The 72,089-nt window shown below is 32.0% G+C and overlaps 2 protein-coding genes across 2 annotated transcripts in view; one reads left to right on the forward strand and one right to left on the reverse strand.

The window, feature by feature from the left end:
* Positions 1-5,254: 5,254 nt before the first annotated feature.
* On the reverse strand, positions 5,255-55,208 carry LOC127738806 (carnitine O-palmitoyltransferase 1, liver isoform-like). The gene is made up of 19 exons (XM_052250190.1): positions 54,790-55,208; positions 47,991-48,103; positions 45,586-45,702; positions 40,340-40,416; positions 34,497-34,587; positions 33,779-33,859; positions 32,477-32,563; positions 29,763-29,878; positions 27,920-27,981; positions 27,121-27,219; positions 24,800-24,849; positions 23,317-23,401; positions 22,425-22,531; positions 19,135-19,201; positions 18,531-18,620; positions 15,621-15,691; positions 15,011-15,260; positions 10,643-10,796; positions 5,255-9,634 (listed from the first exon to the last, which is right to left on the reverse strand). Exons 1-19 carry the CDS (start codon positions 55,108-55,110, stop codon positions 9,528-9,530), a joined length of 2,145 nt encoding a protein of 714 aa, XP_052106150.1. The 5' UTR covers positions 55,111-55,208; the 3' UTR covers positions 5,255-9,527.
* A 16,708-nt stretch (positions 55,209-71,916) lies between these two features.
* The window catches only part of LOC127738829 (CAAX prenyl protease 2-like), a 17,065-nt gene continuing 16,892 nt past the window's right edge, over positions 71,917-72,089 (forward strand). The window contains exon 1 of the mRNA XM_052250232.1: positions 71,917-72,049. Within this exon, the coding sequence (XP_052106192.1) occupies positions 71,934-72,049 (116 nt within the window). The 5' untranslated portion in view covers positions 71,917-71,933. The remainder of the gene's footprint in view (positions 72,050-72,089) is intronic.

Raw genomic sequence — 72,089 nt, forward strand, 5'->3', positions numbered from 1 at the left:
TTAGATGGACCCTATCAGCTGGACAAATTCACCTTTCCTTTCTAAAGACAAAATACAATTGAATTATAAATCATATCAAATGACAGTTGGGCCCTACCTTAAAAGGATTAGGTAGATCGATAATAATACACAAAAAAATGATGTTAAGATCAAGCGAATCTTACATGTACATTTCTATCACAGAATCGATTTTCCAAACTTCCAACAAATTTCATTTTCAACTTTGCTGTGTGCTCTTGTTTGAAATTCGTAGTTTATTCTTTGTACCAATCTTTTTTCATTAGGTATGTTGTTGGTTTCTAGACAAATATATTACTGACGTTAAGTCTTCTCCCCAGGATTTTTAGATAGCACCAGGGTAATCAAGCCTGAGAATCAAGGCGACAAATTGGATATATGTATCGAACATAATTTACTGAACAGGATAACAAACTAAACTGAGTATGTTACCCTTAGGACACAGACGGATATATATTAAATCGATCTACTAGATGGAAAAGCGACACAAAACCAAAGCACTTGTGAACACTGAGGGATTAAAGTTTGCTTTCATTTTTCACTGCAAACTTGAAATTTTTGCATTGTATGAAGCAAAATAATGTATCATGTAATCTATATTTGAATTGAGTTATCTTCCTTTGTCATAACTGTACGTATAACAGATAGACTCATACGTATTGAACCACTTTCTGCAACTTTTATAATTTCTTAATAAAAAGTAATATAACAAAAATACAAAATTCCAAGGATAATTCAAATCAGAAAGTCCTTTTATCAAATAACAAAATCAAAAGCTCAAACACATCAAACAAATGGAAAACAACTGTCATATTCCTGACTTGGTACAGGCATTTCCTTATGTAGAAAATGGTGGATTAAACCTGGTTTTATAGCTAGCTCAACCTCTCACTTGTATGACAGTCGCATAAAACAGCTTCTATACATGTTGAAGTATGGCAATTTCCATACATTATTTGGTGTAATGAATATCGGACTATACCTTGTTAATAAATTGCTCGAACCGGCATGGGAAGGATTAAAAGAGTGTTGACCTCACAGCACTATATTTCAAGCACTAACAAACAGGAGTAGATAAGATGACTATATATAGAAGACGAAACATGCGTCTGGCTTACACATTTTGTATCCTTGTATCTCTGAGTTTATTTATCGCTGACTATAGGAATTTGAAAAAAAAAAGGTTTTCATTTCATTCCAAATGAAGTTAAATACAGAAAAGTGCTTTGGAGGCACCAGAGACATATAATACAAGAGATTCGCAACTCGGCGAAATCCCGTAAAAACACGCGGCCACTAGTTAAACCTCGCGAGATCTCCTTAGGTAATAAAGTCATGAATACAAGTATTAAAAGTACTCGAAGTAAGGACGAATGTTTAAGCATAACATAAACTGTTTCAGTGTTAAATTTATCATAATTAATTAAATAATTTGAGTTCATATATAATTATTTATTTTAATGTAAATTCTGAATTTAATTATGTAATTTTGATTTTAGATTTGTATTATTGAAAAAGAGTCATAATTTGACATTGTATTAAAAAACTAGAGGCTCTAAAGAGCCAGTGTCGCTCACCTTGGTCTATGTGCATATTAAACAAAGGACACAGATGGATTCATGACAAAATTGTGTTTTGGTGATGGTGATGTGTTTGTAGATCTAACTTTACTGAACATTCTTGCTCCTTACTACTATCTCTATCTATAATGAACTTGGCCCGGTAATTACGGTGGAAAATACTTTGTAAAAATTTACAAAAATTTACAAAATTTATGAAAATTGTAAAAAATTGACTATAAAGGGCAATAACTCCTTAAGGGGTCAATTGACAATTTTGGTCGTGTTGCCTTATTTGTAGATCTAACTTTGCTGTACATTATTGCTGTTTACAGTTTATCTCTATCTATAATAATATTCAAGATAATAACCAAAAGCTGCAAAATTTTCTTAAAATTACCAATTCAGGGGCAGCAACCCAACAACGTGTTGCCTGATTGGTCTGAAAATTTCAGGGCAAATAGATCTTGACATAATGAACAATTTTATCCTCATCAGATTTGCTCTAAATGCTTTGGTTTCAGAGATATGAGCCAAAAACTGCATTTTACCCTATGTACTATTTTTTAGCCATGTCGGCCATCTTGGTTCGCGAGCGGGGTCATCGGACACATTTTTTAAACTAGATACCCTAATGATGATTGTGGACAAGTTTGGTTAAATTTGTCTTAGTAGTTTCAGAGGAGAAGATTTTTGTAAAAAATTACAAAAATTTACGAAAAATGGTTAAAAATTGACTATAAAGGGCAATAACTCCTTAAGGGGTCAACTGACCATTTTGGTCATGTTGACTTATTTGTAGATGTTACTTTGCTGAACATTATTGCTGTTTACAGTTTATCTCTATCTATAATAATATTCAAGATAATAACCAAAAACGGCAAAATTTCCTTAAAATTACCAATTCAGGGGCAGCAACCCAACAACGGGTTGCCTGATTGGTCTGAAAATTTCAGGGCAGATAGATCTTGACATAATGAACAATTTTATCCTCATCAGATTTGCTCTAAATGCTTTGGTTTCAGAGATATGAGCCAAAAACTGCATTTTACCCTATGTACTATTTTTTAGCCATGTCGGCCATCTTGGTTCGCGGGCGGGGTCATCGGACACATTTTTTAAACTAGATACTCTAATGATGATTGTGGACAAGTTTAGTTAAATTTGTCTTAGTAGTTTCAGAGGAGAAGATTTTTGTAAAAGATTACAAAAATTTACGAAAAATGGTTAAAAATTGACTATAAAGGGCAATAACTCCTTAAGGGGTCAACTGACCATTTTGGTCATGTTGACTTATTTGTAGATCTTACTTTGCTGAACATTATTGCTGTTTACAGTTTATCTCTATCTATAATAATATTCAAGATAATAACCAAAAACGGCAAAATTTCCTTAAAATTACCAATTCAGGGGCAGCAACCCAACAACGGGTTGTCCGATTCATCTGAAAATTTCAGGGCAGATAGATCTTGACCTGATAAACAATTTTACCCCATGTCAGATTTGCTCTAAATGCTTTGGTTTCAGAGATATATGCCAAAATCTACATTTTACCCCTATGTTCTATTTTTAGCCATGGCAGCCATCTTGGTTGGTTGGCCGGGTCACCGGACACATTTTTTAAACTAGATACCCCAATGATGATTGTGGCCAAGTTTGGTCAAATTTGGCCCAGTAGTTTCAGAGGAGAAGATTTTTGTAAAAGTTTACGGACGACGGACGACGGACGCAAAGTGATGAGAAAAGCTCACTTGACCTTTCAGGTCAGGTGAGCTAAAAACTGATAGTAAATAATCAACACTTGAAGTAAATAATTAACACTTGATAAATTGTATCAGAGTCCATTTTATTCGATAGTTTCATAATGGGTTTCTATTGAATATACACCTGTCTCGGAGACATAATTTCACAGTGTGACATGTATATTAGGTTTGAATTATTCGATACCCAGGTAAATCACGAACATGTTATAAATAATGAGTTTTAATTGACACCTTGTAAACAAGAAGTTGTAACACCACAGGTGTCCACACACGATTTCCAAAAATACAATTCACAAAATGTAAAATTAATTAATGTGGGAAAAAACTTAATTTATCTGTTAATTAATTGTTAATCATGAAAGGCTTTGTTTTTTATTTTTGATATCTATAGATTATTAAAATTTTATTTATTTTTATATTCATCATTAATTGGGCTTGCATTGAGTTTTTACAGTGGGATTGTCGGTAAATGTTTGATTTCTAAGTGTTGTTTGACAGTTTCATCATAGGCTTGCATTGAGTTGTTTTTTAATTGATAATCGGTAAACTTATGGTTTCTTCATGTTCGAAGTGTGTATTGAGAATTAATATTTAAGAAAATTACAATTAATTTCTCATTTGAATAAAGCTTCATTCATGTGCACGCAATATGGAAAATTCCGATTTTATTTCGTGGGATGACAATCTTAATAGTTACGACTTAGATATTCTCCTATATTGCCCCATACAATTGAATATTTATTCGCACATTTCCAAGTTTTATGAGATAAAATGATAGTACCAGCACAGCTGGCTTCGGGTATCAATAAGAAAAAATCGCCACATTTGTTGATAATTTTGAAAAAAAAACACTATTGGATTAAATTTTACGAAAATAGTCTTATTTTCACGAAACAACAAAATTATATATTTATTAGCATATTTCCAAGTTTTAAGAAAAAAAATTGGGAGATCAAATGGTTTCTACAGCAATAGGAGGTGAAGTAAAATGGGCCGAGTTTTAACTTTGTTTGTATTTGATTAATCTCATCATTAGAACACATTTTATCAATAACAAATTATTAGAATTAGTTTTTTGTAACTTTTAAATATACTTGCATGCTTTAGCTGTGAAAGGTATCGGCATTATCCATTAGGAAAAATCGTGAGGCGTAGAACCTTTTTCACAACAATAGCGATTTTTACCCATAAATCCATTGGAATAATCGGCTTTCCGATGGCCACGTCATTTCATTGGCTGTTATATAGACTCTACTAGAGTTGCGAATCTCTTGTATTATATGTCTCTGGAGGCACCAAATTTATAGTTATATTTATTTTCTAGCACTGGGTATATACTGGTGCTGGTGGACTGTTAAGTCTCGGGGTTATCATCAGCTCGGTATTCAAATCCTTCTGTACTGACTTGACAAATAACATACCTGTCTTAAATTCTGAATTGATGAATTAAGAAATTATTAAGAATCTAAGGTTCTAACTCCCTCAAGCAAAGTTGACAAAGTGAATTTGGCTTTTCTTATTCATGTACCTCCTGGTCATATAGCTTATCATGTTTTGGAGTAGTCATACATCCTTTGCTTCCAAATTTTTGGATTCAAGCATTATTGATGAATGTAAACCCAGAAAAATGCTTCAGACGCACCAAAATTATAAAGTGTTATTTTCATTTGGTATCATAGATGACTTGCCATCAGTGAAATTTGTCATAGGCCAGAGAAAAATGATAATACCAACGGACCTTAATTTGTCTTTTCTTAATCAATTTACTAGATTTGAACATCAGTTAACTTCTGTCGCCTTAATTCACCGTAATGTTTACAAAAAATCTTATGAGGATCATAGTTTTGAGAAGAAATGGGTTTAGAAACATGTTAATTCTTCACTGTGTATTCAAGAATAAATATACAATGCAACTATAACACAAGATTTTATTACATAAATATTTGCATTGATAACCTGGTGTCTTATAATCACCAAAAAAGCTTGAAAAATATGACGCTTTTCAAAAGAGCCCTTATATCAACTAGCTTTAAATAAATAAAGAACACACCAGACACTAAATTCATGTATACAAAGAAATTATTGTTTGGAAACTAAACATTTTATAGTCATCCTAGCTTCAAACACAGATCAATAAAAGTGTGACTTAAGAGATGTGGCATCAAATCTGACAAAGTATATGCAATACTTAACTTTTTATATAAAAATAAAAATTATTGCATATTTCTTGTCAATTTAAAGGAGTAGGCCCGGTAAGACCCTTTTTTGGCCCCAAAATATAGCATTTTTACCAATATGTAAAAATATTAACTTTTAGCTATTTATTGGAAAGTAGAATACTTCTTTTCCATGAATATGGGCTGTTTTTGAAAATATAATGCACATGCAGCAGGTAATAGCATCATAAATTCATGCAAAATTACTGAAATCTTGGCATATTTGATAGATTTTGCATATTTAAGCGTGAATTTGAGCTTCTCTAATGACCAAATCAGTTCAAATATTTTACATCAACTAATTGAATCGACTGAAGTAGACCCTTAAGTGTTTAAAAAATGTCAAACAGCTTGCATTAGATATACTTCGAATATTAGGCCAAAACTAGCCCTTACCGGAACTTCTCTTTTAGATTAATGTTCAACTCCCCTAACTGAATCTGCCATGTCATTTGACTATAAATAGTTTCCAGAACTTAAACCATATTTAAAGGAGTAGACCTGGGATAAGGGAAATCGGGATGTCTTCCAATTTAGCATGCCCTTTCTCTTAACTTTACTTTAACTGTATCTTTTCAATGAATTGCATGTCTCAAATATCATTTAGTCTCAATCTGTTATTTCAATTTTTCACAAGAGGTTCTGGATGGGGTTTACAGTATAGAAAAAATTGGGCAAAAAAATAAAAAAATTGAGAAAAATGGTCTAAAATGTCTTTTTTTTAAAATGAAGACCTCACTTATCCATACTATCTTATATGAATGTTATTGATTTAGTGTTTGGTCCCATTATATAAAACTATAGAAATTGCCGTTCAATTTGCAAAGATTTCTTTATGAATTGACTAACTGATCTTTTCTTTCATTGTACTACATCTATTGTCTTTCATTGTACTACATCTATTGTATGTTCTACATTAAGTAATAATTACTTAACTTCAATTGACATTACTGATTATCTACTCTTGTCAAGAGTTTCCCTTCCTCATCTTTTTTTGTCTCTCTTAAGGTTTTATTTGCACTTTTGGTGCTGAATCTTGACAACATTGAAGGCTCCTCATATACTCAAGGTTAAATAATTGAGCCAAATTAAAAAGAAAATTATCTATCTTTTTTGCTTAGTAGGAAACTCTCACATTTTATTTGGCCTTAAAATCTTCCCAGTACAAATCTACATAACTCTTTTTATTATAAAGACCTGTTCCTTTGAACAGCATAGTACACATTCTTTTGTCAACATTAAGAACAATATTTAAAGAAACCAGTGTATTGTGTGTAATAGCAACTATGCACAAAAACATTCATTTTTATTTACTTCAAAAGCAGACAAAGACAAAATACATTAAAAAACAAACATTTTTAAGACAAAAGCTTCACTTTGCTTTTTTTTCAACTTAAAAAGAAAACAAATTGAAAGTAATAAGGATTTCGTATTTGCTCAAATGATAAAATATATATAATGATTTAATAACAAAAATTCAACAAATAATCATAACCAAGAAATTGTGCAAAACCAACCAAATAAAATGATAAAAAAATCTGCATACAATTACAATAAAAAAAAATACCTTGCCACAAAAGTGCAACATCTAAATAAAACTGATGATTTAATACATAATAATAATGATTCGAAATCACAAAAAAATGCATGATCTTATACACAGAATAATGATTTGAAAACAAAATAACACTAAAAATAGGATAATTGCACCTCATTGCAGAATGACTAAAAGAGGATAAACTTTGAAATTAAAAATGTACAGGATAAACGCATATCTGTTTCAAAATATCAAGCTTATTAAAAAACTGTTATAAATTGATAGTATATAAGCAACAGAACTAAAAAAGCAGATAAAAAATGAAAGGTCCACGTCCTTCTTTTCAAGTCAAAATCAGTTCAAAATTTGGCTGGAAATGATTCACTCTATATCATTCATACATTTAACATTGGAACCTTTTTTTTCAATCAAAAGCCATAAAAAAATAACAGAAGTTCTCCTGATAACATTGTTCCTATAGGTATCATCAACAAATGCCCAATAATATCCAAGTAAGAAAAATCACCTGCTGCTATCCCTCAGAGATTCTAAAGTCTTTTCATTCCTTCTCCTGTGAACTTAATATTTTCTCAAGAATATATAAATTTAAATTATTTTGCTTCAAATATATTAGTTCTCACACTCATTTATCAGTAAGAAACATTTGTATCTAAAATTTGTTTATCTTTTTTATCCAATGCTAACTGTTATTGTTGTGCAACATCCAAGAATCGAGATCATTTTGTTCAAATAATATTTTTTGGAATTGAAAAATGATACATGAAATAAGTCTAAATTTGTATGCCTAATAATTCTTTAAAAAATGAGTTTAAAAATGAAAAACAACATGATATTTACATAAAGAGGAAATCATACTCTATAAACAATATTCTAATAACCCAAGACCATGAGAATAATGTAGTAATTATAAAATTACAATAAATATAATATCATTGCCATTGGTAACTTGATATAAACATAACTCATATATTTAATAAAAACAAATTAAGAAATATAAGAAAATGTACTTAAAATCCATGCTAACCAACTTTGATAATATTTGCAAGAACTACTTTTCCTACTTTCACTTTCATTTCCCTTACTTTCACATCCATAATTATTTTTGTACATCATTTATCATTCAATCAAAGTTAAACAAAAATAAATATTCTTTTAAGTTAGAAAAATATATTGACACAATCTACAACACATTTTGATTTCCTGTTGGAAAGGTTGAACAAAAAGAAAAACAAAGGTTTCAAATGCTTGTTTATATGGCTTAAAATATATATAATAAAATGGCATAAAATACTTCTAGAACTATGAATATATGCTCTATAGATTTTGTAAAAAAGCCAAGATAGCAAAAATAAATATTTTCTAAACACTTGATTGAAACAACATCTATATAACTGTTTTTAAAATTATCAACTATAGTTTTGAACTTTCCACAAATATTGAATAAAAACATAAAAACACCATTTCATAAAATTCTACAAAATGAATAAGTTATTCGATAAGTACTTTTTACTAATTTTCTCATTGTAATTATACTTTTCAAGTTCAAGCAATTCTTAATGAACTCTCAATTCTTCTAAATTTTGATGCATTAAAATTACAAGCCATTTTCTTTCAGCATTACACATTTTCTGGTCACATTGTATATATCATACATAACAAAAAGTTCTGGTCACATTGTATAAATTACATATCACAAAAAGGGAACAGCCCAGACTATTAACGTTTCCAGTACCACCCTTTATTTCAACATTCACACTTGAATTTTTTGTGCCCACTTGATTTCTAGCTTCATTTTTTAGGTTAGAATGTTGAATAGCTCATTAGACATTTTTGGCTTCTAGAGACATTTTTATAAAAAAAATGAAAAATTTACAGGACCCGAATATTGTATCTAGTAAAAGATATTAAAACTAGTAAAAACAATTCATTCCTTCAAACTGAAGTCAATTAACATCCATCATTTCATCTTTCTTCTGTCCCTCTATAAATTAATTCTCATCCCTATGAATAAACAGATGGCATAAAGGATTTTTCTCCAATGGACAGCAAGATTTCACTCTGACTGATGCAATCCTAACAGTGAAGAATGAATTTTCAACTGTGAGTGTGACATGCAACATTTTCAACTGTGACATGAAACCATTTTCCACTATGACATGAAACCTTAATCCACAGTGAAATGAATCATTATTAACTGTTTCACGAAACATTTTTTTACTGTGAAAAGTTCCTCCCACAACAAGAGGAAGTTTGAATTAGTACAAAAGTCCACAGATCATCTCAGCCAAAAAATGTAGCAAAATCCATCATTACATTAGACATATGAACATTACATATGAACAACAAAATAGGAAGTCTGTATTATGCAGATTAGTCTCTGTTAATATCAGTATGAACTAGTCTCTGTCAACTTCTACGAACAAATCTCTCTCATCTCGTTCATGGCTTCATTTATTGCATCAGACATCTTGGCTGCTGATGTGGTTGGACAGTTTACGTTACATGATACATGGAATTTAACTGAAAAACAAATTAGTAAAAAAATGATGTAATAATGTTAAATACATCTACCATAACATAACTAATGTGTACTAGCAAGTACTGTAAATTCAGAAATGTTCGTGTGCATTTATTATTAGGATTGTTGATCAATAAACAATAATGTGAAATCATTATATTGATTACAGGAAATGTGGCATATGAACAATGTCATAAAAAAAAATTCAAATTCAAAATTAGAGCTTTTATTTTTGCAAAAACCTATCATGTCGTAATATTTGCAACAACATAAAAAAAAACATTGCAACAAAAATTTTGAATTTTCAGAAATTTTTATTTGTTTGATTTTCAATTGTAATATAACTGATTATGATAGTATCACATACTAAAATATCAAATCTAACACCATTTACATGATTATTTTTCTCCATCTACCTATTAATATGAGTTTGATTGTTTGATAGAGTTCACACCAAAAACCATCCAAATTTCAATCAAATTATTTTCTTGAAAATTGTCATAGTTTTAGTATCTTTTTATAATAAATCAAGAACGTGTCCATGGGACACAGATGATGCCCTGCCTTGCATATAATGTTATAAAGGGACATAACTTCAGAACGGTAAATGTGACGAGACCCAAATTCGAACTTGATCTGAGTTTTGTGGTAATAAGCATTGTGTATAAATTTCATAACATTTGTAGAGGCAAACTAAAATTACAGAACAGAAACCAATTTTGGGATGTACTGATGGACAGACATACGTACAGACCATCAAGAATAAACCTCAATGACCCCTCCATAGGGAGGGGGCGTAAAAATTCTTGTTGTTGAAAGTAATAACAGTTCCAGAGAAAACAGCTATTAAGGTAATTTTTCAAAAGATTTACTTAAGAGTATCACCTCAGCCATGCAGATTCTATGTAAAATTTAATAATGGTATTGTTGTTATCACGGAATCCAAATGGTTTTCTGTGTATTGGTTTATATTAACTGTATTTATCATATCGTAATACACATCTACTTACTGAGATCTTCTCCATATATCATATAGGATACGCCATAGCCTTCAAAAGATGTCGCAAAGAATCCACCTCCCATGCATGATGTTTCCATTGTCCATTTATTTGTGTAATTGGTTGGGGTCTGAGATGTACTCAAGATATCAGGGGCAAAGAAATTCTGAAAAATAATATTTTATGAAATGCTTCATTACAATTAAATAATAAGTAGATTCTACGTGGAAGCTTTATTAATGTATATTCAATATTTAAAATTTGGTTTCTTTCAAGTTTCCAGTATATTAGATCATTCTGCAAGTAAGCCTATTTAGTAAATTTGGGTTTTGTTGAACAATTAAATTCGTGGTTCACCTATATCCATGAAAATATGTACCCATCCAATTATTATGAATCCAAAATATTATTAAGTGCAAAATAATATAATTAATATAAACTAGACGCTCTCAAGAGCCTGTGTCGCTCACCTGACTCTACTTTGGTTTTAGAAATCATGTAAAGATAGATAAAAATCATAACAGATACCCAAATAATGATTGAGGCCAAATTTTGATTAATATTGGTCCCGTTATTTAATCAAATATCCTGGTGGCCATCTTGAACAGTAAATCGGCAACAAAGTAGCAACACTTGGTCAGCACTTCATAAGGAACATTCATGCCATGTTTGGTTTCATTCCATTCAGTGGTACTCTAAAAGAAGACATTTGTATGTATTTCCCATAGGGTCCTATGTTAAACTAAGCCCCCCCCCCCCCCCCCCCCTAGCGGCCATCTTGGATGATGGATCGACTGCAAAGTAACAACACTTGGTCAACAACTCATAAGGAACATTCATGCCATGTTTGGTTCAATTCCATTCAGTGGTTCTCTAAAAGAAGACAATTGTATGTATTTCCCATAGGGTCCTATGTTAAACTAAGTCCCCCGCTGTCCGCCATCTTGGATGATGGATCGGCTGCAAAGTAACAACACTTGGTCAACATCTCATAAGGAACATTCATGCCATGTTTGGTTCCATTCCATTTATTGGTTCTCTAAAAGAAGACATTTGTATGTATTTCCCATAGGGTCCTATGTTAAACTAAGTCCCCCGCTGGCGGCCATCTCGGATGATGGATCGGCTACAAAGTAACAACACTTGGTCAGAACCTCATAAGGAACATTTATGCCATGTTTGGTTTCATTCCATTCAGTGGTTCTCTAAAAGAAGACATTTGTATGTATTTCCCATAGGGTCCTATGTTAAACTAAGTCCCCCGCTGGCGGCCATCTTGGATGATGGACCAACTGCAAAGTTACAACACTTGGTCAGCATCTCATAAGGAACATTCATGCCATGTTTGGTTCCATTCCATTCAGTGGTTCTCTAAAAGAAGACATTTTTATGTATTTCCCATAGGGTCCTATGTTAAACTAAGTCCCCCGCTGGCGGCCATCTTGGATGATGGATTGGCTACAAAGTAACAACACTTGGTCAGCACCTCATAAGGAACATTCATGCCATGTTTGGTTCAATTCCATTTAGTGGTTCTCTAGAAGAAGACATTTGTATGCATTTCCCATAGGGTCCTACGTTAAACTAAGTTCCCCGATGGCGGCCATCTTGGATGATGGATCGGCTACAAAGTAACAACACTTGGTCAGCACCTCATAAGGAACATTCATGCCATGTTTGGTTTTATTCCATTCAGTGGTTCTCTAAAAGAAGTCATTTGTATGCATTTCCCATAGGGTCCTATATTAAACTAAGTCCCCCGCTGGCGGCCATCTTGGATGATGGATCAGCTACAAAGTAACAACACTTGGTCAGCACCTCATAAGGAACATTCATGCCATGTTTGGTTTCATTCCATTCAGTGGTTCTCTAGAAGAAGACATTTGTATGCATTTCCCATAGGGTCCTATGTTAAACTAAGTTCCCCGATAGCGGCCATCTTGGATGATGGATCGGCTACAAAGTAACAACACTTGGTCAGCACCTCATAAGGAACATTCATGCCATGTTTGGTTTTATTCCATTCAGTGGTTCTCTAAAAGAAGTCATTTGTATGCATTTCCCATAGGGTCCTATGTTAAACTAAGTCCCCCGCTGGCGGCCATCTTGGATGATGGATTGGCTACAAAGTAACAACACTTGGTGAGCACTTCATAAGGAACATTCATGCCATGTTTGGTTTCATTCCATTCAGTGGTTCTCTAAAAGAAGTCATTTGTATGCATTTCCCATAGGGTCCTATGTTAAACTAAGTCCCCCGCTGGCGGCCATCTTGGATGATGGATCGGCTACAAAGTAACAACACTTGGTCAGCACCTCATAAGGAACATTCATGCCATGTTTGGTTTCATTCCATTCAGTGGTTCTCTAGAAGAAGTTCAAAATGTAAAAAGTTAACGCCGACGACGGACGCCAAGTGATGAGAAAAGCTCACTTGGCCCTTCGGGCCAGGTGAGCTAAAAATAAATAAATTGTTAACACAGAGATATGTCTCGCATTTTGTAATTTTGATGGTATACAGCAAATGTTGAAATCAAAATAACTTGCATACCAAATATCATTGTCCTACCACTAGTGGTTCCCCATAAACTTGACCTAAACACAAGCTGCAACGTTAACTTGCAGTAAACTATGCAAAAGTTTCAAAGTCAATGAACCATGAGGGGTGGAGCCATATCATCTGCATGAAAATGAGACTTCCAAATGCCAAAATAACTGCATACCAAATATCATTGACTTAACATTAGTTGTTCATCTTAAACTGATCTAATAACAAATTTTAACATTTAAATAATGCAAAACCTGCAAAGTCAATGAACCATGACTGACGGTGGATATAACAAATCTCCATGGCAATGAGTTGTGGCCATGCTTATACAACTGCATACCAAATATCATTGACCTACCACTTATGGTCGGCCTTAAACTGACCTAATCACAAACTAATGCATGTAAACTAAGCAAAAGTTTCAAAGTCAATAGACAATGACTGAGGGGGCGGGTCCAAATAATCTCCATGGAAATGAGATGTACAAAAGCTAATACAACTGCATAACAAATATCATTGACCTACCACTAGTGGTTCCCAATAACTTGACCTACCGTTCCTACTCGCTTATTAGTCGGAAAATTGGGAGTAAAATTCATAATCCAGAGAGGGGGACCGACTAATAGACGAGATCTAGCGACCAGAGGAAAAATCCAAGCTTGAGAAAAGTGGTCAGGAGTGAATTTCCTGTTCAAAACTACGTTTTTGATTGCCAAACTTACATAAATCAATAAATAAAAAGTTTTTGTTGAAAATAAATGACTACAATACTGTCTTTGTGTTTTATTTGTTCTTTGGTAAACATTTTCTGCAAATTCGTGTTGAAATTCTACTGTTTCCGGTTTGTGTATTGATTTTCATGGTCACATGGTTTTCCTATAAACCCAAAAGAAGAGCCAAGAACCAAAATTGAAAAGGAGATAACAATGTACCAAATATGTGAAAGGATGTTTTCAGCGGAGTTATTGTGTCATTATTGTGATATCATGATATCAATTCAATGCTTATAAATCATATAATAATCAAAAAATAATTTTAAGATTCATTCCCAAAATCAAAATATTATTCATTAAAGTGTCTCAGGCAAACAAAAATTACAAAATTGATTGACAAGCCAATATAATCCATTGATAACCCCAATTAAGAGACAAAGAGTTGTATTTACTAAAGGTGTGAAAACTATCAGTGATAGGTAAACAGATGACACTAATGAGTTGGAGTTAGTTATTTTAATATATTGATTAGCTTCACTTAATTTTTTTAATCCTTTAATCATCACAATATAATAAGAATTATGAAGTGTACATGCTCATTTAACACCGAGTTATGTATGCTGTGAAAAATATTTTCATCAAGTGTTGATTGACTTTAAATTTTTCAGGTTCATATTGGTTTATATTCGCTTTTCTCAAACAATAGGTTGTTAGTCATACCCTACAAAATCATTGATGCATTACGTAAACAACACATGGCTAATCTAACATTTGAACAGTGAACAAAACAAGAGAAATGAATACATCTTTATTATTAACAGCAATATAAATTATCATGATGAGCATCAACTAAATTCAAACCAAACAAACATTAATGCAGAAATGAATATTATTCCTGGATTTGCATTGGTTTTACCGGCGTTCAGTTACTGTCAGCTGAAAAAAAAATGCCCAAATTTTGTCCGACTTATACGAGGGTCAAGACTAAATCCTTAGAATTTGGAGCTGAAAAGGGCCCCCGACTTATAGTAGGATCGACTATTAGGCGAGTTTATACGGTAATTACAAACTAATACATTATAAATTTCGTCGACTAGAGACATAATTCAGTGTGCATACCTTATCCATGAAGAGTGCAGGAGGTGTACGCTTCAATTCCTGACAGCAGGCAAATAATCCCAGTAGATGGCGATCCCATCCTAATCCACAGCAGGCATCCATTTTAATCTGCGTTTGATATTGAACAGCTTTTCTCAGAAGCATAAGTTTTTGTTCTCGTGTTGCTGACTCGCTCAACATACTTTTCACAAACTGTGCTGAGTATTCTGAAACTGGACGGATTGTCTCGGTTCTTCCTTCAGAAAATATTCTACAATTTATAACAATATGATTATTCTATTTTGCCAATTTTATAGTCTTATGATCTTAAGTTGCAAAACTATTTAATTTTACAAGTATGATTATAAAACTGAGTCTGAGAAAAAATCTGTGAAATACACCTTTTTGTGGGAAAGTTAGAAAATAGTGGTCTCTCAATTACATCTAATAGGCTGGTGATTTTGTTTTGTTGGGTTGCTCTCATGTTGTTTACACCAGTGGCAGATTCGGTGATTTTGTAGAGGGCATATGCAACCCCCAACCCCTTTGATTTTTTAACTATCTTTTTTATAATTTGTTATAAATATTACTTATTTGAATTAACTCGGTAATAGCTATTTTCTACAGTTACCTTGTTGATGCAGATTCATATGTTTTTGGTACTTTCTGATATAACTTGTAATAAGCCAGCTGCAGTACCATCTGAAAGTATAATTTCAAAGTTATTCAATTATCAATTTCAATATAATGATAACGAAAGGTACATAGCCAAAAATTTACAACTCAGGTCTCAATTATGATGATGCTAAATAACCATTATCTGCCTACAGTGATGTGGAAACATGCCTTCTTATATACATGGCTTAAGGATGTTCACTCCTCTTGTTTTTGATTTTTTTGCCAGATATTTGGAATCCTCTGGTTTTATCCATGTAGAGCCATTAAAAATTTTGCCCACTAACCCCTACTTTTCTTTTCATAATTTTATTACATATAGTTTAAAAAGCCATATATGAAAATCTTATAAAATCCTTATTATTTATTCATTGTTTTTGAAAGAAAAAAGGTGCCAATGCAGGGCTTCCAAAACGGTCATATATTCCGGACTTGACCGAAACTTTCATAAAAAGACCGGCTGCTCTCAGCCTCAAACGGTCAAATAGAATTGGTGTGCCACATTTTGTTATTCAAGGCATTTTCATGAAACGGTCATTTCAATTTTTACCAACTATCGATCGATAAAAATGTCCGTTTGGGGCTTTGGGCATGTCCGTTTGGGCATTTTAGTTTATAATTGTGGCAATCTATTTCACAAAGATATTTCGGTCATAATTGGGTTTAATAAAACAGAAGCAGCATATTTCAGATACTTTGAAGTGTCTCAGTTAGTCTAATCCTCTGGGTACATAAATGTACGGCTTGGTCTTTAGCTTGTGTACATCAATAAAAAGTAGAAAAAACACGTTTTCTTTTATTTAAATAACAACAAGCTGTCAAACAATTATCCCTTGAATAAGTTATATTGAAGCCATAAATCATTCACTGATTACAGGTTTGTTACCTTTGATGAGGTGTCCTTAGCTTATCTTTATCAATAGAATTAATGATGCATAACAATGTACATAAAGGTAATCCGGTAAACGAGGTCAAACATGTAAGCGTGTATGGAACATCCTATTTAATTACGCTTTATAGATATTATTTTAAATGAGCATTCAGTTTTAAAAGTATCCTGATATTTAAAAGTTATTCTTCAAATAAGGATATTTATAAATGAATAAGTATGATATATATTATTTTATTTAACACAGTACATCGTGTTAAATACTGGGGTACTCTCAAGGGGAAAATTTACTAAAATATATAGGAAAAACCAATGGACAAATTTCAGTCAATAAATGATTTAACTAAGTTAAATGGTGCCGTGATCACTTCTAAATTATATCAAGAGAACAATGCCTGCTCCGAATTTATTCAGACAATTTCCGATGTTATAGAGAAAGAGGTGATGTCCGACGTAAAGTTAAGTCCCGCCGTGGGAATTATGATCGACTAAGGTGTAGTCTAGGTATTGTCGCTTTAGATCAACTTATGAGGATAAGCTTAGTAGGTGTAGATGTTAAAGACTTTGACCCTGTTCCTGCTATCCGCAAATGGCAATCCGTTCGTAACCGCCATGTTTATCAGAACAATGCATTTAGCAAGCTCATGAATGTAAAATCTTTAATTAGACTAAATGAACTCTAATCTTGTGCTGTGATCTGTGCTTCTTTTCAATGTGCTCATTGTAATATTTATTGCGTGTGTTTGTCAGCATTGTGCTCTTCTGACATTTTATTGTTGTTATATGCTTACGTATATATACATAAAATATCATGTTGTTATTCATTAAATTATTTATCAACTGAGTATGTTTTTATTTATTCCTTATTTTCTAAATCAGGTTGGGAAATTGTACAAAGAAAAATGTTATCACTGTTCAGTAGATTTTACACGGTTTAAAACAATATCCTTCATCGGGCCTCCTCAATGTTATCTATAAATACCGCATCAGTTGTAAAAGTCACGTGGTCAGGTAATCAATACACAAAAAGAAAAGTATCACGTGTATTGATGATCAAGTTGTACTGCAATTAAAGCCAACATCAACAGTTTCAAATAAGATGGCCTTAATTTACAAAGTGTTAAGTACTCACAGAGAGAAGATAGATTATATAAACAGAAACAAAAACATGAGAACAGTCAGGTACTGAAGCTGATTGATGCAATGATGGTTACTGTATTACGATACACAGAAAAATGACACAATACCGAGGATAATATTTTATTTATTTTTAGAATGAAGAAAACAAAACAGTTATAAATAATTTTATTGCATATAACACTACTAATTATTTAGACACATATATCAATTTATGCATCCTCTCAGTTACATTTAAGTATACAGCTGATCATTGACCGTCAAAAATATTTCTTTGAAAAATGTCCGGCTGTCGTCAGGAAATTTTGGAAGCCCTGTGCCAATGTTAAATGAATGAAAAATCTAGAGAGAATCATTTCACGCCAAATTTTCAATGGCTCATACTTCGAAAACAAGCACAGGGACCCTTCAATTTTTTCTGCTTTTTAAATTCCTTTATTCATATACTTTCAATAAATAACAGTCTTTTAAAAAATTGTTATTTTGAAACAGAGTAGCAAACATCCTTAAGGTAGCAGTTCTATCTTCTGTAATAAAGCATATCTTATTACTAGCATACTGATTATTACATCTTATTTTATATTACTGTTGTTGCCAAATGAACATTCTTTAGTATATTTTTTTGGTGAAAATATGTATCTGTCTGACATTTAACCCACACAAACTAGTTCACTAAAAATAAGACTACCAATTCATGGCTAGTGATGCAGAGTTTTTGCCCTTATTCATTATTTTCATATTTAAAAACAAACCAGATTTCTGCATAAAGTATTGTATGATTATGAAATAAAAGACAACCCCATTCTGGTCTCATTTTAAGACTTTTTTAAGTGACTTCACCTGTATATATCCATCGGGGCTCATTCTTTTCTTCTTAATAAATCCTTTCCCATATTCCGGTGATGATACAACAAGTTCAAAACTGTGACTCTATAAAACAAATAAAAATCTTTACTACAAATTTAACCTGGCTAAAAAACAAAATTACATAAAAGTTAAACAATGCAACATCATTATTACATATCTCAAATATAGTTTTTGAAAATCAAATCTATTTTTTCATTTCACACTTAAAGCAACAAGCTGGGGTAATCTTTTGACATATATTTTGTCTAATTTCAAGAACATTTCCTCCAATACAGACCATATTCTATTAGCATATAAATTTGTGTGGCATTTCATTTTGATACTATTTATTTTTTCATGGTTTGATAATTTATAAATAATTGATTTTGGAGGTGACAAAGTGATTTTTTTTAGACAGGAATAATTACCACTAGTACTACAGAGATATTTTTACATACAACTCTTCTGTTGCAGATGAGACATTTTATAATATTACTTATTTGATATTTTACCTTTCAGCAATAATGATTTACTTTTTTCATTCTATAAAAAACAAATCTCACAATTTTTAAAGAGAATAAACTAAGTGAATCCTTACCAATTTTCTGAAATGTTCTTTTGCAGTATCTATCTCTGAGTCCATATATTTCAAATCCCAGTTTATTCTGAAAGAATAAAATCATTTTTAAAATTACAGTGAAATCTTTCTAATCAAAACAACTTTTGGATTGACAATTTTGTTCATATTAGACAGGTGTTTGGCTAACACCGGTTTAATAATGTAAGAATATGCATTCTATGATTCTATGACCTTATTCAAGACTTCAGTTAATACAGGTCTCAATTTTAACAAGAGCCTACTTTTTCAGGTTTCACAATATATCCAAAATAATGTTTACACTGATATATTTGTCTGTTTCACTGTACTCACCATTATTATGTCAATGATGAATCAACATATCAATTCTAACATTGGTATGTGTAAACTGTCTGGTTACAAGAGCGCAATTATTCGTAATGCATTTTCCATAGGGTAACAGTGGTGTTCCGTATTTTTTTCTCGAAGACTACACAAACTAGGGAAAAACGCCTAGCAGTTCTTGTTACTAGAAATACCAGTGTTGCATTACAACCAAAAAAATATATATGGTCATGCGGCAAAAATTGACTTAAAATGCAATTGAAAAAGATTGTCTATTTTTTTCGCTTAATGAAAAAGGCATATTTTTAATGGCCCCGACGTGCAGAAATGGAAGATATTTTCTATACTTTGCAAAATGTGAATTTGATTTTCTGGACTTTTTCAACCTAATTGGATAAGCTTTCGATTAAAAGTAATTCCAATTCTGTATCATCCAATCAGAAGCCGTACAGGATTCTATTCTGAGTACCATCTTGGGGTAAAAAACTTGCCGGTAAAATGTAAACAAATAATTGCGCTCTTGTAACCGTCTAGCAAAAACCCAGAGAACCATATTAGGCCATAAAATTGTGTAGATTCCCTTTAACTTTTAAAACATGGTATTTAATGTTATCCTTATTTGGATATAAAAATGAACGAGTTAATATGAGCAATTTTCAATAACACAAAAGTTTAAAAAAAGAATAATTGAATGATTTTAACGAATCTCAACATATTCTAACAGATAAAATTGAAAATAAAAATGGGGAATATGTCAAAGAGACAACAACCCGACCAAAGAGCAGACAACAGCTGAAGGCCACCAATGGGTCTTCAATGCAGCAAGAAAATCCCGCACCCAGAGGTGGTCCTCAGCTGGCCCCTAAATAAAACCGTGTGCTAGATCAGTGAAAATGGACGTCACACTAAACTCCAAAACATAGAACATTATCAACAAATGAATTTGAAGACATGGGTGCAAATTTATGAATAATTTCAATGGATCTCAACATATTTCAGAGAATATCAATTTAACATAAAATAAAATGCTCCGCAGGGCGCAGCTTGATACGACCGCAGAGGTCGAAACCTGAACAGTTGGGGCAAGTATGGACACAACATTCAAGCTTGATACAGCTCTGAATTTGGATTGTGATTAAATATTTGACACAGCATAGGTTTCTGACACAGAATGAATGTGGTCTAAGAACTTAAAAATTTTAAATTGGACATTCACCTATTATGGTCCAATATCCAAAATCTAAATACATGGTTAGATTTAGCATATCAAAGAACCCCAAGAATTCAATTTTTGATGAAATCAAACAAAGTTTAATTTTGGACCCTTTTGACCTCAATGTGGACAAAGTTGATAACGGGGCCCAAAAATCAAAAATCTAAATACATGGTTAGATTCAGCATATCAAAGAACCCCATATATTCAATTTTTGTTGAAATAAAACAAAGTTTAATTTTGGACCCCGATTTGGACCAACTTGAAAACTGGGCCCATAATCAAAAATCTGAATATATGTTTAGATTCAGCATATCAAAGAACCCTAAAAATTCAATTTTTGTTAAAATCAAACTTAGTTTAATTTTGGACCCTTTGGACCTTAATGTAGACCAATTTGAAACGGAACCAAAAATTAAGAATTTAAATACACGGTTAGATTCGGCATATCAAAGAACCCCAATAATTCAATTTTTGATGAAATCAAACGAATTTAAATTTTGGACCCTTTGGACCTCAATGTGGACCAATTTAAAAACGGGGCCCAAAATCCAAAAACTTAATACACGGTTAGATTCAGCATATTAAAGAAGCCCAAGAATTCAAGAATAAAACCCCATTGAAATTGATCAAGAAATAAGCAATTTATACGAAGTATCTTCTTTTGCACAATACTGTGCAATTGAATATTTCTTGCTATTGCGCAATACTGTACAATTGACAATTTCTTGCTATTGCGCAATATTGTGCTATTGGATATTTCTTGCTATTGCGCAATACTGTGCAATTGAAGATTTCTTGCTATTGCGCAATACTGTGCAATTGAAGATTTCTTGCTATTGTGCAATACTGTGCAATTGAAAATTTCTTGCTATTGCACAATACTTATTATATAATAATTTACACATCCTGTTTGGTGTGTATCTCCTACCATATCATTATTATTTGCTTTTAAATATAAATCAGAAATAACCAACTTAAAATGGAAAATTTTTAAAGAAAAAAAAAAGGAAAAAAAGAAACAAAAAAGAAAAAAAAAAAATCCCCCCCCCCAAATTTTTTGAACCCCTTATCATTCATCAACCTCAAACTCAATCCCAGCCTTCCCTTTGTGGTATGGTACCTAGCAGTACAATTTCAGAGAGATCCATACACTTGAACACAAGTTATTGTCTGGAAACTAGAAAAAATGCTTATTTTTGGCCCCTTTTTGGCCCCCAATTCCTAAACGTTTCAGGCAATTACCACCAAACTCAATTCCAGCTTTCCCTTTGTGATATGGAACCTTGTAGTACAATTTCAGAAATATCCAAACACTTACACACAAGTTATTGTCATGAAACTAGAAAAATGCTTGTTTTTTGCCCCTTTTTTTTACCCTAATTCCTAAAATTTTGAGGCAATTACCCCCAAAATCAATTACAGCCTTCCCTTTGTGATATGGAACCTTGTGGTACAATGTCAGAGAGATTCATACACTTACACACAAGTTATTGTCTGGAAGTTACAAAAATGCTTATTTTTGGCCCCTAATTCCTTAACTGTTGGTACCATAACCCCCAAAATCAATCCCAACCTTCCTTTCATGGTATTGAACCTTATGGTAAAATATCATGGAGATCCCTTCACTTAAACTAAAGTTAGAGTGCGAAAACCAATGTGTCTTCTGACGACGACGCCAACGTCATACCAATATACGACGAAAAAAATTTTAATTAATGGTCGTATAAAAAATAATAGTATGAGAAATTACTTTTGAGGGACAGGTAGTTTCTTCTTTCTGGTTTGTTCACTGATTATGTTTCCTTCAGCTGTATATGTCTCACTTTGTAGAAAATATTCCCACATTCTTCCTGGTAGCTACATTACAAATTATTTACAGATGAGCAAAGGATACAGTAGTAATTCAAGATGTACATGTCTCAATTTTCAACTTAACCTTAATATTTTGTAAACCCTCTGAATTTTTCATAGGGTTTACATTAATTTAATTGGTATGTGCTCAGTAACCCCTATATTTGAAAAAAATTAATAGAAAACAAACATTTAGATACACTTTTGACAAAGCATTATCTTATTTTTGTTATTTCTTGCAGTTTGTTTTTATTCTTTCCACATATTCAATAAGAAAAATCTTGGAAGAACCACTTTCCCTCCAAAAACTGAAAATTCTCATGTTTGTATTTCAAAACCAGTATTTAAACCTATTTTTTATTTTTACATATTTTTAATCTAATATACATTATTTATTCAACAAATGGTATTTATGAAACTGATATTTTTCATTTTAAAAAGCACAAAAAGTAATGTGTTTGATAATTGAAATTGAATAATAACCAATGAGTTATCTCCCTTAACTGATAATAAGCAATACATTTCATGCAATTGCAGCATAAGGAATGCAAAAAAAATCGCTGCAGCTCCCACAAAAAAAATTTGTTGTGTGATTCCAGCAGTTGAAATAAATTACAATTTAACAATAGCCACAAAAACTAATTAAAATGCAAAAAGCACAAAGAAATTTCATTCTCATCTGAGCCATCAAAACCTTTAATTTGCACTCCTTCCTCAAAACTTAAATGTTCTATAACCTATAAGCATAAATACTTTTTTAAGAGAGCTGAAACAAAAATTAACAGACTTACAGTTGCATCTCCAGCTGTATGTTCAGCATTTACACCAACAATTCCATTAGAAAATATAGCAAATGTCAATGATTTATCGTTCCATCTGTAAAATGATAAAAAGCAATATATAGAATCAAATCTGAAAATCCTGCTATGACAAACTAAAATTAATGAATATAATTTGCCAAAACAAACAAAATATGCTTGAAATAACTTGATAAAAAATTTTTTTGGTATTTGAATTACGGTCATGTGCATACCTATAAATAAAGAACGTATGTACATGTATATTGAACCCTTTTTGGTTTTTTTGTGTTATTTTTTTGCTGTCTCTTTGACAAAAATATTTCCGTATCTTATATTCACCATTAGATTATTGTGAGAACTGCATGACCTAAATACCTCTCGTTTTTATGATCAAGACAAAACTAACTTGTCATGTATTGTTCAAATAGAGAATAGAAACGGGGCATGTGTCAAAGAGACAACAACCCGACCAAACAGCAGAAAAAAGCCCAAGGCCACCAATGGGTCTTCAACGCAGCCAGAAAATTCAGCACCCAGAGGCAGGCTTCAGCTGGTCGCTAAACAATAATGTATACTAGTTCAGTGAAATAGACACCAAATTAAACTCCAAAACATACAAATGTTAGTTTTTATTTCAACATGATTTTTTATTGTCCCTTTGGTATCTTCTGCATTTTTTTTAGGTCATGTGATCTGGAGTCAACAGTTTAAAGATTTTCATTGGCTTATAGAACATTTGTTTTTGTGACAGCATGTTTATTTTGGCACTATAAAATTACTGTGCATTCATTATGCCCCACCTAAGATAGTAGAGGGGCATTATGTTTTTCTGTCTGCGTCCATTTGTTTGTCCATTCTTCTGTCCGTTCTTCCGTCTGTCCCGCTTCAGGTTAAAGTTTTTGGTCAAGGTAGTTTTTGATGAAGTTGAAGTCTTATCAACTTGAAACTTAGTACACATGTTCCCTATGATATGATATTTCTAATTTTAATGCCAAATAAGTTTTTTTACCCCAATTTCACGGTCCACTGAACATAGAAAAAGATAGACAAGAGTGGGGCAAATTGCTGATAATGAATAAATAAAAAAAAAATTATAATAAAGAGATTTATTAATTAAACATTATTTTTAGTTATTGGGGGCTGGATGGGGTTTACAGAATAGAGAACAATAGTTAAAAAAAATATGAATAGAGAAAAATGAGCAAAATATATAAAGAATAGAGAATAATTGGGGGCAAAAGATAAAAAATAAAAGAATTCAGTAATAAAATATTGATTACAGAGCTGAACAATGTAAAGAAATCATCTTATTAAAAATTTAATAGTAAAATCATGTTTATAAGAATTATACAGAATAAGTGTTATTCTTAAAGATAAAAAATGCCCTAAAAATTTAAAGAATATAGATATTCAGGACCATCCCCCCCAAAAAAAATCCAGACCCTTGGTTAATAGTTTTGTTTATTTAACTTACCTGTTTGTTCCATTTCCACATAGAGTAAATAACCCATTTTCATCAATGGACTGAAATTGAAAAAAAAAAACAATTATATATTTTATATATTTCATCATGTTTCAGTACCATTTGAAATAACTTTTCCTCTCCATATACATCACATCTCTATTTGCAACAAATTTTTTAAAGTTAGTACCTGTGTATACAAAGTTAGTATTTATCAAAACGAATTGTTTTGAAAATATTCCATCACCTCAATGATTGATCAATTGATAGTTGCTGAATGTCCAGCAGAATCATAACATGTATAGCCAGGATGATAACATATTAGTTTGATATGAATGTGATACCAGATTTATAATAGACAGACATATTGAACCAGATTTTAAATATAGCATGTTCAAAATGTACTTTGAGCTTTTGATTTTGCCATTTGATTAGGGACTTTCCGTTTTGAATTTTCCTCAGAGTTCTGTATTTTTGTCATTTTACTTTTTTGACATATTCTCTTTTTTCTAAATGCAATATGCTAGGCAGCAAAGTAACATATGCTTATTTAATAGTGTCTGGTTTGTCACCCAACTGGGAATTGAACTGATGTTTTATCACACTTCAGTTAAGACAAGCACATAACCACTAGAGCACTGAGACAGTGCATTCAATTTATATCATATTTCAAAACGTATTAAAATTTCTTCTAGTTAATTTGTAATATTTCTTTTCTACCTCAAATGTTTATATCTTAAGGGTATCTTTGCTTATCTCCTTTTCCCACATACTAAAGAACTTTCAATGTATTTTTTAATTACAGATATATTTCCTGTATTTATAAATATATTTACTGTTTGTAAACAAATCTGACACAGTTCAAAACTCTGTATCACAATCCTCCTAAATCACTCATCGATATCAGTCATGGATGTAGCATCCTAAGGTATACAAAATGATTGGCTGATGGTTGATTAAAATCCATGCATATTCAGGATGATATGTTAATATAATATGAAGATAGCATGCTTTGTACTAGCCAGACATGCCAAGTCATTTTTTTTTTAAATACTATTCAATAGACTAGTCTTTCTCCTAAATGTCAGGTGTTTGGCAGAGAAGCAGCAAATACCAATTTTATAAATCTTTCATTTGACCTGGCTCATTGAAACCATGATCTCCTGCATACAAGGGAGCATAATACCAGTAGAACACTGAGGCAATATGCAAAATAACTAAGAAAAGTTGTAACAAATGTATGTTAAATCATCTATGGAAAAGTATTAAAATTAAAGTGTTCAATAGAATAATTTAAGAAAGGTGAAACTTCATCCTTTAAATTTCAAATTTTCTATCAAATTTCTTTGTAACATTTGTAAACCTCCAATGTTTCATTTTAATGCTTCCTTGCTTATCTTTTTTTCCAAATCCACTGAAACTTAAAATGTACTGTTCAATTACAAATATGTTTCCTGTAGCTATAAATATAGTACATTCAATATCAGTTAACAAATCTGACCATGTCATACCTTGGCATGTTATAAAAGTATATCCGACACATTTAAAAAATTCTGTTTAAACTTCCTAGTAAATCAGTCATTCATATTAAGTCATTGAAGTAGTGATCTATAGTATACAAAATAATTGATTGATTGATGGCTGTTTACTTTCCATTTGCAATTATTACATGTACTTTCAGGATGATTACATGTTGATGTAATATGAAGATAGCCTGCTTTTTACTAGTCTGACAATCTGATTTGGATTTATTATGTGTGAACTAATAGGGTAACAAGTCTCTTTAAGATATGTACCCTACCAGACACATTTTTCTGACTTTAGACAAGTCTTTGATCTTGTTCTTTATAAATGCAGCATGCTTGGCAGAAAAGCAGCCGATACAAAATTAAAAGTTTTTGATTTGACTTAGCCAGCGATTGAACTCTTAACCTCTTGAACTTGGGGCTAGCACACCACTAGGAGACCAGTAAGGCAGTGTATATAAAATATATATTAAACAGACTATGATACCCTGTCTAATTCCAAAACAAACTAGCGACCAATAGAACATGCTCTACCAAAGCTCTTGAGCAAATATGTAGGCCTCATTATAAATAAGAAGATGCGGTATGAGTGCCAATGAAACAACTCTCCATCCAAGTCACAATGTATAAAAAGTTAACAATTACAGGTCAAAGTGCAGCCTTCAACACAGAGCCTTGGCTCACACCGAACAGCAAACTATAAAGGGCCCCAAAATGACTAGTGTAAAACAATTCAAACAGGAAAACCAACTCATGTTGATATAAATGTGAAGGGGAAAACCCCATATAATTTCTATATATACTCACTGATGGTTTCTCGTCATCAAAAGAGAACACAGTTATTGCAGCTTCTATAGCATGTAAACTTTCTTTATTTGTAGGATTCTCCATTAATTTTATACGATTCTAAAATATAAGATGAAAACCCAATATTGCAATGAAAGATTGTTTTCATGAAAATGAAGAACAGTAACTTTATAAACATACTATAGTCATGTTTCTTAGATGTATTGCTTTTTTTCATAGAAAGTTATGAGATTAAGAGAAACTTAAATATCATTTCAAATATTAAGTTTGTCTGAAACCATATGATAATTGATAAAGACTAATTTGGCGTTATATTTAAATGATATTCAACAAGAATGTGTCCATAGTACACAGATGCCCCACTCGCACTATCATTTTCGATGTTCAGTGGACCATGAAATTGGGGTCAAAACTCTAATTTGGCATTTAAATTAGAAAGATCATATCATAGGGAACATGTGTACTAAGTTTCAAGTTGATTGGACTTCAACTTCATCAAAAACTACCTTGACCAAAAACTTTAACCTGAAGCTGGACAGACAGAGGGACTTACGAACGAACGGACGCACAGACCGAAAAACATAATGCCCCTCTACTATCGTAGGTGGGGCTAGAAACTAATTGTCAATCTAAAGGTTAATTACACTAGATTTCTTCCTTCTATGACGTCAGTTCAGGAGTTTCGCAATATCAACAGTATGACATAAACAAACATTTGCAATTTTTCAAAGAACTGAAAGTGTCTAATTGAGATATGAGATTATTTTTAGATTGTGCTTTTATTATCAACAATATTTACCTGTGCCCATGTTTCTCTATCTTGAGTGGTAAATACTGACACCTGGTGGCATTCTTCTGTGGCTGTAATCAATTAATTTAAATTTAATAAATTCCTCTACATTGCTTGCATTTAAAACATAAATTCTTTTAATTACTGATAGTGACACTGTCACAATAATTTTGAAAGTTTCGATGAAATTTAGTAAGTGGATTGAAACAAGTTGCTGATACATAAAGCTTATCTCCTGTAGTAAATATGGCAAACTAAAAATTATTTGGATAAGAAATAAAATATAAGATAAGTGCACATTGCAATCACATATTCAAGATTCTTGAAACTTGTATTAAAATTAAGTTAATGAGTTAGCACTTTCAGGGAAAATAACATTTCAAAAGTGCAGCCAGATGAAGGAACAAAAGAACAAACAGACATAACAATCACAGTTACACCCCTGCTTCATTTAGCTTCCCAACAATGTTGGGACTGATGTATTCCCTATTATTGTGATTAAAAAAGTTGTCCACCTTTTCAGAAAATGCAGGAATCTTCATTCTTTAAAATAAATTCTAAGCAAAGGTGAAAATATTTACTGTGGGGTGTTATAAAATGGAACAAGAATGCACATGCTGAAATGTCTCGGATGCTTTACTAAACATTTATTTTATGTTGATAGTCCTAAATATAAAGTGTTCTACAAGTATCACTTTAACATAAACATGATCCAAGAAAATGAGGTCAAGGTCAGATAAACTAAGTCAGAAATACATGTACACCTTAAAATCATTCCATACACCGAATATAGTTGACCTATTGCTTATAGTATCCCAGAAACAGACCAAACCATGAAAACTTTATATCAACCAATGAACCATGAAAATGAGGCCAAGGTCAGTTGAACCCTGCAAGACAGACATGTACACCTTAAAATCATACCATGGATCAACTATAGTTGACATATTGCTTAAAGTATCTAAGAAACAAACTTAACAAGGAAAACTTAACATTTACCAATGAACCATGAAATGAGGCCAAGGTCAGATGATAGCCAGACAGAAATATACACCTTACAATAATTCCATACACCAAATATTGTTGACCTATTGCTTATAGTTTAAGAAAAAAAGACCAAAACACAAAAGCTTAACATTGAGCAATGAACCATGAAAATGAGGTCAAGGTCAAATAAAACCTGCTAGACGGACATGTACGTCATAAAGTATTTCCATACACCAAACATAGTAGACCTATTGCATACAGTATTAGAAAAAAAGACCAATACACAAAAACTTAACTTTGACCACTGAAACATGAAAATGAGGTAAAGGTCAGATGACAGCTGCCAGTTGGACATGTACACCTTACAATCCTTCCATACACCAAATATAGTAGACCTATTGCTAATAGTATCTGAGATATGGACTTGACCACGAAAACTTCACCTTGTTCACTGATCAATGAAATGAGGTTGAGGTCATGTGAAAACTGTCTGACAGGCACGAGGACCTTGCAAGGTACGCACATACCAAATATAGTCATCCTATTACTCATAATAAGAGAGAAATTAACATTACAAAAAATCTTAACTTTTTTTTCAAGTAGTCACTGAACCATGGAAATGAGGTCAAAGACAATGGATATATGACAGATGGAAACTTCATGTCATGAGGCATCTATATACAAAGTATGAAGCATGCAGGTCTTCTACCTTCTGAAATATTAAGCTTTAAAGTAGTTAGTTAAAGCTGCCGTCGCCTCCAATGCCAGATCACTATCCCCATGTCTTGCTTTTTGCGACAGAAGCCACAGGCTCGACAAAAACTCTATTCTACTACTTTCAACTACTGTAAAATATGTAGTTTACCTTCTGTTTCTGCAAATATTTTCTCTAATATTGAATATATTTCTGTAACTGTCAATAATCTGTCTTTTCCATCATTGTCAGGTGCCTTTACTTCTAACTTGTAATATATTCCTCTCCTATCGTATAAAAAGAATTAATTGTAATGCTTTAAATATTGCAAATATTGGAGATTTAAAAATGTATGAGTATAAATTTTAAATTCTAATTGCATTATTTCTATGCTGTGTATCCTGAAATTGCAATAATTAGGTCTTTCCATTTTTCCGTGTTAGGACCTATTGGTTTTCTTCTGATTATTATTATTTTTTTTTTTTTCTTCCGCCTAATTTTTTTCCTTCACTATTTTTTTGTTTCGCAAGATGTCGCTTAGATATTTGGAATGTGATATCGAACAGTTTATACGCTTTTGAAACTGACACCGCTTAACCGAATACTTTCCCATATAAGAGTTATCTCCCCGAACACTGTTTTTCTTGTTATCTCTAAGGCTTCGCAATCGCATAAGATACCAACAAATTTATTTTTCCAAATTGCTCGTTGCATCCTCAGGATGTTCTGATTTATTTTGACCGAAGCCGTATAGAGATTCCATATGAGAGTTATTTCCCCTTTTGTATTTGATATAAGTGAAATGTATTTTTAACTGGAAAACCATAAGTGATAGAGGCCTAGGGTCTTTTGATTTGAGGTCCTTGGTCCAAAAAAATGAAAATGAGGTCAAGGTCAAAGGTCAAGGTCATGTTCAAAATTTTGATTTTAGCTTGTTATCACTAATTTTCAGAAATCTTACAAGATATCGACAAAATATTTTTACAGAATTGTTAGTTGCGACATGTCGTAACATGTAAATTTTAGTTGAAAGGGTACGGAGACATTTAATGGGAGTTTTCTCCCCTAGTATATCTAAAATTACAGGTATGGTGATATAACTCATTTATCATATATAATTAAGACCTAGAGTCTTTTGATTTGAGTTCCTTGGTTTATGACCTTGAAATTGAGCTCAAGGTCATACTTAAATTTAACGTTCTAGATTTTGACCTTTGCTTTTACCTCATATGTATACATGATAAAGACATGGGACTTATTGCATTAGGTTGCAAGCAATGTGACCTTGAAAAAGCCAACCGGAAGTGACCTTTTGTAAACAGGAAGTAGCTATTTTTTGTACTAAATTAATGTAAAAGTATATAGAACCATATATTTTTGGAATCAGTGTCAACTAAACTATCAAACAATACCGAAAGTAACATTTTTTAAACCAGAAGTAAAACATTATCTCCCTTATTTATTTTTTTTTTGTATAGAAACCATATATTTTTGGAATCAGCGTTCAATAAGCTGTCATTTGACGCTGAAATTGACATTCAAAACCAAATTTAAATATTTTCATATCAAAATAGATCCTTACTGGTGGAAAGACCTTCAATTGTTCTCTGAACAACTGGTTTTTAATTATTATTATTTTTTTTTTTTTTTCTTCCGCCTAATTTTTTACCTTCACTATTTTTTTGTTTTGCAAGATGTCGCTTAGATATTTGGAATATGATATCGAACAGTTTATACGCTTTTGAAACTGACACCGCTTAACCGAATACTTTCCCATATAAGAGTTATCTCCCCGAACACTGTTTTTCTTGTTATCTCTAAGGCTTCGCAACCATATCAGAAACCGACAAATTTATTTTTCCAAATTGCTAGTTATATCCTCAGGATGTTCTGTTTTATTTTGACCGAAGCCATATAGAGATTCCATTTGAGAGTTATTTCCCCTTTTGCATTTGATATAAATGAAATGTATTTTTAACTGGAAAACCATAAGTGATAGAGGCCCAGGGTATTTTGATTTGAAGTCCTTGGTCCAAAAAAATGAAAATGAGGTCAAGGTCAAAGGTCAAGGTCATGTTAAAAATTTTGATTTTGGCTTGTTATCTCTTATTTTCAGAAATCATATAAGATATTGACAAAATATTTTCACACAATTGTTAGTTGCGGCATGTCGTAACACATAAATTTTAGTTGAAAGGGTACGTAGACATTTGATGCAAGTTTTCCCCCTTTTATATCTAATATTAGTCGTATGGTAATATAACTCATTAACAATTTAAAGTAGAGGCCTAGAGTCTCTTTATTTGAGGTCCTTGGTTTATGACCTTGAAATTGAGCTCAAGGTCATAGGTAAATTTAACGTTCTAGATTTTGACCTTTGATTTTACCTCATATGTATACATGATAAAGCCATGGGATTTTTTGAAGTTTGCAAGCAATGTGACCTTGAAAAAAACAACCGGAAGTGACCTTTTGTAAACCGGAAGTAGCTATTTTTTGTACTAAATTACTGTAAAAGTATATAGAACCATATATTTTTGGAATCAGTGTCAAGTAAACTATCAAACAATACCGGAGGTAACATTTTTTTTGAACCGGAAGTAAAAAATTATCTCCCTTATTTATATCTTTTTGTATAGAAACCATATATTTTTGGAATCAGCGTACAATAAGCTGTCATTTGACGCTGAAATTAACATTTAAAACCAAATCTAAATATTTTCATATCAAAATAGATCCTTACTAGTGGAAAGACCTTCAATTGTTCTCTGAACAATTGGTTTTTAATTTACCTTGCATTTCTGTCCATTGTTCACAAGGATTGATTATCGTAATTTGAAATTAAATTAATTAAATCTCATTGTGTAAATGAAGCAGATCCTAACCTTGTAATTATTATGTAATTTGAATCTTTGTATGTATCCAATCTGTCTATCCCTGGACATGGAACTCTCACTGTGCTGAATTGTGTTCTGAAAATATAACAGAAAAGGTTATAACTTCTTTATCTACAGTAAGCACAATGTAATTCAGTTAAAAAAAAACTCTTGGTGGTGAAATTTCACTGTGAATTCTGGTGATTGTGGGTGATTGGGATCATAAATCACAGTTCTGTCCCCTAAAATCACCCTGATTTTTCAGTGCATCACTTAACATTAGCGAGAGTGATTCTTCCTTTGTGATTTTTCACTGAATCCCCTTGTGAGTACGAGGTTTTTACCTTGAATATAATTGCTATCAATAAATTCACTAGTCATTAATTGTCAAGGTTAATGGAGTTAATGGAACATCTCTTAATTGTAAATGAACCATTATCAGTCTTTAGTTATTTCTTGGGTCTTTTATCCCTTTTAGGGAATTTAGTGATTGCAGATCTCTGAAAGCCACTACTTTAGATTCAAGACAATTCAGTGCTTGACATATGGTGTAGACACTTGTTTATTTAAGAATTGAATGCTTCTTTTGGTAAATTTATTGGGGTGTAAAAGCGTTGACCGAAGTACATTTTGTATGAAGTGCTAAAAATATGCACACGGTCAACGCTTTTACAACCCTATAAAACTACTCAAAGAAGCATGTAATACTTATAATTACATTTTTTTTCTAGGGTCATGAAAACACGATTTCTATCAAGTTTTTCTTTTATTTACTTGTGCACTTTATTGTGGAAGCTCATGTCATCATGAACCTTGCATGAAGGTTAATTTCAGAATGACGAGAGATTGCTGTTAGCCAATCAAAATAAGGTATTATAATGAAACATACATGTAATGTAATTATTAATGAAAACATTATCTTGACCTCTAGATGTCTATTTTGTGTGTTATGGTGAAGATTCTGAAAAGTTTTATTGAATATAAAGTCAAAGGTTCAGGCAGAGAAGTGGCTACAAAAGTGTGTACTTTAATGTGTGGATATGACAAAGTCCATGTCATGCCAAAGTAAACCCCAAATATCATTTATATGACAAAAAAGAATGAGGTTGGGCAAAATTAAATCCTGTGAGAAGGATAGTGCGAAAGATTCTAAAAGTTTTGTCAAGCAGTTCAGAAACAGAAGCTGTACAAAAGGACGGATGGATGAAAGAATAAAACATATATCTCCATAACTATATCATGTATATGTCACTTTCAAATCAGGGTGTATTTAAATAAAGGGTTAATAAATGATTTCTGTCTAAGACATACTTATAACTTTCCATACACATTGGAATCATGTCCTGCATGTATTGTGGTTTCAGTGTTTCATCTTGTAAATGTTCATGGAACCTGAAAATATGAAAATATTTGTTATCTTTAATAATTCACTCTTCATGAATTGGCAATAACAGATTGTCTCTAGTCAAAGAATAGAAAACTATTATATTGACAAATAGTTGTTCACTTTAGAATAAGTTGGCATACCACATGTTCTCCTGTCAAATGGTAAATTTTGTACGTTATTAACATTTCAGTGTAATTTTGCACATGGTCTCCAAGATGTAATTGGTGTTTCTGCTGATATTTTACATAACAATTCAATGTATTCATTGTCCCACTTACTAGATGGTGTCTGCCTTTGTGTTAGTGTTGAGTACCGACTGGGAATTATTTTTCTTGTCAAACCAGTGTGGGTGTTAAAAAAATTAAAAAGATAATTGTGGAGTCATATTTGTTTTAAAATTGTGGTTACTGTGGATTCATTTATATTTGTGGGTACTAATTTTTGTGGATTGTGGAAAACTTAAATTTTCGTGAATATTTGCTTTCATGGTTTTCAAAGTCTACCTACTACCTTATAGAAAATTTCTTATTTTTAAGCAGTGAAATTCCTGGTTCACATGCACCCATAGGGTAAATACAAAGCAAATAGGTATTTAACGAATAATTATGAATCTACAGTAGTCAACACAAATTATGTTATTACCTGAGAATCCAGTGTATAAGAGTAGCCCCTCTTGCCTTCTGTTTTGTACTTGGTATGTTAAGTCTGTCTGTGGCATAACAGTTCACATTAACTGGAATATAAATATCATTTCTACATACTTTAAATATTTAAATTATATATACAGATCTGCATAAGTTTGAAAAAAAAAAGATTTTAGTTCATAAAGTCATAAGTTTTGAAAATTGGATTTTCAGGCATTAAGTTTTACAACAAAGCAACAGCACATGTACCTTAAGCTGAGAAATCTTTTTTTCTCTCTCGCACAATGTGTGGAGATCCGCAGAAGTTTTATTCTTAGAATTATATTTAAGTAACTAAATGTGTCAGGACAATGCAAATGCCACTGCTTGTAGACACATACATTCCAAGGGCTGTAAACCTTGAAAAGTAAGGTTTCCATAATGAAACATGAAATAAACATCTAATACATCCTTCTACACAAAATCTCAGTATCTACAAGCATAGTTCAAAAAGGTCAGGATTATATGTTGGATTTCTGAAGGATGAAAGTACAGAATGAAGGAATGATTGATTGGCAGAGAAGGCTAACACTGTATGCCCAGTCACTGAGCGGTGGCGATAAAAAAAAAACTACAATAGGTATTAAAATGCTGGAACCTCAAAGATAATATTTTTCATAGTATGGTAATATAGCATTCAGGTAAATATCATAAGTATCAATTATAGGATTATTGCATATTAATATTGCAAAATATTAGCTGTGCGTCAGTCACAATATGCAAGTTTTTAGCTACTGACTATGATGAATGAAGTCAGAAGTCTTTATATTAAGATAAGAAGGTGATATTTTACAAAATGAGTTTAAGGATCTTCTGATCAATCTATTTATGAGATTGTCTTTGTGTGGTTTTCATGATCAAAACAGAACTTTTTCTTGGCTTATAAGACAAAACTTAACCAGTTAGATTCATACATCCTCGGCTTTCAAATGCTAAGGTTGGAGCGTTCCTGATCAAATAAAAATCAGAAAAGTGGTTCAGACGCACGTAATTCATAATAATATTTTCATTTTGGAGTCAATGCTGGGTCAAACTTTATGACATCAGTGATAAGTTAGGGGTATCTGAAGTCAACACATCAGACTTTGTATTGTGACACAGACCAATAAGTGAATTAACTTTGTTATCTAATACCCTATGTTTTCCTGTCATATGATTATTGACCATTATTGTTTTTATTTACATAAATGACGTGGATGACCCCTGAGTGAAGAATTTACTAATTATGAACATTTTCCTACCAGCTTTGCCATGTTTAATAGAAAAGGACCACTTGGCAATATAACAGGTGTGAGGTGTCACATGCAAAGCATGATGAGCTCATTCTACCAGAGCGCCTAAAATCTCATCAGGTCTTATATAGTTCATACTGCTGAGATCTAATTTTATAATATGAACAAAAGTGCTCACGCTGAGATGTCCAGCCTGGGCCTTTGGTCATAAAACTTTACTCAGTACTCGGAGTACAAAATTTGTGCTCGAAACACCAAATCCAGTATTCTGATTGGTTGTCAGTCTGAGTATGATAATCATGCTCGAAATTTTTATGACCGTATAGTAAGGACTGCTATACTGATTATGATTGAATTCAATGTTGAAGTCTTTTAGATAAAGGTTCTACTACAAGTTTCACATAAGCCTAACATTATCAATGATCCATGTGAATGAGTTCAAGGTCAAATGAACTATGCAAGACTGACTGATATGTACACTTTACAATCATTAAATATACCAAGAACATGAAGATCAGTTGACCTATTGCCTATAGTATCTAACTAAGAAATAAATCTAACCAAAAAATGTAATGTTGACAAATGAACCATGAAAATAAGGTCATGGTCAAAAGAACCCTACTAGACAGACATGTACACCTTAAAATAAATCTTTGGACCATATATACAGATAATCTATTGCTTTAAGTATCTGAGAAACTGACCAAACCACGAGAACTTAAAGTTGACCAATAAGCTATGAAAATGAGGTCAAGGTCAGATGAACCCTGATAGACATATGTATTCCATACACTCATTCCCTAAAATATATTTGACCTATTGGTTATAGCATCTGAGAGCAGATCTTACCACAAAAAAAAACATTGACAAATGAACCATGAATGAGGTCGTCAGATGAACCCTGCCAAGACATGTACACCTTACAATTATTCCATGCACCTAAATTAGATGACCTATTGCTTAAAAGAATCTGAGAAAAGGGACCTTAACATTAAATCTTAATGCTGACCAATTAACCATTGTTTTGTATATTCTATCTATTATACCATAGGAATTTTACTTTTAACATATGCGATACTAAGAGATTAAACTTACACGGAATTTAAAAGTGAGAAAAGATTTCTTTGTTAAATGAAAAGATAATGAAGACATTCAATTTACAGTATTGCGATTAAAACATAAAAGCGGATTAAATGCAAGTACAAATGTTCCTATAATCACACTGATAATTCCAGGTCAAAATTCATAACTGCTTGGGAAAGGCATTGACACAAATACCATCATATGGGATTGAGTACAGTGATACAAACTAAGATATCAATGACAAGTGTATTTACCTTTATTATCAGATATATACATGTGTTTATGTTTATCTATCAATATTTACTCACATTTATACCTAATAATTACCACCTTTCATTAAACTAAATGAATTTCGCAATTAAATTTACGTTACATGGACTTTGGAAAAGAGATATGATTGACGTTTTTTCATTGTTTCCTGTGCAGCTAACCACTCTCATCCCTATCCATAATTATTTCTATTGAGAAAATAAATGTTGAATAATTCATATTTTGTTTATTGACAGTCTTTATATTTGCATTGCAGATATGTCAATGTTGCAGTAACAAATTCAGAGATTGATTTTTTCTTACAATACTTAACTGCTTAATACATGTTTAATAAACCTATCTGGCAATCTGATGCTTAACAACATGATATTTTGTTTTATTTACAATGTGATCATGGTTAAAGGTAAAAATATTCAGTTTTGGATGAATGATGTAATAAGAACAAAAGACCATATAATCATCCATTGATACTTTTTAACATATGTTTACATTTAGTTTGAAAGATAATATTCTGTTCAATTTAAAGTCATATTATTCAAATTTTTCCTGGTACCCTTTGTAAAACTTAGCATATATTATACACATATGTCGCTTGTTAAATTTGTAACTTGATTTTTACATCATCTTTTTGTGTCCTCGAGTTTGTGTTTCAGTTTTTTTATTCATTCAAAGGGGTTGTATGGGTTTTTGTTCATTGTTGAAGGCTATGCAGTGACATATGGTTGTTAATTTCTATGTCATTTGGTCTCTTGTGGAGAGTTGTCTCATTGGCAATCATACCGCATCTTCTTATTCTTGTATAACACAGATCCACATAAATTCATGTTTTGAATTTAGGTGCTCTGGAAGGGTAAGCCGTTCCAGCTCCCCATGTTGCAAGTTACTCATCACTAGTCATGAGAAAAAAATTATAAAAGACTTTGAATACATAGAAATAAGAAGATGTGGTATGAGTGCCAATGAGACAACTCTCCATCCAAGTCACAATGTGTAAAAAGTAAATAATTATAGGTCAAAGTACAGCCTTCAACACAGAGCCTTGGCTCACACCGAACAGCAAGCTATAAAGGGCCCCAAAATGACTAGTGTAAAAAAATTCAAACAGGAAAACCATCGGTCTTATCTATATAAAAAAAGCGATACACGAGAAACACTTATGAACCACATCAACAAACAACAACCACTGAACAACAGTTTCCTGACTTAAGACAGGTGCAAACAAATGCAGCGGGTTTAAACATTTTAACAGGCGCCAACCGTCACCCTAACCTGAAACAGTAGTGTAACATTACAACATACAAAGACATACTATAAAATATCAATTGAAATGGCTTAACTCTATCAAAAAGACATAGTAACAAAATACAAGTAAATATACACTGAACAAATAAATTTGATCTATGACACAATATGAATATAATATTATTAAAAAAGGGGGGTGTAAAACAATGTCAAAAAGACAACTATAACCTGTGACAAAATGGCGTTAAATAAAATAACGTACACAGAAAAATATAAATATAATAATTTTGTTGTTAGTACAAAAATATTTTTTTTACAAAATAAATAAATTTGTTGTTCATAGTACGAGTACAGAAGTGAAAATTTATCGTCATGCTAAATACTTATCAAAGGTGGTACATATTAAAAATAGTGAGAGAGATATAACACAAAATAAGTAAACATTGACTAACAAAAATGCATTACAATTAATAGTGTCAACAGGTCAAATTAACACGAAAGTACGATTTGAGAGTACTCGCAGTTACTGAAAGCTTGTTAAAAGCCAAAAACAATTAATAATAAAAAAAAATTTGTAAGGGTTCAATGGAACCCAGTGTCTCGCCTACTTTTACTGTTAGTCACAGGCTCAACAAAAATGGGGAAAAAATTATTAAAAATTTTCCTCTAGATACTATCTTTTGATTGTAAGAAGCTTCTATCCAAGTTTGGTAAAAATCCAGGATGGTTTATGAATCTAATAAATGTTTTAAAAACTTTAACTGCAGACTGTATGTAATGTTAACTGAAGAAAAACTAAGTCCATTTATAAGTAATATACAGAAAAACAGGAAATAATTTTTTACAAAATTTCCTTCTAGATACTAGCTTTTGATCATAAACAAGCTTCTGTCTAAGTTTGGTACAAATCCAGAATAGTTTAAGAAAGTTATTAAAATTTTAAAAACTTTCACCACAGAGTGAATGTAATGTTAACTGGCAGAAAAACTAAGTCCATTTATAATTAAAATACGGATAAACAGGATTTTCTTTTTTACAAAATTTACTTCTGGATACTATCTTATGATCATAAACAAGCTTCTGTCCAAGTTTGGTAGAAATCCAGGATAGTTTAAGAAAGTTATTAAAATTTCAAAATTTTAACCACAGAGTGAATATTTGAGGACACCGCTGCCGCCGACAGAATGTAGGATCGCTATGTCTTGCTTTTGCAACAAAAGTCGCAGGCTCGACAATCATGCATCTGACACTAAAATCAATTAAAACACATCTCAGGGATTTAGTGTTTTAACGCCATGGACAGTCAAAGAAGACATGACTTGTGCCAAAATAAAAGTATCGACAGGCAGTAGGATAGTTAGGATTTAACCATATAATAAATATGTATCATGTTATATATAGATAAAGCAATCTCTATATAGAAAATAAACGTGGATGTGTATTTATACATCCCAAAAAACCATTGGAAAAGACTACAAATTAAGTTATGTTTTAATTTGTTGTTGACAAAATCGATATTTGTGCCAATGTAAACAATATTCAAAGATCTTCTTACAACATTAATAAGATAACCTTTACTAAAAAGTTTGTTTAAAGGTGCCATGAGTTTACACAGATCACAAAGTGATTTCCGCGCTTACTAGTTTTAGTACAACATGTATTTCAAAAGAGCATATTAGCCTCTGCGAAAGATTTATTATTTGACCATACAACCCCTTTAATCTGATTTCTTAAATCTATATTGCTTTTGACACCATTTTTTCAGGAAAGGAAATTTTTTTCTGCCCCAAAACATATTTACTAGCCTGGACAGTAAGGCTTGTGATTTATGTGAAGACTTGCATATATGTTGCCAATTTTGACAACTATAAAACATATTTTGTCAGCTTAGACAACTATAAAACAAACAATTATCAACAATCAGACATATTATTATATTTCAGAGAACAACAGATGGTAAAATCATTTGTCTTACCTGCGATAGGCTTGCGATTAGATAAATATGCTAGATTCATCCATATATCTTTTAACCAATTATTTGTTCTTGTTGCCCTGAAATAATAAAATTAATACAAATAAGTAACTTTAATATGCTGTGCACATTAAAGAATAATTCATTATATTCGCCAATAAAGAAAAAAAAAATTAGGAAAGTGATATGGCTACTGGATATAATTTGTCGTGCTTTCTTATTGATTACAGGTTCCTCAAAGGTTAATCGTCTATGGACCTTGCTCAATTCTAGAGCTTAAGTTTAACACTTCAATTCCCTACCAGGTTGACTGTTGAATCAAAAACTTTATTTTTAGCATGTGCTGCTTCCCTCCATAGGAATGGATAAAAGAAAAAGTAAAAGCAGACTAATGTGTAGTTCAGCGACTCTTTTCACCAAATATCTTACAATTAAAATTGATCGCAAGTTATACTGAAATGTGTATGACTTACGAGTAGTTTTACTCTTAATATTTTTATGAAAAGAGTCGCAGGCTATTGTTAAGGCTACCACACACACAAAAATGTAACTCAGTATGTCAGTCTAACGCATAAAAGGGTATCTTCCAATCATAGACTTTATTTCTTATGCAGCATAAATACTGCAATCTGATTGGTTAATTACCCCAGTGTAAATAACACCCCACCCTTGTTCACCCCGGGATAAATAAAATTTTGCCCAAAAATTTTTAAACAAAATTTTGCCAAAATAAAGAAAAAAATTAAATTAAAAAAAAAAAAAAAAATGTCAAAAAAAATATAAAAAATAAAAAATGAATAAATTTGAGGACAAAATTTTTTTCCCCCAAAATTTGAAAGAACAAAAAAATTCTGAATTTCCCCAAAATAAAGAAAAAAAGTATTTAACAATGCGCAGCAACATCGACGTTGAAAAAATGTTACACTGGAAATTTTTCATTAGCATTTTTCAATTTTACATCCCGGTTTAAAAATGGGTAAAGGAATTGTTCATAAGAAATAAATTCGTTATCTTGGTGTAATCAGGGATGTACGGAATTTTACACCGTTGTTGAAAATTCATACATCCATTCGGCTGCGCCTCAGGGTGTATGAATTTTAAACAACGGTGTAAAATTCTGTACACCCCTGATTACACCAAGATAACTAATAGTATCCCATTTCTTATACAGGTCAACAAGGTGCATTTTTTGTAGACCTGTTATTTATTATTTCAAGTTTATGTTATTTTCAAAATGATAAAGCTGCAATATGTTGCAATTGATTAAAATATTGAAAGGGAAAACGTTCTAAATGATCCCATGCTTTCCCAGGGCACTCTTAGGGAACTGAGATATCATATCATTTTATTTTCTTTCATCATAAGAATTGAACATACAATACCTTGAAAAAAATACTTGACATTTTGTATTCCAAAGTTTTACTAGGGTAAAATTTCAGTGAACACGAGAACACTGCCAATAGTAAGAAGGTGTAAATGTCAAAGTCCCCCTGAGCTATAAGGGTAAAAAAAAACAATCTTGATAATGGTATTTTTTCTTTTTACACCCCTACATCCTCCCCTTCTGACAAAAACAAGGTCCTTAAACCTTCATTGGATTCAAATATAATTTGTTTCAATTCTTGATTGTAATTAATTTGTAGTTGTTGCCATGGATTTCTGTTTACATCCAACTTAAAATACCTATAAAAGTTATTTATTGAAGTTATATGCAAAATACCAAAACTAAAATTTCTTATGCAACTAGGGTAGTTTTGATGTGGCAGACAACATAGTAACAAGTAATTTTAAAAAGTTAACACTGTCTATTTTTAGTAACTGATATTGACATTTACCTGAAAATACAGGTAATCACTGTAAGAATATTGAATGTGACATCATCCATAAAATTCCAATGTTTATTGCCAATTTTAAAGATCATATCTTAAGTAAAGTACAAATGTAAAAATTTTCCAGCTGCTTCCGAGTATGATTTTTTCAAGCATGAAAATTAATAGGAATATATTTACTTAAAATGAATTTTACTTTTTTAACATTTTTCAATAAACTGCTTCGCTAAGATTTCTTGCTGTTGTGCAATACACTGTGCTGTTGCGCAATACTTAGTAAATTTGTTGTCAGACTATAAACAAATAAAGTTCAATTTCTTCTCCATGTCATATTTGAAATTTATGAAAATCAATAGGGAGATTACATCAATAGCTATAAATAATTCACCAAGGTTTCATGAGAACTGATGAAAGCATTTTTGAGTTATTGTGGAAAAACTGGAAAATCCCCCCTTTTTTAATGAATAAAACCCTATAACTCAGAAATGTAAAATCTAAAATTTATAAAATTCTAAAGGGAGCTTACATCAACAGATATAAACAATTCACCAAAGTTTCATGAGAACTGCTGAAAGCATTTTTTAGTTTTTGTCAGAAAAACTTGAAAATCCGCCTTTTTTTATGAATAAAACCCTGTAACTCGGAAACGTAAAATCTAAAATTCATAAAAATCAAAAGGGAGCTCATGTCAATAGATATTAACAATTACCAAAATTTCTTGCAAGTTGGTGAAAGCATTCTTGAGTTATTGTCGGAAAACAGGAAAATCCCCCCTTTTTTAATGAATAAAACCCCAAAACTCGGAAACGGTAAATCTGAAATTTATAAAAAATGAAAGGGAGCTCACATCAATAGATATAAACAATTCAATAAAGTTTCAGGCATATTGGTTAAAGCGTTTTTGAGTTATGTCCAACATGTTGACGATGGACGGACGGACGGACGGACGGACAGACGGTCAACGGTATACTATAATACGTCCCGTAAACGAGCGTATAAAAACTTTTTAGCAAGCAAATATAACAATATGAGATCTCTAATTATGAAATCTAAATAAGTATATTATACCATTTGATTTCAAAGGATTTGATTCCGAGGTATTTAATTGATATGCTTTATGTTGATAAGTACATAATTGATAGGCGTGTATTAAAAACATGCATATCTATAACAAAGTCTAAGTACTGAGGCTTGACTAAAAACTCAAAGGTTTACAAATGAATTTTTTTAAAGTTTTATTACATAACCCAATTATGCAGCAAAATATGTGTCTTATATAATGGGTAAATAACACAAGGGTGGTCTCTTCCTATATAAAGGTAAATACAGAAGTTACGCTGGTATGGGTCACTTTTTTGGAATGTCAAATATATAAATGAGGTGCAATTTTACAGAGGTAATATATCAATGGGTAGGATTTTATATGTCAATGGGTCAATAATGTTCATCTTCTGTTAAGATGTCTGTAAAAATGGTAACTAATCTTTTTATCTAATTATATGAATGATCCCATGTGGTTAACGTCTAAATAAGATGTCATTGTAGCTGGGAAATATATATAAATGGGCTGTGATTTTCCTACAACTATGTTTGGGTTCAGTTGTTAGCACTTCGTTTTGTGTAAATAGAAAGACATGTGTATATATATTCAAACCCTGTTTACTAGATTGACAAGAGACGTTATGCATACAATATAGCGTAATTTGATATGACATTATAATACGTTACTTAAGTTATGTTAGTCTTTAAAGTTACTAATAAGAGTAGCTTTAATCAGTGTCTCTGTATTGCGGCAAATTCATAATAATATGAATTAGTAGGGATTTTCACATAAATCAATATATGAATGGGGGTGTTTTATACTCCAGTCTGTACCCAAATGGGTATGTTGAGATACCCCCCCCCCCCCCCTTTCCCCAGGTGGTAAATAACAGTTAATAATACTGTACATTGGAAGCATTGAATGTCTGAACTAGGAAAATTGTTAAAAAAAATGTAGGAGTTAAGGAGTGGATATACAAAATGAAAATTAGAACTGGGAAATATTTGCCAAGAAATAGTATGAAACAAGTAAATAAGGAAATTGCAATATTTGTGTAATATGTAACCTAATCCAACCCTCTCTATACCTGTATACTTGTCTAATGTTTCTCTTCTTCAACAATAGAAGCATGTTAAAATTTCAATATTGAACACAATTGAAAATATTCATCTAGTAATAAAAGAAACACATCACTTTTCATGCTTATAAAACGTTCATTCTCTAACTGTTTTCAAACCCCTGATATACATGTATTGCTTTACTGTAAGATCAGTAACAAACAAGTAATGATAAAACAATCCATAGTACACGGATGCCCCACACACACTATCATTTTCTATGTTCAGTGGACCGGAAATTTGGGGTCAAAACTCTAATTTGGCATTAAAATTAGAAAGATCATATCAAAGGGAACAAGTGTACTAGGTTTCAAGTTGATTGGACTTCAACTTCATCAAAAACTACCATGACCAAATCTTTAACCTGAAAAACTTTAACCTGAAGCGGGACAGACGGACGGACAAACAGACGCACAAACCGATATAAAAATCATCTTATGATGCATTTAATTACCCTGGAACATTGGAAAATACTGGGTTAGTATTGTCACCATAGTAATGGATAAACCTTTAAGATATATTTGGGATCAAATTCCTACAGACATACACATATATATATAATTATTTCCTTGAAAGTATAGGATTTCCATTCATTTACAGGATAAATGAGATTTAAGAATAATATTTTCATATTCTTTTTATAACGTACAGTTGTAATTTTATTGTCATTAAGCTTGTTTTGTCAGATAAAAGCATAAAATAAATAACGATCGGAGTTTCATTGATTTTATGAAATATTGTCAGGATTAAAACTATGGAGTCAAGTATCCACAAACAATAAATGTTCGAGAAACATTATCTTTAAAGCTGTCTAGCAAATAAAAAACTCAAATAAAAACAGTTTTTTACATACAGCAATTATAATACTAATACCAGTCTTTAATATGCTTAGAACATTTTCAATATAATACATTTTAAAAGTCTGAAATTCAAAGCCAAATATATTCCTAAACATGAACATGTGTTCATGGATATGAATATGTGTTCATGGATACCATGCCTGGAATCTTGGTCAAAACCCTAATTAAGCATATGTAATATTTCACTTCATTATGAACATGTGTACTTACTTTCATGCTGATGTGACTTCAACATGTTCAAACTAACTTAGACCAAAACGTTAGCATGAAACAGAACAGACAGACAGACTCAACAACTAGAAAACATACTTGCCCTCTATCAATGTAGAAAGGAACATAAAAACAATTTTAAAGGATATAGGGGGCCAATATACATTTGTGACTCTTCTGGATATCTCACCTTTGTAAAAGATAACTCTGTAAAATTGGTCCATCTTTTTCTTTAAAATCAATAACTTCTGTTAATAAATTCCTGTAGTCGTCGTCAGACAGTATGGGTCTCATGGATGCAAGGAATCTATAATGAGTAATAAATAGTTACTATACCACTAGTTTTCTAGTTGTCTTTTCTGCTTTTAAAATATTGTATTGTTGCTGTCTCATGATCCCCCTCCCATCCCAATCCCTTTTTATTCATTTATGGGTATTTTGCTTATTTTTATTGTGATTTACTGTTCTTTCTACATAATAAATATTAAAAAATTTTGAAGACTTAACGTAACATGAAATAGAAAACACAGGAGGAACAGTGAAATCGTAGCATATTGTAATCATGGTAATGGAATAAAATAAATATTTATCTTTGTCTCATTTATCTTTGTCTCTCTAATTTTGCAATCAGATTTACACAATATGAGTTAAATGGAATTGTAATTAAACCAGTTTTCAAGGTACATATACACTAATAAGTAAATACATGTAAATTTAAATGGACAAAAGCAACTTCTTATATTCAAGTTTTAGAAGACATTTCTGTTCTTCCCTGTTTTTGTTGGGGTTTGTGTTGATTCTCCTCAACTTTCTCTGTCATGTTTTTTTTCGGCTGTTTATTGTCTCTAATAAATGTTTTTGACAAGAGCTTCTTTTATCCATGGTGATGTTTGTTTTTTAAACTTATCATGTATGATTGCTTCTTATTTCCCTTCCCATGCCTGTCCGGGGGGTGGGGATTCTTATATTTTTATGGTAGGGATGAGCAGTTAAGACATCTAGCACCCCAACTTTTACATATATTTTGAATATTAAAAAACAACATAATCCTATGATATATTCTACAAACAAAAACAGACCTATACATTGTAAGTACTTTTCATGATTATTTTGTTTCCACAATCCCCAGAAATATCATCAGTGTTTTTAAACCCAATCAATCATCTTGTGAACATTTGCAGGGCTGGATCCAGGATTTTGTATTTCCAGATAACGTAATAGATGCAAATTTTTTTAAACTATTTTATGATTAAAAATAATATAAATCATGAGAAACATGAGATTCATAATGTTTTTTGGCAATCAAAGGGAGTGGGGGAAGCATATAGCCTTTACACCATACTTTGACCTATAATTGTTTACTTTTTACACATTGTGACTTGGATGGAGAGTTGTCCCAATGGCACTCATACCACATCTTCTTATTTCTATTTATGCCCTATCTTGGATACGCCACTAATTTGTGCTTGTAATTTCTTGAAAGGATTTATTCATATTTTGTCTTTATTTTTGTGTTTAAACAATTCTTTTACAAATTGCCTAATTATTTTTTAAATTATTTTTCAACTATATATGTATGTATCAAGGATTTGTATAGTGAGATCTCACTATATAAATCCTTGTATGTACAAAAAAATGTATATAACATTTACATATCTATTATTCAATTAAACGTCATAATTTGTGACACAGGATGATGTATGAATTACATGTTCTTGTCACAGGATATGATCTTAATCACACAATCATTTAATTTTGCAGAATATAATTTTCAATCAAACAGGGTGATATCTTGTTTGAAGTTGGTCTGATTTACAACTCCCTTTGACGGAAATTACCTATACAATAAAAACTGAGAAATATTTCAAAGTAAGTTACCCGTAATTCCCATTATTCATGCACTGTGACCATACACCACCAACAGTGTTTTTAGAACCATATCATCTTGTGTACATGTGTACTGTAGCTACTGTAGCTTCTTTAAACTTTTTTTCTTGTATCTTTGTGTTTATGCAATTCTTTCACAAATCTTCGAAATATTTTATCAACAAAATGTATAAATAAAATATTTCCAAGTCATTACTACCACTGCTGGTGAAATGTTAGTCCTTAAGGGTATCACCAGCCCAGTAGCCTGTACTGGCATGAAAATACCGATATTGTGTTATTTTAATTTGCTGTTACAAAATTTCGAAATAATTTTAAATTAAGGAAGATATCTCCCTCATGCAACTCTCTTGATTCCTTGCCCAGCTTTGGCTATACTTTTTGTCCATTTTGGTCTATACGCTCTTTATCATTTAAATAAGTTCTGGATTTTCAAATATTTTGGCATCAAAATGCAACCATCACTGAAGATACTTTTATTGTCATAGGACATCTGGTGCAGAAAAATTGGTACCGTAACTTAATGTCATTACAAGTCTATTAATATATCAATTAACTGTCATAAGATATTTAGTGACACAAGATGATGTATGAATTACATATACATGTCACAAGATATCTTAATCAATAATCAAATATTGAAAAATATATACGATGTAAATATCACATGATGTCTCAACCACTCACTAATTGCATACATTATCATACCTGTCACATGACGTATTCAGGTCTGGTACTGGTAATTTTGGTAATACCTCCTGGAAGTAGTATGTTGGGAAGTTTCCTTTGCCTCTCATAGCATTTAACATAAGACCCCACATCTGAAATTAGAAAATATATTTTGTTGAATTTAAAAATATATTAAAATTTAAGTGCTTTTGAATTTAAAATGTATCAGACATCATAAATTTGTAATTCAATATGATATTTTTTGCTTTGTGCTTTTGTTACTATAAAAGATCAAATTTATTTATGTATAAATTCCCAGCACTAGAATAGAGTCTCATTATGCCAATATACTCCTTTACACCTAAATTTCAAAATACATAAATTTGTAATTTAAATATTTTGAAATTTGATTCTTCTACAATTTATTTTCTGCATCAAAAAATACTTTGTACATGCTTGTTAAACTCTTAAAAAAACAATAGGTTTGAAATTTTTTATGCAGGAAATACATAGATGTAGTGTTAATATTCAATGTTGTAAATGTAGGATTGATTGATTGTTGGTTGCTTAACGTCCAGTGGCAAATATTTCATGCATATTCAGGACGAGAACATATTAACAATAATTACAATAGGTAGGTTCCGTAACAGAGGCGTCTTGGATTAAGGTCAGAGAAATTTAGACTGCCACAGGAAGTAAATGTAGGACAAAAATAATAAACCTGAGAGTTTTCTACTAAATTTACAAGATTGAATTGCAATGTTTTGATATCCAATTGTTCAATGTAACAAAATGTGTTGTACTTGTTGTAATTAAATCTATAAAAACAAGTCATTTTAAGATTAAAAAAATTATTCTGAAAAAACCCTGCCTGCTTTTCAACAAAAAATAAATGGGGAATGTGTCCACGGGACACAGATGATGCTCCAGCTTGCATATCATATAAAGTTATAAAGGGGCATAACTCTGGAACAGTAAAAGCTACACCACCAAAATTCAAACGTGATCTGTGTTTTGTGGTAATAAGCATTGTGTATAAGTTTCATTACATTTACACACAACAACAAAAAAAAAACAAATATACCAATCATTTCCATATAAGAACTCATTCAAAATATCCATATATTATCAGAATTAAATGCAATGATTGGGGGAAAAATGTATTTTTATGAATATTTGACTTTATGGTTATGTCGAATTCTGCATGCAAGATATAAGAAACTTGCATTTAGTTGAACACTTGATGATTGATTGTCTTTTAGAGTTTAACACCATTTTGAGCAAGTTTGACTATATCCTTGTGACTGCTTTTTATTGGTGGATGAAGTCAAAATGCAGACAGAGAACCAACAACCCTTGGCAGGAAAACTGGCAATCCTAGTCTAATAAGATCGGAGTCAAACACACCTTCCACTTGCAACCTCAGTATTGACAGGCTACTGATCACTGTCATTGACTGTAGATGAACTACTTGGACCACTTGGTCACTAAGGCCCTGTAACACTTGAACAACTGGTTCTGACTTACATTTATGCCCTCGAAATCCAACAAAATTACATTAGTACCCAATAATAATGAATCTAGACAGTATTTCCTACAAGTTGAGTATTCAAGAACAGACAACTGCAAACAGGGACTTTTTCTATATATCATGATCATATCCCTGCCATCCTAAAGCAGGAAGGATATAAACGAAATATATAAAGATAGAGATTGTAATACCAGCCTATCAGGTTAAAAATTTTTGACCAAGATATAAACTTTTCATTTATAGCCTTGAACGACTTGACTACTACATACACAATAATTATATAATAATTATCATATATAGACCTGGAGACTACAGTCTACTTTATTTATCTTCCTAGCAAATGACATGGAAATTGATTGATATGTTTGCTTATGCCATATGTATTCAGGGTCCAAATAACTCAGGCATAAACAAAACTGTGCTGTTTAAGTTGTATAGAAGAAAGTTCAGATTTAAATAGAAAATTATCATGAATTAAATTTAATGTATTTGTCAACCTAAAACCAATGTCCATTTTCTTATGTCACATTGATATTGCCCTTCAAAAGGATTTGAAAGATAAAAAAATCAATAGTGGAGCTATTGGATACTTATATTTTCTTTGTCTTTTTGTTTGTGTGTGTGGGGAGGGGGTTCATTGTGAATTTATTTCCAATAATCATTGTCAATAACAATTCATCCCCTCCCCCTACAGTTATAAGCTGATGTTATGTAATTTTAACAATTTTTCTTGTTTACCTATACAAATGTGAAAATTTACATTCAAAGAAACATGTAAAAATCGTGTTTACAAATACATGTATAATACTAGTACATGCGATAAAGAACTATTACAACATCAGTGGTAATTTCTTTCTTTCTAAGTGTTATTCATTTCCTATTGATCAACAAACATGTACATGTACATGTATGGAAATCAAAAACTAAATAAATAGGAGGAATTATTCATTTCCAATTGCAACCACCTGTTAGGTTTGGTGGTCACATGCTTAATTGGGGGTCCAGATGAGGTTTACAGAATATGAAATAATGAGCCAAATATAATGAATAGGGAATAATGTAGCGTTAAAACACAACGAATAGAGAATAATGAAAGGGGGGCCAAATAATAAAGAATAGAAAATAATAAAGTGTTAAAATATAAAGAAAAGAAAATAATAAGGGAAATTTAAAGAATAGAGAAAAAATTACCTAAAATCTAAAATTAAAGAATAATGAAATGAAGACCCCTACTGACCCTCATGCTTAATGGAGGTGTAAAATTTCATAGCTTTTCTCCAGAATGGAACAAAATATTTGTACATACATGTATATTATGACTTCTCTATTCAGATAGTATTTAGGAGCCAAAAACTGATTGACTCAAAATCAGAATTAATGCATATACAAGTATGTGTTCAGTTCAGCTAGAGATATATTCTTGCAAAGGTTTACATTATGAGTTAGCGTTCAAGGTCTTAGTGTTATTTAACACCAACACATTAACGCCTTAAACATTTATGTAATATTTGCAGCTAGAGGTTATGTAACAATCATTTAATAATTTCATATAAAAATAAGGAGATGTGGTATGATTGTCAATGAGACAACTATCAAACAGAGTTCAAATGATGTGGATGTAAGCAAATATAGGTCACTGTATGGCCTTCAACAATGAGAAAAACCCATAACATATAGTCAGCTACAAAGGTCCCAGACATAAAATTTGAAACAAATGAGACTAACTAACATGCTCAATATCACAGTCTTTTAATGTTCAAAGCATTCTTATAAAAACATCTTGGTGGATACACTTATATAAATAATAAAAAGACAACAATGAATTATTTCTAGTTCTTTCAAAAACATTCATAGTCTACTTAAAAGCACATTTTTGGTACCATGGGCTATCAAAAATCATAACACATGGTCAAAAGAAAAAAAGGCAAACAGTGGTTCACAAAACACATCAGAGAAATCTGAAGATTAAGCAAAACTTACGATACAACCTTCAGGTGCTCTGAGATTAAGTTAGAGTAGAAATCATTTTCCTTTTCAAGTTTGAATAGAATTCAATTGAAACTAGAACACACCCGCGAAATCGCGGGCATTTAGAGAGTAATTGAAAGTATGTTAACTGTTGTAGGATGAATTTTTGTAAAAAATTTTATGACTGGAGAATTTCAGGAAAGGTATCAAAAGTCAAAGGTAATTGGGGACAGGACAATTTGTTTAGCCCTCCCCCTTTTTTCCAAAGTCCATGATTTTTGGTTTTCTGTTTTTCTGTATACTATGACCCATACATATACTATAAATAAAGTGCATTTTCTATTTACTATCAATTCCAAGTTTACTATTCACAGCGGTCACTGATATATTTTATAGAGACTCTCTATATAATATACCAGTGACCGCCGTGGATAGTTAACTTGGAATTGATAGTAAGCAGCAAACACACTTTATTTATAGTATATGTATGATCATAGTATACATAAAAACGCGAAAATAATTGTCCTGTCCCCAAGTACTTTAATATGAAAATTATGTGTAATTAGTCCTAAGTGGAAGTCTTGTCTATGACTTAAAAGTCGGCCCGCGGAAAAAATATCTAGACGCCTTTATTTTTGTTTTCCTACCAAAATAACCCAAAATGAATAATCATAAGCGAGGATGACAAATGTGACTATGCATTGTACCTATAGGACACAGAGGCATGATGATTAATTTATTGTGGAAGGAAGAGAAGCGACTCACAAAATGAGGTCTTCTCATTTAATAGTATAGATTATAAAAGGACTGATAGCTATAACTAAATAAAAAAAAAGAGAAAAGAAAAAATAAAATGTACCTCCCATACATGTAAAATTACCATGATAAAGGACAAAGCCAAAAGCCAAATTAAAATTATCCATAACAATGAAATGTTTTCATCAAGTTTGTATACACAACTCTATCTTATGCCTCTACTTTAAATATATATACATTGTTGGTAATATCATTCCACACCTTAGGTCAGAAATGCCTTTAAAGATTAATTTCAAAGCAAGGTTTTAATTTGTGACATATAATTTCTTTATCTGAAAATTTTATTTGAAATAGGTGATAATCATGATAATAATTAACCTTTTCATGACCCAATGACAAAATTTTGAGGTCATAAGACCTTAATAATTTTAATCACTGGACTTTGTACTTATGGTTTGTTATGGTTTAAGAACTAGGTAAACTCACCTATTTGATAAAAGTAAAGCTCAGTCAAGTTCAATTAACTTCGAATCAATGACATGTAAAAGTGGCTTTTAAATGGGAAGCTTATTTTTATCTTATACTTTGAAGTAATATTTATAAATATAATGCATTTCAACTGTGAAGATTGTTTCATTTTTTTTCATCAGAACTTAAAGTGTTTTCTACATTATTTTTTACACGAGTCATAGTTTGATGTTCTGAGACTTCAAACTACTTAAACAAATACTTATTTAATTACAATTTGTCTACAATCTACATTTAGATATTGGACTAATTTTTCTGTGATTGGATCATTTCTGTGTTCAACTTGTAATCTCTGTTTTACAATGTCTTGAAACATTATCAAAAGTAATGGTTCCAGTGATACCAATCACCATTGGCTGTAGAAGGACAATTGTTTAATAACAACTAGCTGTTGTCTGTTGTTCAGGTAACTTTTAAACCAATATAATAATTTCCCCTCCACACTGTATAAAACTTTCTAATACATGTATTAACACCAACCTATAGTTTTTTTTAAGTAAAAATTTATTCAGATTGGTCCACTTCATCTTAGTGAAAGTATGAAAAAAGCTTAATTGTGAAATTGTGATTTTTTTTTCACAAGAATAGCCCAAAAAGGGTTAAAAATTGATGAAAAATGGGAAAATCATAAAAAATGGGTAACTTTCAAATGGCTGTAGCAAAAAAAGAAGTGCACCACCATATGATTTTTCCTTCATCAGTTACTTTCTAACAGTCATATAAACCCAAAAATCAGGTTCAGAAAAAATTTTAATTCTAGAAATTTTTGGCTCCTCAGAGGTGTACATGTACATGTACACCCTTAAATAGATTGAAATAAAACTTCAAGAACAAAATTAGCAGGGGTTTCTCATTTCATAGACAACAATTTATCCCTGGAGTAGCTTATTGCTATTTTGTTTTACCATACATGTCCTTGCAGTAAGAATTGTACTGATCTTTAATAAGACAATTTCTACTATGTAAATATATATATTATTGCAGTATATAAGCGTAAGAAATAATGATCAAACAATTCTTGCATGATTTATGATGCATTGTTTGTGGGAAATTTATGTTTGCCATAAAACAAAGGTGAAATGTTGATATGCATATAACTTTATTATTGTTTATTGAGACGTAATACATGTAACTATATTTCTGCCCATGAAATTTGGACTTAAGGTCATTTTATTTTTGGTTTATAAATTACAATTAATTGTAAATTGGTATCAAAAGATTAGCAATATAATCTGATAATAGACTAATTTCAAGGTTTCACTGCTTTTCATCTTTTATACAAGTTGTATTCATCTTATACTTTTAAAGTTTAATTTACGACATTCTTTATGAATCAGAAATAGATGCTCCCTCAGGAGACCCCCATTTTCCTCCCATCATGCAATTTTAAGAATTACATGTGCAAACTTAGGAGGGAGCACAAGATCTGAAACTTATCTCAAATTCTAACTGGTAAAAGGAACTCATATATTTTCAAAACTGGTTTTAAAATAAATTATTTATTATAATAATGATTCTTTTGTTCAATGTACATGAAAACGTGAGAATGTATATGTATGTATGTAAATACTGGGACTAATAATATATGTACAAGTTGGTTTAAGGTAAATATTATTAAAAAAGATCTAAGAAACAATAAATGTTACATTAAATTTCAATCCATATATTGGCATACAAACTGGGCTAAGAAAAATGTGTTTTTCCATGCAGTTACAAAAAAAATCCCAAACAACAATGAAAATAACAAGAAAATAATTATGGTATAGTACATTGAATGAAAAATTAACACCTTGTTCACAGAAATCCTCGTTTGAATGTTACACCTTATTCTCTCCCTGACAGTATTTTTTTTCTGTATCATGTTTAAGAGGTAGACAAAATGTAAGGAAATTATGAAAAAGTTAAAGAATTTGGTATTATCAGTGTGGTTTACTATGATGACAATGTTGTTTGAAAAGACAATTGTCATTCCTCTATAATTTTGACAGCTAAATCAATGCTTGGCAGACCACTATTCAGAGAAGGGAAATAAGCATAATTTACAAATATTCTTACTTTTGTTGTGGTTGACTTAGGGTTATGCATCCAGCCACGATAGTTCAACAACATTTTGAAAAGTTGTAGCCGCATCAAAAGAAGTATCCTCACAGTGCCAAAACCAACAATAAAACCTAGCAGTGCGGTATTCATCTGATAAGGCAACCCAGACAGTTCTAGCCATTTTTCGCCAAAATCGACGTAACTTCGGACTGGATCAGAGAAAACTGTAAATAATATTGCGGATAAAAAACCAACTGCCGATGCTTCACTGTATTTTCTGTACTGCATCATTCTTCCAGTGGCACCAAGAAACGGTGCTATTGCTGGACTAGGCATTTTGGTTCTACGCGGCCAGACGCAAGTCCTAACTATAACCCTTCTTAGACTTCGCTGTTTATTGATTGGTATCCCAGGGTTAGAGTAAAACTCCGAGGTGCTCCAATAAACTTCCGCTGTTGACGTAAATACTAGACTGGTTACAACTATATCCGATTTGGACGAAAAACATTAAGTTGAATTCGTAAACCAGTCAATCGTAATCCAAATTAGAAGGCAACGCCCTCTTTTTCAACGCGCAATTGGTTAAACAAAACACACCTTTGGCGATTAAAGATTTATTAATAGATTTGACCTGTATTTATTGTTACGTAAATTCAGGGACATATATATTGACGTTAGATATACTGTTCCGGTAAATTTGTCACTTCAATATATAGAAATATGTATAATGAACATTTATCTAGACAGGAGAACCCGGCAGTCTAAGAAAAAAAAGTTAACGATTTTGAGTTCATTAGTAGATTTGATATTTTTTTTAATTAATTTTTCTACTGTAATTGGGGACTTTGTGTGTGTGAGGTGTGTGTGTGTGTGTGTGTGTGGGGGGGGGGGGGGGGGGGGGGGTATATCGTGTGTCAGCACGGTGTATTTTTTATACGACCGCAAACAAATTTTTGTGGTCGTATAGTCGTATATTGGTATGACGTTGGCGTCGTCGTCGTCGTCGTCGTCTGGCGTCGTCCGGCGTCGTCCGAAGACACATTGGTTTTCGCACTCTAACTTTAGTTTAAGTGAATGGATCTCTATGAAATTTTACCACAAGGTTCAATACCACAAAAAGGAAGGTGGGGATTGATTTTGGGGGTTATGGTACCAACAGTAAAGGAATTAGGGGCCAAAAAGGGGCCAAAAAAAAGCATTTTTGTAACTTCCAGACATAACTTGTGTGTTAGTGTATGGATCTCTCTGACATTGTACGTACCACAAGGTTCATATCACAAAAGGAATGCTGGGATTGATTTTGGGGGTAATTGCCTCCAAATTTTAGGAATTAGGGGCCAAAAAAGGGGCAAAAAACAAGCATTTTTCTAGTTTCATGACAATAACTTGTGTGTAAGTGTATGGATCTTTATGAAAATGTACTACAAGGTTCCATATCACAAAGGGAAAGCTGGAATTGAGTTTGGGGGTAATTGCCGAAACGTGTAGGAATTGAGGGTCAAAAAGGGGCCAAAAATAATCATTTTTCTAGTTTCCAGACAATAACTTGTGTTCAAGTGTATGGATCTCTCTGAAATTGTACTGCAAGGTACCATGCCACAAAGGGAAGGCTGGGATTGATTTTTGGGGTAATTGCTTCAAAATTTTAGGAATTAGAAGCCAAAAAGGGGCAAAAAACAAGCATTTTTCTAGTTTCAGGACAATAACTTGTGTGTAAGTGTATGGATCTTTCTGAAATTGTACTACAAGGTTCCATATCACAAAGGGAAAGCTGGGTTTGAGTTTGGGGGTAATTGCCCTAAACGTTTAGGAATTTGGGGCCAAAAAGGGGCCAAAAAACACATTTTTCTAGTTTCCAGACAATAACTTGTGTTCAAGTGTATGGAGCTCTCTGAAATTGTTCTGCAAGGTACCATACCACAAAGGGAAGGCTGTGATTGAGTTTGGGGGTGATGAATCATAAGGGGGTTTAAAAAATTGGGGGGGGGATTTTTTTTTTTTTTTCCTTTTTTTTCTTTTCTTCATTTTTTTTTTCTTTTAAAATTTTTTATTTTAAGTTGGTTATTTCTGATTTATATTTAAAAGCAAATAATAATGATATGGTAGGAGATACACACCAAACAGGATGTGTAAATTATTATATAATAAGTATTGTGCAATAGCAAGAAATTTTCAATTGCACAGTATTGCACAATAGCAAGAAATCTTCAATTGCACAGTATTGCGCAATAGCAAGAAATCTTCAATTGCACAGTATTGCGCAATAGCAAGAAATATCCAATAGCACAATATTGCTCAATAGCAAGAAATTGTCAATTGTACAGTATTGCGCAATAGCAAGAAATATTTAATTGCACAGTATTGTGCAAAAGAAGATACTTCGTATAAATTGCTTATTTCTTGACCAATTTCAATGGGGTTTTATTCTTGAATTCTTTGGGTTCTTTAATATGCTGAATCTAACCGTGTATTTAGTTTTTGGATTTTGGGCCCCGTTTTTAAATTGGTCCACATTGAGGTCCAAAGGGTCCAAAATTAAACTTTGTTTGATTTCATCAAAAATTGAATTATGGGGTTCTTTGATATACCGAATCTAACCGTGTTTTTAGATTCTTAATTTTTGGTTCCGTTTTCAAATTGGTCTACATTAAGGTCCAAAGGGTCCAAAATTAAACTTAGTTTGATTTTAACAAAAATTGAATTCTTTGGGTTCTTTGATATGCTGACTCTAAACATGTATTTAGATTTTTGATTATGGGCCCAGTTTTCAAGTTGGTCCAAATCGGGGTCCAAAATTAAACTTTGTTTGATTTCAACAAAAATTGAATATATGGGGTTCTTTGATATGCTGAATCTAACCATGTATTTAGATTTTGGATATCGGACCATAATAGGTGAATGTCTAATTTAAAATTTTTAAGTTCTTAGACCACATTCATTCTGTGTCAGAAACCTATGCTGTGTCAAATATTTAATCACAATCCAAATGCAAAGCTGTATCAAGCTTGAATGTTGTGTCCATACTTGCCCCAACTGTTCAGGGTTCGACCTCTGCGGTCGTATCAAGCTGCGCCCTGCGGAGCATTTTATTTATATTGGTTTAAATTTTCGACAGTGTGTGTGTGTGTGTGGGAGGGGGGTGGTTATATCATATGTGAGAGTTTTTTTTTACATTGGTTTGAATTTTCGACAGATATATTCGTTTTTTATTGTTTTTCGACTAAAATAAAAACCAAATGTATTTTTCTTACCACGTCGAAATGTTCAGATTTTTATTTCGATTGTTCAGAAACAATATAAAAGGAGTGTGTATTCCGACTGAATCACTAGCAGTAAATATAGCAGTAAATATATGATATATAAAGCTGGTATATTCTATATAAATGTGTTTTAATAAAAATATTTTACAGAACTTTCAGAATATGCACGATTAGATAGCAAATTCCCTTATATTAAATATGTCAACAGAGATTCAGCATGGCCGTAAATACATTGAGGCAAATGAGGCAAATGCCTCATGTTGGAAATTTAAAAAAAATATATAAGTTGAAACAAAAGCCTGTCTTCATATCAAATTGTTTTCACGGCGAGTGTCTTGCAAGGAGCAAGTTCTGTTCATCCTCTGACGTCGCCCCTGTTTTTTTCGGGATCGGTGTTTCTCAATTATTTTTAGTTTTCAGTGTTGATTGTCTATTTAATATAAAAATAAGGAGATGTGGTATGATATTGTTTGTCGTTATGTGTCTAATGTGTCTTATCAACTTGCCGGAATATTCATCATGTCGAATGTGGGCAGTATTTGGAAGAAGAAGAAGATCTGTTCCCGAGTTTGTCTTTTGTTCATTGATTGCCCTTCTTTATGACTATTCTCTTAGTGTTGAATTTCATTGGTAAATTAGTAATTTTGTTTTAAACTTGAGTTTTATTATATTTAAGTACTTTTTGTCTAATTTTCAATACTACTTTAAATTGTAAAAATATTTGAAATTAGCTCTCGCCTTTTTGTTCTGAGGCGGCGTTAAGCGAACACCAATCAATCAATCAATCAATCTTTATGACTAAAGCTTCAGTTGTCAAATTCCTTTGATAACTGTGTATCATTGGCACTCATACCACATCTTCTTATCTATAATGGCAGATTACAGTGTTGATGATTTTTTTAAATAATAGTTTGTTGCAGCGTATGGCTAACATTGTTCATATTTACACAGTCAACAGCCCCAAGCCTATTCAGGGTGTAGATAAGCCAACGATTATCGGGGCTTGCGCAGGCCCCGGTTATAATTTATTTCATCTCATATATATCTTGATTCTCGAAAACCAAAGTACAATGGTATAGCGACATATACAAATAAATTAACATACATAATATAAAATTTATGTACAAATGTAAAGTAGTGACTTAGTTCTAACGGTTTGAACGCAGCAAAGATGTCATTGGAAAATTGGTTACAGACTGGTTCTTGGTTCTTCCCGTAACATTTGTATGTTGTGAACGTTCATTCTCTGCTATGTGTAGACTTAAGATTTGGGAAAGATCTACGATGACGGGTGAACGGTTGTGTAGTTTGGCAATGTTACATGTCCACCGATGTCCAGATATTGTTCGAGAAAATGAGGATGCGATGCTACCGGACATAGAAAAATTGGTCGTTTTTTCATGGAAAATTAAACTTTATATTAAAGAATACAAATTAAACTGGCTCTCTTTTCTGTAAATAAAACTGCCGGAAAAGCTGACGTGGGTTAAATTAAAGTGAGACAACCAATCTCCCGGAATCAAATCATTTAAAAAGAAAAATAATGTATTGCCATATGACCTGTTACATTAAAGGGCTAAATTAAGCCGTGTCCAGGCCCTTGTATAGAAGATAAAGGGGTATGGAGTAAATGTGCAAGGAACAAAATCGCATACAATACACAGAAAAAAATACAAATTATCAATGAACAGGGCTTTTATTCCTGTTCTTCATCTTGAAAGTCGCTGGAGGGTCTTCAACAATAAACGAATCATTCATACTCTACAACAAGGTCAAGATGGCCCCTAGCGTCGACTTAAGCGGTACTTAAGTATTGTACTGTGAATAAATTTCAAAGTCACAAAAAAAATTACACCAAAGTCTAAACACAATACAAGACCAGAACAGACACATCCGACATTAATCAGCCGGTATAATATTAAAACAGCGCAAAAATGTAGCAAACAGTAAAACAACAAAAATACCGAACCCCAAGGAAAATCCAAAACGGAATGTCCCCTACCAAATGGCAAAATCAAAACCTCAAACACATCAAACGAATGGAAAACAACTGTTATATTCCCGATGAGGTCTAAGAATAGTTTTCCTGAATCTACTATGAGTGTATCCTTTTATCCCAGTGAGGAACTACATCAAATTGTAATTGAAATGCGTTATAAAAACTGAATTGACATAGTTATATCAATGATAATCAGCCCCCTCTTAAATTAATTTGAAAAAAACCATAATTGACAGGTATAATACGTATTTTTGCAAGCCGAAACACAATAACAAAAAACTATTTTTGCTTTACCCTACATATTGGTCTTTTGATGTTGTCCCTTAAAACTAAAGGTCTTACACTGAATCTATATATTTTGCTTTGAGACCAGAATATTGTCGAACAAATAATTAAAACAAAACTTTCAGATTAAGAAAGGGCCCGGGAAACGCTCAAAATGCACGATTTTGCGTCAATTTTTTCCAGGGCCTTGAGTGGCCCCCAGACCCCTTGCCGAATATATTTTGCCTCACTTTTAAAAGAGGCTAGTTACGGCCCTGGATTGTCCAAAACGGTAAAAATATTGCCGAGCGTCTGTATTACATGAAAAAATTTGTTGTGGCAACTGATTCCTTTACTATATCATATATAAACGTTTGCCCTCCAAATCTTTCTTCAACGTTGCACAAAACGGGTACGAAACTTCTTGTTGTTGATGCTGCAAATCGTCGATACCGGTTCATGACTTTTGAATTTGACAGATTTTTAAGCCCTAAACAATTACCAAAAATAGCAAGAAAACGACTTGGGAACCTCACGGACAGCTTGTGGTAATTCTTGACTAAGGGGAGCCATGCAGGCTTGACATTGGAATTGTTACAAATGACAATTAATGAAAAATGTTATTATATTGGTTATTCTAAAATGAAATAAACATAATAAGCAATATATCAGTCTGTTCACCATTCCTTAAATGGAAATGGGGGAATGAAATACTTTCGATCACGCCACGCCGTATACCCGGGGTTTTGTCATGGTGAAAGTTCCTCCATCGTTAAATTTTTATCCATGGAGATCCCTGTATATGTGGATAATAGGAATATCTCTCGAATATCTATAACTATCATTGCACTTTTTCGTTCAATTTTAAAAAAATTGCTGTTTTTGATCCCAAATTGTTGACCAATAATCTACTTTTGGTCTGGATTTGAATAGTTTCGACGAATAGACCCACGAGACTGAATTACTCTTGACCATAGATACTTGTGGACAAGACACATTTTTTTGCCCTTTCCTTTTTTTCCAAATTCATTATTTTTTTTCCGTTATTTTCCTGTTTCCTATGTTATACTTACATAAATATACTAGACACCACATTTGTTTATGATTTTCTATTGATTCCTAGTTTACTATCCACAGCAGTCACTGATATATATATATTATTATCTACCGTTACCTTGGAACTTCAGTTTGCATTTGCTACTTGATAATATTTTCGTTAAATAATCAAGAATCTCCAAATATACTGCCGAAATTTACCCAAAGGAACTTACTTTAATAACTATACCCTTTCCTAGATTTACATTTTTCAGTTTCACGTGGGAAACTCTATTCTAAAATTTACGACAAATGGGACGATTTTTTGTTCCTTATTGTTAATTTTCCTTTTATGGACGGTGATGGTTTTTGTCTCCATCTTACGGTGTTTATATATCGGAACTAAACTCGTTCGCTATGTCTGTGTCTGTATAGTGACGTTATAAATTTCAACGAACGTAAGTATGAAGAGATGATTAAAGCTGTAAATTTTAACACTGGTAAATTATTAAGTCAAGGATTCCATTACCTCAAATTACCGTTAAAACCTTTACTAAATTCTTTTACAGATATAAAGATAAGGTTTGGAAGTTTGGTTGTTCCCTTCGAAAACTTATCATATAATGTTCACGGTGTTGCTTTAAGATCCATACATAAGCTTATCGCGTTCCTTTGAATAAACTTAATCTCAATGGTTATCAATTGTGAACTTTCCATTTCTATGTAGCAACATTCCAGCAGCGCCTGTATGTGGGTTATCTGTCTCCAAATTGATATGATATTCCAGAGCTTGCATTTCCTATCATGATTTGTTGACAGAGGGTTGCTGCTTATAAGGAAGCTATTGAACCAAGGGTTCAATTTGATAAAATTGAAGTCATCCCTTCGAAAGTTTTACGGACGCCATCACGAGTTGGTTGATCGTTATGGAATATCTATTTCACGAAAACATACGGATAATTTCCAATTGTCGTAACTACAATCCTGGCCTCTTTCCCTCGAATGTGACACCACCGAATATAAGAATTATCACCGAATGTCCCCATGGTATTTTCCGCCTTTTAAAAAAAAAACAATTTAACATTGTAATAAGATCTTTGAATATTGTTTTCATCGGTACTAAAATTGATTTTCTAAACGATAGATTAAAACAAAACTAAACATGTATTGCTACGGTTACTGTTCATACTTATATTTTGGCATTGCACAAGGGTCATGTTTTCCTATAGACACTAAATCCATTGTATGCGTATTGATTGATATTTTGTCTTCGGTGCTTGTGTTTTTGGTTGTATACATGTATAGATCTTAGTCTTAGTTGAATATATATATATATATATTAGGTTGAAACAAGCTTTCAGTAACTGCGAGTACTCTAATGTCGGTACTTTGTGTCTTTTTGTTTTTTGTGAGTTGTTTTTATGATTTGTATTGATATGACGAATCAAAGCCCTTTTCGACTGATTTTTATAGTTTGTTCTTATTTTGTGTTGTTACACCAATGTTCCAGGTTATTGGATGATTGGGTGCCCGCAAACATAAGTAACCCCGCAATATGCTGTATGTGCCTGCCCCAAGGCAGAAACCTGTTAACAAGCGGTTGTCGTTTGTGGCTGTATATCATGTTTGTTTTTAGTTGTTTTTTTTTATAAATCAGGCCATTTGTGTTCTCTTTTAAACTGTTTATTTTTTTGTTATGTCGGGGCCTTTTATGACTTTCTATGCGGTATAGGCTTTGCTCATTGGTGAAGGCCGTACTGTGACCTACAATTGCTGACAACTACGTCATTTGGCCTCTTGTGGGTAGTTTTCTCATTGACAACCATACCACATCTCCTTATTTTATAAAGCCAAGAAATTGTTTTTCAGTTCTAGAAAAGAAAAAAAAATATAACGAAAAGAAACTATGAAGACCAAGACCAATCAACTATTTTCGACAAGTCAAAAATCTGAAGAGCCCGTTTTTGATGCCAATATAATTTGTTTAAATAATAAAATATGTGATTTACATATTTCCATTCTGTTTCATGAGGGTCTAGATGGGGTTCCTTCATTTCGTATTTTCTAATTTTTAGGTAATTTTTCAGTGTTCTTTATATTTTTTGCCCATTCTTCCCTATTCTTTATATTTTAGCACTCCATTATTATCTTTTCTTTATTCTTCTGCTCTATTTTTCTCTCTTCTTTCTTCATTTTGCAATTTATTCTGCACATTGTGCCCATTATTCTCTGTTCTGTAAATCCCATCAGGAGTGGATGCATTATATGCATCTAAATATTTAATCTCGATTTGGTTTTTCAAGGTCACATTCATTTAAAAAGTGTAATTTAATATCCCTCAAAGTATCAATTATATCGATGATAACTGAATTAAATTATTTACCAATCATATATATATATAGATATATATATATATATATGTGTGCTATTTTCATTTTCTAGCACTTGGTTGACTTTATGTCGATACCGTTGCGGGTGGACTCTGTAGTCATTTAAGGAATGACTGTAATATTTTTTCTGTCTACGAAGAAATAACATAAAAAATGTGTTACACACTGAATAACTCGCGTAGAAGGTTGTTTAAAGTGTGCACCACATTTTTGACGATTATTTGATATCAAAAATTCGAATTCCTGATATTAAGAAATGATTTTTTGATATCAGAAAATAAGAAAAATATCAATGATTGCTCCCTGCGTGTCAATACAAGCATCCGAGCTCACCAAGGAGCCCTAACATTAGGTTTGGTGTTTCGGTCGTGTTTAAGGAAAGAATATCTCAGAGTTCGGCTTCATCAGTCATAAGACGTTTTGTGTGTTTGTATTTCTCACATATTAATTAGGGCCCCGCCGAATGGTGGACGCCCTATAATGATCAGTATGTCCGTCCGTCTGTCCGTCTGTCCGTCTGTCCGTAACAAATTTTGTCCGCTCTATATCTAGAGAACCGTTATGATTTCAAAGTTTATACTTGACATGTATATTAACCAACACCAGAGGGTGTGTCATAATGTATGTACAACTTCCTAGGTCAAAGGTCAAGGTCAACAACTTTGGTTTTAGTTGACAACCCCATGTCCTATGGTAAAGATCGTGTCCGCTCTATATCTTGAGAACCATTATGATTTCAAAGCTTATACTTGACATGTATATAAACCAACACCAGAGGGTGTGTCATAATGTATGTACAACTTCCTAGGTCAAAGGTCAAGGTCAAAAACTTTGGTTTCAGTTGACAACCCCATGTCCAATGATAGAGATGGGCCCCGCCGAATGGCGGACGCCCTATAGTGATCAGTCTGTCCGTCCGTCCGTCTGTCCATATGTCCGTTCGTCCGTCTGTTTGTCCGGCCGGCCGGCCGGCCTTCCGTAACAAATTGTGTCCGCTCTATATCTAGAGAACCGTTATGATTTCAAAGTTTATACTTGACATGTATATTAACCAATACCAGAGGGTGTGTCATAATGTATGTACAACTTCCTAGGTCAAAGGTCAAGGTCAAAAACTTGGTTTTAGTTGACAACCCCATGTCCTATGGTAAAGATCGTGTCCGCTCTATATCTTGAGAACCATTATGATTTCAAAGCTTATACTTGACATGTATATAAACCAACACCAGAGGGTGTGTCATAATGTATGTACAACTTCCTAGGTCAAAGGTCAAGGTCAAAAACTTTGGTTTCAGTTGACAACCCCATGTCCAATGATAAAGATACAAATTTTTTACCACACATTATTTACAGCGGGGCCCACTGAGATGGCTCCCATCTCAATGATACCTAGTTATTTTATTCTTTATTTTTTTATTAAATTTTGGATCATTTGTATGTTTCCGAGTTTAGTGTTGCGTCCATTTTGCTTAACTAGTATATTATTGTTTAGGGGCTCGGTGCAGGATTTTTTCGCTGCGTTAAAGACCCATTTGTGGTCTTGGGCTGATATCTACTCTTTCGTCGGGTTGTTGTCTTTTTGGCACATTCCCCGTTTCCATTCTCTATTCTATTTCCAAATCTATGTTTAATGTATTTGTTTTTATTGATATTTCTAAAAGATAATTCATTGGGTGTCAAGTCGAGTTTTCAGTCTTTAGTTATACGTGTCGTTATTTAGCAGACAGGCTGGGTCGTCTTATGATCGCATTTTCTTTTTGGCCATGGTATTGTCTGGGTTTTTTTTTCGACTTGTGATGTATTTATCATCTACGTCATATTGTCCTAACTTGCTTAAAATCTCTTTTTTTTGTGAACTAATCACAGGGATCTGTTTATCGAAGGTGTCGTAGGATCTGTCATATCATATATCTAAGGACATGATTTAAGATGGACTTAGGAATGTCATAGGACATGTCTGAGTATGCACATCGATGATCTCTATGATTACCTTACCTTCGATTTCATAAGTAAATAGCAACATAAAAAATTAAAACTAAATATTAAGATAAAAATGCATATCAATTAACCAGTGATTTCCGTGTGATAGTGCCGCGTATAAACGATTCCCACGGGACCACTGGCTGGGGCAACTGATCACACTTAAATTACATTCATATTTAAGAAATCCAATAGCTGCATCTAAAAAAAAACCAAACAAACAAATAAGCGACAAGATACGTATTTATTTTAAATTCACAACTAAAATTAATAATAAAAAAAAACCACTAAGAACTTTTTTCTAATGTAAAATTAGGTAAATATAGGGCGCAATTTCCAACTGGAAAGCCGCCGTCTAAAAACTCATAGCCGTTTCATTTCAGTACTGCCAAAAAATATACGAGGGCTAACTTTACAAATGCAGAAACATAAGTCTTTCCTGAAAGCATAAATCTTAAATGTTCAGTAAAATTTCAAATGTGTCTGCTGTGCTCATATTTAGAGGACCAATTTCTGACATATCGCAACCACTTATCATTGCAACTTTTAAAAGTCCAAAAACATATAATCCAACATTAAATTACACATTTAAAGGTTCTTCAAGCGATCTAATCAATATAAATCCCATCTAAAATGTGTTTTTTTTTCCAACTTTAATCTCTCTAATTTTTCACTATTTTGAACTTAGCGCTAAGACCTATTGATCAGATGAATCGACAAAGCTGCTTTTTTAATTAAGGTGTCAAGACAAGACAAGACAATTTATTACAACTTGGGCACATGTATGGTGCTACAAGAGGATAACAATTATACATTAACAATTACATATTTACTTATACATTTACAAGCAAGACACACAATAAATAAATAAGTGATATCATACAATAAAACTGAAATATACCATATTTGGTTGATTTGTTTGCAAAATTCTTAATTGCAACGTGGATATGAAGTTATTGTAACATGCTAGGAATTATGAAAATATTTTTTTCAATGTCTTAGAAACATGCACACTTTTGTTAGCACTGGCACGTTACAGTGTGGTAATAGAACAGTAAATTTCAATTGGGAAGGATTTTTTTGTGTATATACCTTTCTCTTAAAGACATAATTTGTTCATTGGAACATACAAAAAAATAATGATATTCGTCACCAATTGTATTTTAATCGCAGTGACAACATATACGATTTTCTCTTGGTGTATTTTTCCACCGACCAACTTCGATAGGGATTTTGATATTTGAACATCTAAATTTACTGTAGATGCATCGATCTGCCACTTTAAGATTGAGTAAATATGGCTCTAAACAAAACATTTTGTTTTGTATGAAGCATAAAACACACCTCTAGATGAGTTTGTCATATCAGCAGATAGACTCTGTCCGAATTGGTCAACCAATCTCTGTTTTATTTCTTTTTTAATATCCGAACTTTTGATATCACCCTGTGCGTTCCAGACAAAAGAAAATCCTGTATCATCTAAAATTTGTTTCAGGGAAGTTAACCATTTAAATGAGTATTGGCCTGAGTTATGTAAGTTATACATTAACTGATACAAAATCCCAGATAATTTGTTACTACCGCTTTGCACTAGCCTTGACCAAAAGCATAGTAATTTAGTTTTGATATTAATTTTTAATGGAAATCTGCCAGTTTCCCCATAGACCATATAATTTGGTGTTGTTGATCTAACATTCAAGACTCTTTTTAGGAAACTTAAGTGCACCTTTTCAATCATGTCAACATTTTCATGACCCCCAATTTCCGACCCATAAAGTAAAATTGGAGCGACCATACAATCAAATAGTCGAAACTGCAGATCTGAAGGGATGTTTACATTTCTTAACTTATAGTATAATGCATACAGTGCTTTTTGTGATTGTTCAACAAGTTTTTTCTTTGATAAATTAAAATAATTACAATTGTGTCTAATTAATAATCCCAGGTAATTATAACTGTCGGTGAGCTGTAACTCCTCGCCCCTTAGCATGAATCTCATATTTCTTTTACGCTTCGCCTTCTCAAACACCATTTCTTTTGTCTTATCAATGTTTACATTTAGTTTCCAGTCAGTACAGTATTCATCAAACTTGTTTAACATTATTTGTAAATCGTTAGCTGATTCTGCCAATAATATTGTATCATCAGCATATAATAACAAGAAAATTCGAATATACATGCCTAGTTCATTTAGACAATATTCATTTACCTTTTCTAAACCTGTTATATCATGCTGAATAAAATAGCTTTCAAGATCATTAAGGAAAAGAGAAAAAAGAAAGAGTGATAAGTTTTCACCTTGCCTAACTCCAACTTCGCATGGAAAGAAATTTGAACAACTCGAGTTATGTCTTACACATGATTTGACATTAGAATAGAGGTTATAAATAGAGTTAAATATTTTGCCTGTTATGTTACTAGAAATAAGCTTTTGCCACAGTCCTACCCTCCACACAGTATCAAAGGCTTTCTTGAAATCTACAAATGTACAGAATAAACGCTTTCCAGAGAGTAAATAAAGTTGAATCAAACAGTATAAAATAAATATATTATCAAGTGTGGAGTGACCTTTCCTAAATCCCGCTTGGCATTTTGAAAGTGATTCTATTTCTTGTGCAAATTTGTCTAGTCTGTTATTTAGTATAGCTGTAAGTACTTTACCTAAACATGATACCAGTGTAATACCTCGATACGAGTCTGGATCTTTAAGAGCTCCCTTATTCTTATAAATGGAATTAATTATTCCCATTGACCAGATTTCGGGTATGATCCCTGTGTCGAATACAAAATTGAACAATTTCACGTAAAGAGGTAAACATACAGACATGGAATTTTTAATAAACTCGTTTCTTATTCCATCATTTCCAGCGGCTTTGTCATTTTTTAAATTTTTAATGACTTTGATAATTTCTTCCTCGGTAATAGGCCCATTTAAAATTTCGTCGAACTCATTTAACTCTAGAATAGGTAATTGAAACTCTTCCTCTTCATTTGCCACACTTTCGTTAAGCTACTTAAAATGTGCATACATTACTTCTAGTGAAATTGGACTTTCCTTTTTTTGTTTCGGAGAAAATCTATTTAAAACTTTCCAAAATTCTTTCGGGTTATTTGTTGATATATTACGAAGCTCTTTTTCTGTCTTCAACTGATGATTTTGAAAACATTTGTTTATTTCTTTTTTGTATTCATTACTTGCTCTTTTCAGTGACTTCTTATTATTCAGTATACTTTTCTGTTTATTATATTTATATTTTGCCGAGTGAAATTGTTTTCTTTTCAGCTTACATGATTTATTAAACCATGGTTTATTCCTATTTTTGGTCCCATGAGTTTTTTTAATCGGATTTTTATTAGCAAAGGTTCCAAAAGAATCCTTAGCTGCCTGCGAGAAAAAAATTGTTAAACTAGTTATAACTCTGTTTATATTATGATTATCTTTTTTGAAGGATTCTATTTCATTACACAAATCAAGCACTTTTTCCTCGTTCTTTCTTACATTTTCGATGATTTTGTGTTTATCCTTTTCAATCCATTTTATTGACTTCCTTTTATGTGAACTTTTTTCTTTTTCTATAGTAGTGACCTCTTTTGTGAGTTTGACATGAATGCGGTTATGTACATCTGAGAATAATGCATCAAAAGGAATAATCTCATACTCTTCAATATGCGTAAAAAGATTTGACGAGACAATAAAATAGTCAATTAAACTGTTGTCTTTCGTAGTAGCCTTACCTATACCCTTATCCGATCCAGTCCTACCCCCTGTAATATGCAAATTATTTCTCTTACAAAACTCTACTAATTTATAACCCTGAGTGTTTGGACGCATTTTATCTTCTGAACATCTTTTTAGTGGAATCTTTAATGAAATTAAATTTTGGTAATCATATAAAAAATCGGTTATTTCATCGTTTAAATTTTCGTCTAAAACCTCTACCAAATTTTCATCTGGAACGACAAAATCCAAAAGGGTTCCAGTTCTGGCATTAAAATCACCAATTAATGAACACAACTGTTCATCATCCCTAAGTATTACCATCTCCCTTTCTATTTCCTCAAAAGCATCTTTTGATGCATATCTGCTATTTTCTGGTGGTATATAAACACATCCGATAGACATGTTTGATTGGTTTGAAATATTTTTTAGTTGCATCCATTGAACAAATTCACAGTCCGTTTTGATGAACTTGATATTTCTTTCTATTAATTTACTATATATGACCGAGATGCCACCAGATTTTTTCTTGAAATTTTTTCTACATTTTGAAAAAGAAAGATACCCATCGGGCAAAGATAGCATATCAAATTCATCAATTTTTTATTCAATACATACCAGAATATCGTATTTTTGAATAGTTTCAATGAATTCGGGAATAATCAATTTAGATTTCAGACCATCAATCCACCCACTTTAATTTAGAACATATAAAGAATAGCCCTTCCCTGCAAAAAATAGTGTCTCTGATGTCATTTTCTAAATAATTCACCAAAAGTTTCATTTCTGCAAATTTGTTGGTATTACAGTATAAATGTATAGGACTGAAAAAAAAGCAGTTGAATTTCATGAGCAAAGGACAAATTGATGCAAAATCCTTAAGTATATTATTCAGACACTTTATAATTCAAATTTCACTGCATTTCATCAACTTTATGATTTTGAGCCTATGAGTGAAACAAATTTATCTCCTACCCCTGAATTCTTGATTCTAGTTATTTTTGAACTGTGATTTAGTCTTCAGTGGCAAACGGAAGATAATCAATCAGGAAGAAGGGATAAAAATATTTTGACAGAGATAAAACATTTTAAAACTCTAAAAAAAATAATTTGACGCTTGCGTGGTACGAATAATAATTTCAATTGAAAAAACATAACCATTTGAGATGGGTCTAGATCAGTTATTTTTACATTTTTAGTCTTTGAGATAAGAGTTTCTCCCACGCGCGACATGTAAATAAACGACAGCAAGTGAGTGGTATGATTTTAATCAGAATGGTGGAAGTGCATATTCTTTTTATTAATTTGTTTCAAGAATCATTTATAAGATGTTGATTATGATATTAAAACGGTAATGCGTCTTTTAGTTTACCGATACATGTAGACATTAGGTTTTTTTTTCAAAACTTAAGCTTTTGGGCGAAGAGAGGCAAATCGAATTTTCAATCTAATGAGCCATAACGGCGGCTGATGAAGGTTCTTTATCGCCAGGTCATGTAATCTAGACATAACTCCTAATGGATCTTTGTAATAAAAAGATGCGATATCATCATTGAATACAAGCAAAAGTTTCTATTCTGTGTTTTTTATTTGTAGATTAATCCTTATTTACTATATAGTTCCTCAAATTAAAATTTTGAAACACTATGAATCATAGAAAAATGGATTTGAACCGACCTCTAAACGACCCAAGATTCAAAAGGAGGAATACCTAAACTGCATCCATGCTTACATTCACATCCGTAAAATTCGAAAAAAAAACTGTTTTTTTTTGTAATATTTCAATTTGACAATACTCCCTGCTTGTTATGCATTTTGTATGGAATGGATGTCTGTGACATATTTAAATTTCTCATTTTTAAAAGTAGACTTTAATTTGTAGATGACTTTGTCGCATTCAACGTTTCCGTAAATTGTACTTTTTTTCATTGTGATATAAAATGTGACCGTTTTGTGTATTTTCAAGTATTACATATTAAGTTATGTTGAATGACATGCCTAATGGCAAATTATAAAATTTTGAATTATTTAGTCTTTTTGAAAGAAAACCTAGCTAGGATTAACAGTGCTACAGTATAGTAATCGGCTCAGAGAAAACATATAAGATTTCCTCTGCCTTTTTTGCATAATGGATGCAATGTGGGTACTCAGGGAAACAATGATACGTAATTTCAATATTTGTTGACAAATTATGATTTCTCAGTAATGACATGTCCTAAAAATATATCATAATAACCATAAACCGTGATTGTACACCTTTGTGAATATGAGATCAAAATTCCATCAAAATCGGACCTCAAATTAGTTTTTAACAATATTTTTAAAAAATGTGTTTTTTATATGAAATAACAGGCAAATTTGGGTTTGGTGAAACTCTTTTGACCTACATTTCGTAAGACTGTGTGTAGGTCAGCCGAGAACCCGCTTAGTGTTTGTCACCTACATGTAAAAAATCGAACGCACCTTTGTTATTTCCCTTGTTTTCATTCACGTCGTTGAAGGAAGAATGATTCATGGCGCTGGTTGTATTTTCGCTTGCCTCTTGGCAGGCAGTTCTTTTGTGCCTATTGTTTGCTCTGATATACGTAGGGAGCTTATATGTTTGGGCTAGTGTTGGAAATAAAACTAGGTAATTGATAAAATAACTTAGAATGGTTTGGAATCCTTCA

The sequence above is a fragment of the Mytilus californianus genome, unplaced genomic scaffold, assembly GCF_021869535.1.
Source record: "Mytilus californianus isolate M0D057914Y unplaced genomic scaffold, xbMytCali1.0.p SCAF_4, whole genome shotgun sequence".
Classification (NCBI taxonomy): Eukaryota; Metazoa; Mollusca; class Bivalvia; order Mytilida; family Mytilidae; genus Mytilus; species Mytilus californianus.

Coding starts and splice junctions, on each gene's coding strand:
- LOC127738806 (XM_052250190.1), bottom strand. CDS start 55,110: ATGCCTAGTCCAGCAATAGCACCGTTTCTTGGTGCCACTGGAAGAATG. Junction 33,860..34,496: donor CTTATACACTGGATTCTCAG/GTAATAACATAA, acceptor TCATATTTTCAG/GTTCCATGAACATTTACAAG. Junction 29,879..32,476: donor AATTACATAATAATTACAAG/GTTAGGATCTGC, acceptor TTTATACGATAG/GAGAGGAATATATTACAAGT.